Here is a 72089-nt window from a genome sequence, read left to right as displayed (position 1 = left end):
CCTTTATAATAATCTTGGCTTAAAGTACTCAGAGTAGCCCCAGTGTCAAGGAGAAATGGGATCAGTAACCCATTTACAGGGTCACTAGAGGTTGGTCATCAAAGGAGTGAGACACAAGAGGAAATGCTGGGATACCACCTTCTGGGCAGCTTCATTGTTGTTTCGGTTGTGTCCACTGGATTGGAAATCTTGGGCCAGGAGCTGGTTGATTCTGGGATCTTAGAGGACCAGGATTGGTATTATTCAAGGGCTGTTGATTATTTGGGTCATAAATTTACATTGATTCCTCCAGTGATCTTCAGCTCCAAAATTGAAGAATTGAAAAAACTTCCCCCTCGTTGTCTCCCTCTGCCTCTTCCTCTACCCCACTGCCTCCCATTTCCAAAATTATCCTGAGGTCTTGTATCCTGTTGAGGTGGACCTCCTTGAAGAAGGGCACCTGTAACTTTATCCTTCGGTATATCAAATCAACCTGCTGCATCCTTTTCAGTCAGTGCTTTCTGAAATTCCCCTATTAATTTTGTGGGCCAATCAGAAATCATCTGGTTTACCATTAAACCATGTTGTGGTTTAAGGTTGTTAATGAAAGTCTGGATCATCAAATTATGCATGTTTGGCAGTGTGGACAATCCAGCCTCCTGAGTCCATAAATCCATGAATCTTTTCCAAAATTCTGATACACTTTCTCCAGATTTCTGTTTACATGCTATGGCAGTGGGGAGGGAGGTTCTACCTTTAAAGGCAATTTTAAATTCTGTTTCTAATTGGGTCCACATTATGGTCCTTCCAGCTTCTGTATTTAAACTATATTGAGTTGCACAGACAGCATTGCCCTGTATATCATTAATACTGGGAACGTTTATCCAATCAAAAGCAGATGTATGTCTTCTTGTGTATAGTTTCTGCCATTACAAGCTTTTTTCAAATAACTCAGTGGAGAGGATGACGATTGAGTGGGTTTAGGACAATGTTTAATTATTTGATTGATCTCCTCAATGTCTATCACCTTTTTAAGCATATCATTACCTATAGTCATAAAAGGAGCCTGCATGCTGACACCCTGTACATCTGCATCCATCCCATATTTCTTTCCACTCCTTGTTCTATCAGGACTTAATGCATTTAAAATAGCAGCCCCAATTTTCTTTGTAGTTTCTATCATATTAAAATCATCTTCCTTATCTTCCTTTACTACTATTACAGTAGGGGGGGATTAAGGGGATTGGGTAGTTGATGTGTGACCCCCTGTTGCTCCTTCTGAGGTGCTTTTACTATCCTCAGAATCTTGTGATGCTTGTCTTTGTGGGGTGGCGGGTGCCTATGTGGTTTGTACCACTAGCTGTTGTGTCTGAGGAAGTGCTTGTTGTTGTGGCAGAGCCTGTGGAGCACCTGGTGGAGGGGGTCTTTGGTGGGTGGCATGATATCCAGCAAGAAGATCTATCTCGTACTTGCTGAGGCTAGGATAGATCTGATTGGCGTAAGTTGGTGGGGATACATGAGAAAAAGGCAATAGTGGAGCCGTGGGATCGGGTCTCTTGACCCCAGATTCCTTCTTATGTTTAAGGTCATACTCTTCCTTAGTTAAACAATTCTTTGCTTTCTTCTGTTTCTTATTATCCCTCTGAAGCCAGTATGGGGCACACTTAAGACAATTTTCCCCTCCCTCTTTCATGTATTTCATATCCCTCTGAGGGTCTCCTGAAAACCATGGGAAAGCCTTCATGTCACCAAGCCATAAACCTTTCACCATATCCATATGAAATTCATCATTATCTCCATCTCGGGGGAAGGGATCACTACTATGCATAGTTTCAGTCCACCCTGCTAAATTTGATACCCAAGGATTTATAAATTCATAATCAGTACCACAAACTCTAGCAACATAATCCTTACAAATTTCCCTGGGGTTAGGGGGAGGCGGAGCCTCTTTATCATGTTCTTGACCCATATTACAGTGAACGAGAGGCTGTCTTACCTTGCAGCTTCTTCCACACAACAAATTATCTTATACTTCTATGCGACAGAAAGACAAAGCAAACAGAGGTTTGGGTCACGGTAGTGATTACCTCATAAACTCTTCTCATTCCCAAAAGGAATTACAGTACTGTTTTGTCTAATATTAATGAATCCTCTCTCTAGGACTCAGGTCTCCCAATCTTTCACAATGTTAATGCCAAGGTAAGAAAAATAATTTGTCAAAATAAGACAAACGTTTACTTACCAAGGATGACCCGGACGAGCCCCCATTTGAAAGGAATTATACACCTTGATGACCACCCTGGTTTATGCAGGCAGACCACCGGGACCCTTGGATCTGTGAGAGACCACATGAGACACGGGAAACAAGCTTGAGTGTGCGTTCATAAGATCTCTGTCTTTATTGAATACAACAGTAGTATATATACCAGTAAAAATACATGTCTAAGGGTTATTCAAACTTTACACTCAGTACTTTCTTATCAAGAGTTAGGCTGCTTGACTAGATAACAAGAAATAGCTGATGACTTTCTGACACAAATTCGGCTTAACCACAATATCTCATAGGGTGTGGTTCAATGCAAACTGCTAGTCAAACTGACCATGGCAAAACTTACACACACAAAAAGTTAATTTATACTTTATGTAAAATGGAGGGAAATCTAAGATGGAGTCAGTTGCTTATACATTCTGTTACAATAAATTCCTCTCTGCATCCCCCCCAGTGTAATCCTCACTGTGTACTCTCTCCTGTGTACTCCCCTAAGTGTAAATCCCCCTATTGTACTTGCTGCAGTGTAATTCCCCCCAGTGTAACCCCCCCATATAAATCCTCCCAATGTAATCCCTTGCAGTGTATTCTAACCTGCTATAGGAGGTGAATTAGTGGGCTCTGGGACTCCAGTGGGAATGGGGACCCAGGCAGTGCTCAAGTGCCCAAATGGTTAGTCCACCCCTGCCCACAGCCTGTCCTGATCACCCCCGGCTCTAATGTCATCTAATGACTGATCCCATTAAACTCATCATCATCAGAGTAGGTAGGTATGTCTGTAGGCTTTACCTGCCTTGGGTCACTGCAGCAGCTTCTGCACCATGGTGCCCAGGTCCTCAGTCTTGACAGCCTGGAGCAGCTCCTGGTTCTTCTTCATCCTGGGTACTAGAGAAGAGCATCCTTCCTTGGAGAGAAGGAGGACTTGGAGATGGATAGGACCCCGGGTCAGATGTGCTGCTGGGGCAGGAGAGCACACTCAGGAACACTCGGGAGCTGGCCCAGGGAGGGAGGGGTAGAGCTGAGGTGCTGAAGAGGAGCCAGGAATACCTGGGGAGAGCTCTATACTCAGAAGCCATGCCGGTGAGAGAGGGGCGAAGCTGAGGAGCTGCAGTGAACCGGAGGAGGAGCCAGGAATACCCAGGAGTGAGCTCCATACTCTGAGCCAGGTCCGGGGGGGACACAAGGCACCGGGGTGAGCCAAGGGAGGAGTCAGGAATACCTGGGGGCCAGCTACATAATCAGAGCCAGAGGGGAAGGGAGGGGCGGAGGCGCCGGTGTAACCCCTGGGGAGGAGCGAAATTACATTGAGCAGCCAGGAGGGGAAGGTAGAAGGATCATAACCACCCATCGGTTTCCTGATCCCGCCTTACTTCCTTGAGCCATATGATTAGCTACAATGACTCCGAGCTGCATCCTGGCAGGGGCGGTGCCACCACGCACTCTGGCACAATTGTTTATTATAGTCAGTCCGCACCTGCTCTAGAGATGTCATCTGGCAGAGAATAGGGAAGCCAGCAGCCATGGCTGTGCCCTAGGCATCAGTGCTGTCTAGGCGATTGCCTAGTTCACCTAGTGGTAGCACCGGCCCTGTGTGGAGGAGTGGGTCTATCAAGGTTAAGGGCTAAGATTGCATTAAAATCCCCCGTAAATATTAAATTAGCAGGGCAATGCTCGGTGATCCTCTCCAGAATATTACAGTGGGGACGGAAAGTATTCAGACCCCCTTAAATTTTTCACTCTTTGTTATATTGCAGCCATTTGCTAAAATGATTTAAGTTCATTTTTTTTTCCTCATTAATGTACACACAGCACCCCATATTGACAGAAAAACACAGAATTGTTGACATTTTTTCAGATTTATTATAAAAGAAAAACTGAAATATCACATGGTCCTAAGTATTCAGACCCTTTGCTCAGTATTTAGTAGAAGCACCCTTTTGATCTAATGCAGCCATGAGTTTTTTTGGGAAAGATGCAACAAGTTTTTCACACCTGGATTTGGGGATCTTCTGCCATTCCTCCTTGCAGATCCTCTCCAGTTCTTTCAGGTTGGATGGTAAACGTTGGTGGACAGCCATTTTTAGGTCTCTCCAGAGATGATCAATTGGGTTTAAGTCAGGGCTCTGGCTGGGCCATTCAAGAACAGTCACGGAGTTGTTGTGAAGCCACTCCTTCATTATTTTAGCTGTGTGCTTAGGGTCATTTTCTTGTTGGAATGTAAACCTTCGGCCCAGTCTGAGGTTCTGAGCACTCTGGAGAAGGTTTTCATCCAGGGTATTCCTGTACTTGGCCGCATTCATCTTTACCTTGATTGCAACAAGTCGTCCTGTCCCTGCAGCCGAAAAACACCCCCACAGCATGATGCTGCCACCACCATGCTTCACTGTTGGGACTGTATTGGACAGGTGATGAGTAGTGCCTGGTTTTCACCTCAAATACCGCTTAGAATTAAGGCCAAAAAGTTCTATCTTGGTCTCATCAGACCAGAGAATCTTATTTCTCACCATCTTGGAGTCCTGCAGGTGTTTTTTTAGCAAACTCAATGCAGGCTTTCATGTGTTTTGCACTGAGGAGAGGCTTCCGTCGGGCCACTCTGCCATAAAGCCCCGACTGGTGAAGGGTTGCAGTGATGGGTGACTTCCTACAACTTTCTCCCATCTCCCGACTGCATCTCTGGAGCTCAGCCACAGTGATCTTTGGGTTCTTCTTTACCTCTCTCACCAAGGCTCTTCTCCCCCGATAGCTCAGTTTTGCCAGACAGCCAGATCTAGGAAGAGTTCTGGTCATCCCAAACGTCTTCCATTTAGGGATTATGGAGGCCACTGTGCTCTTAGGAACCTTAAGTGCAGCAGAATTTTTTTTGTAACCTTGGCCAGATCTGTGCCTTGCCACAATTCTGTCTTTGGGCTCTTCAGGCAGTTTCTTTTGACCTCATGATTCTCATTTGCTCTGACATGCACTGTGAGCTGTAAGGTCTTATATAGACAGGTGTGTGGCTTTCCTAATCAAGTCCAATCAGTATAATCAAACACAGCTGGACTCAAATGAAGGTGTAGAATCATCTCAAGGATGATCAGAAGAAATGGACAGCACCTGAGTTAAATATATGAGTGTCACAGCAAAGGGTCTGAATACTTAGGACCATGTTATATTTCAGTTTTTCTTTTTTAATAAATCTGCAAAAATGTCAACAATTCTGTGTTTTTCTGTCAATATGGGGTGCTGTGTGTACATTAATGAGGAAAAAAAATGAACTTAAATGATTTTAGCAAATGGCTGCAATATAACAAAGAGTGAAAAATTTAAGGGGGTCTGAATACTTTCCGTCCCCACTGTATATAGCAACATAGGCGAAAATGGGGGGGGGGGGGATATACACGGCAGTAATAATGTAACGTTGGCCCCACAATGTGAACACCTCTACACATATTTGCCCTGGGGGTCCGTATGTACAATTACACAAGGAAGAGATTTACTGATCAATACCAACACTCCCCTAGCAAAGGTGGAATAAGTTGCATGGAATGCCTTTTGGCTTCATGGTTTTTTAAAACTAAAAGTTTGCTGCCCATGAGATGCATTTCTTGCAAGAGTACTATATAAGGGGAATGAGATTTGAGATAACGAAAAAGTGCTGCTCTCTTAAATTTAGAATTTAGACATTCCAGGACTGGACAGTATATGAGGCATCATAACGTGTAGCCATAGTGTAAATGGGAAAGTATGTGAATATACATGGGACCATGGTGCCAGTTAGGACATCTCCGGAGCAGCAAATGCCAAGGGAGCCAGTAACAAAAAACACCAAAAACAAACAAAAGCAAAGAAGTACAGATAAGTACAGATAAACCCAATTGGCAACCCAATTGCCTACCCAGCCCTTATCTAGCACCATCCTCACAGAACTTAGGAGGGTGCAGACAGGGCCTTATACCCAAAAAACAGTACTAGGTAACAGTGAATGTTATGTGTCCAATTAACTCAAAAGCAGATCCATAGATAGGCGTATACAATTGGGAGATCTGAAGATCTGGAGAAGGGGGGGGCAGCAGACAGAGCAGAAATGTCCCCCCGGTGTGTAGGACAAGTCAGCTGTCTGAGGAAAAACTGGAAAACAGTGGAAACAGTAAACTTGGTGTAGTCTGTACTGGAACTCCTGGATTAAGGAGAATCACTGGGAGGACTGGTAAAGGGTGGAAGAGAGGGACCCATGATCACTGCAGAATCATGTATAACATAAAAGAGAAAAAGAAAACAGAACTCCTCTCCCCTCTCAAGGTAAGATAAAACAGAAGAGAACAGTACTTAGCTGGCATCTAGGATACAGGATAAGGCGCTGGTGATATGAAAGAGCAGCAGGAGCCTCAACGGGTGTCCAGCCAAGCGGAGGCAGCTTCAGGAGTATCGAAAAAGCAGACTTGATCACCATCAGTAATTCTCATCTGGCGGAGGTAAAGAGGGTCAAAGTGGATACCTTTGTCCCGGAGCCTCTTGCGCACCTCTGTGAATGATTTGCGTCGCTGTTGAACCTCCCGAGAATAATCTGGGAAAAAAACAGCTTGGCATTCTCATTTTGTAGGTCAGGTTTAGCATGGGCCACCGCCAGTATACAATCTCGGCTGTGGTAGTTAAGTTAACATAGAAGTTAAGTAAGTGGTGGAGCCGGGGTTTAGTAGGTATCAGTGAGACCCTGTGGGCCCACAAAGGTAGGTGGCATATTGTCAAGGAGTTGTTTGTCAAATTCTTCAAGTTTTTCTCCCTCAGCCCATTCTGGAAGCCCCAGGATGTGGATATTGAGCCTATTTTCGGTGTTGATTGCCCACTCCTGCAGCGCCTTGATTTATAACTTTAGGGCACACAGCTCTCTGGAGTCGAACCAGACTGTGTCCTCCACCATTGAAACTTGATCCTCTACCTCAGAGACCATGGACCTGAACTTGTCCAGATCATGCCAGACGAGACTGATGTCTATCGCGAGGAAATCAATCTCGGCTGTTAGGATTTCCTAGCAGGCAATGATCGCCGCCAGGATGCCAGCGCTTGAGGGTAAGTCCGTGGCTGCAGCTTCCAAGGAGGTCTGTGTGCCTACAGACATGGCTGCTGTGGGAGAACTCATGGTCAATATGGCCACTGAAGGGGAAAGGTGGGGAGCACTCAGACTGGTCCATGTGAAGCATGACTTAGGCGGAGCCATCGTATCAGATCTAGAAGGCAGTGGATGTTCCCAGGAAGCAGGGGCACTGGTTGGCGGTCACCAAAATGAAAAACGAGGGCTGGAAAAAGTAGCAGGGAAGGTTACAGGGTTGGAGCTCCAGCACTACATGTCTTCTCGATCTCACATCCCAGCCATGCCCCCTGTTTATTAATGCATTTAACTATTGATATTATTGTTATTTTCTCACAATTTATTACATTTAAAATGTGTTTGGTGCTGCACATTTGTTTCTTTGCATTTTGTTTTAGAGTTTGTGTACCAACCTGTTTGTTTGCTAGCTGCATAATCCCCATGAGCACTGACTACTAAGTATGTATAAAAAATACATTTAATAATGTATTAATTATTGCATCGATGCATTAATGTGTGTTAATTATATCTGCCTAGAGATCATTATTAAGTATTAAAACAACTTTTGCGTGGATACATGTGGAAAATAAAAATCATCCTTCTTTCCTTGGCAATTGAGTATTGTTTTAGTGATATAAAACAGTATTTCTCCTACTGAAAGAAGATAAGCATATACTGGAAAAAGACTAACAAAAAACACAGTGCAGTGAAGTGATGATAACACTCATAAAAAATGCACTAGTTCTCTGTGTTGTCAGGGAGATCTATCTTCACAGTGAGCTTCAAACATTATTTTCTCACCATTACAATTAGATATAAAATTCAGTAGAAACATTAAACATCCCAGATGATTAGGCAAAAAAAAAAAAAACTGCCAGACATTCAAATGTTGAAAATGCTTAAGTTTGAAGCTCTTCTTGTAGCACTTTACAGAACCTGCCTTACTATGCTAAAAATCTTTGAATGCTCGGCTCAGCTATAGATTGTGATTGTTATAAGAATAGCGGGCTCTAGCTAGAAGTGAGCAGAATGGTTGTTCTGAAACAACTGAAAAGGGCATATTTACATTTGGGGTATAGGTGTAGCGCTATAGAAAGATCATATTAAAAAAGTCCATATAATGAATAATGAGGAGAATTCCAGGCTTAAGTATTCTGAATCAGTTCTTGAGAGATCTCTGCAGACGTGAAAGGAGAAAGAACCCATCACCATCACCCAAACACACAGACCCTTACCATCAGCAAGTGGGTTAAACAGCATAGCATTATTAGATGGTGTCCACGTTTCCCATAAATCGAAGAAATTCCTCTCGTTGCCCAGAGGTCCTCACTCCAATGATAAACCCAAAATTAAGGTATATGCCTTTAACCAGAATGGTTATGCCATAAAGGTACACTCCGGAGATGTAGCAGGATAATTTATTAATCAAAAGCTCACAAATAAAAACTCACACATGAGAGGTAAAGTTAAGACAGATAAGGAAAGCGACCAGCGCTTCCTACCAATGCGAAGACCGCCGCTCCTCCGTCCTCTCCGATGCGTCGCTCGTCCCTAAGCTCCGCCCTCTGCCCACGAAGCTTAGGAACGAGCGACGCATTGGAGAGGATGGAGGAGCGGCGGTCATCGCATTGGTAGGAAGCGCTGGACACTTTACTTATCTGCCTTAACTTTACCTCTCATGTGTGAGTTTTTATTTGTGAGCTTTTGATTAATACATTTGTTCTTGCTTGGGATGTTTGCGCAATGAGTTTGTCCTTTCTCATCCCCATGCATATATAAATATCCTGCTACATCTCCAGAGTGTACCTTTATGGCATATACCTTAATTTTGGGTTTATCATTGGAGTGAGGACCTCTGGGCAATGAGAGGAATTTCTTCGATTTATGGGAAACGTGGACACCATCTAATAATGCTATTCTGTTTAACCGACTTGCTGATGGTAAGGGTCAGTGTGTTTGGGTGATGGTGATGGGTTCTTTCTCCTTTCACGTCTACAGAGATCTCTCATGAACTGATTCAGAATACTTAAGCCTGGAATTCTCCTCATTATTCAATATATGGACTTTTTTAATATGATCTTTCTATAGCGCTACACCTATACCCCATACGTTTTTTATTGCATCCAACAATATTCTGTTAGCTGCTTATATTTACTATTTTCTTGATAGCGCAACAAATCAGACTTGCATATTTACATTTACCCAATATTCTCTAATTGCTCACCATCCACCAGGCGAAACAATTTACTCCTATGATGTGAACTGGTATGGATCTCTCCAGGGTTGAGGAGTGCAAATCCTTAATCCTGGAGAGCAGTTTTCCTACCACCAGGAGCCGAACACCCTCCTGTTTGGTTCGCACCAGAACATGCGAACAGGCAAAAAATTTGTTTGAACACGCGAACACCGTTAAAGTCTAACGGTACAAGTACCCCCTTACCATTTCACACAGGGGGGAGGGCTGGGATCTGGGGGTCCCCTTGTTAAAGGGGGCTTCCAGATTCCGATAAGCCCCCCCGCCCGCAGACCTCCACAACCACCGGTCAGGGTTGTGGGGATGAGGTCCTTGTCCTCATCAACATGGGGACAAGGTGTTTTGGGGGGCTACCCCAAAGCACCCTCCCAATGTTGAGGGCATGTGGCCTGGTACGGTTCAGGAGGGGGGGTGCTCTCTCGTGAAGGGCCTGGTATGGAATTTAGGGGGACCCCCCACATCATTTTTTTTTTAATTTTGGTTCTGGGTTCCCCTGCAGTTTTTATCAATGAACTTTTATGTGTATTGTCAGGCCGGCAATTCATTAATAGCCGCGAGTAGCTTAAATGACTTTTTTTCCTTTGAAATGTCATTTTGCTTCCAGACTGTTCTAAACACGGGAAACATACACCCTTTTACAGGCATACTATAGACACCCCCCAGGTACGAAATTTAAAGGGATATTACACTTTTATTGTTTCACTTTAAGCATTATTAAAATCACTGCTCCCGAAAAAACGGATGGTTTTAAAACTTTTTTTTGCATTGATCCATGTCCCCTAGGGCAGGACCCAGGTCCCCAAACACTTTTTATGACAATACCATGAATATAAGCCTTTAAAATTAGCACTTTTGATTTCTCCCATAGACTTTTAAAGGGTGTTCCCAAATTGTTTGCTGTTCGGCGAACTTGCGAACAGCCGATGTTCGATTCGAACATGAGTTCGACTCGAACTCGAAGCTCATCCCTATCAGAGAGTGAGTAAACCAGCAGGACTGTCCTATCTAAATTACAGACAAAGTGGGAAATTGTGAAGTGAAAAACCAAATGGGGTCTTCTAAATTAGAGTATGGAAATATGAGAAAGGGTAGCCCATCTGTGATTCATAATTATACCACTCAGCCAATAGGTAGTATTGTGGACAATGTGATAAGGCTACGGTGCTGACCAGACCATTAAGTGTATGGACAAAAAAGTGGGACTAGGATAGTGGGCACAAAGGGCAGGATAAACCATAAGAGTAATTTAATAGAGGGAGTGGAGAGAAAAAGTGGTAGAATTTAAAAGAACAGGGACAGGGGCTTTCAAGATCCCCGGCCCCTTTTCTAATGGGACTGCAGCAGCTAACAAAGTTTCAAGGCTCCCTAAAAAAAGTAGGTCACACGAGCTGTTGGGGTGCCTTGAGACAGTTAAATTGGGGAACCTTGAAACTCATGGTCAGGTGGATTAGAAGCTTCTAGAGGCCTGAGGAAACCCTATAAAAAGGGGGATACAATAGGGTTTATCTGCCAGTCACCTCAGGAAGTTGTCAGCTCCTGGGGTGACATGAAGACACTCCTGCGACAGCTGATCGAGAGAGCGGAGGCGGAAGGTGGAGAGAGCTGGATCCCTAAGTGTCTCACCTTACCAGATGGGCTGGAGACTGAATTGGCGACAGGAGAGGACAGCGGCATCAGATCCAGAAGAGACCGCAGACTTGTGGAAGAGGTAACCAGTGCTTAAGAAATCAGACAGGAAGACAATGGTGCATTTCCAGTTCCAGGTTGGCGGGGTCAAGTACCAGAAGGAGGCGGTGACAAACTCGGAAGACGGGCGAAGAGAAGAGGAAAGTCTCGGAAGCCGTATAGCCCCGCTGTGGATGGGAGAAGAAGAGCAGTGCAATCATCGGCATTGACGGGGGCTTGGTAGAAGACAAATGATGACATCATAGGCATGGCTCAGAAGAGGCAGAGCCAAAAGGATCTCGAGAGCGAAGACCAGTTCCCTAGGCAACCACAAACGGATGTCTGGAAACGGCGGTGTTAGCAGGGACCAGACAAGATGACAAAGAATCCTAATGGGGTCAATTCAATCTGTGTAGAGATGGGTAATGAGTTACCTGGCTGCAGTGAGATGCATTTGCATAATTATGCTGTAAATGGTGAGTCACACAATTCTGATATGTTCAATAACCTTACTATGTCAATCTCTCAGCTGATTTCTTCATTATCTTTTTTAAAAAAATATGTCAGCTAATCAAATTAATACAAATGCTGATACTAATATGTAGGATGTCTCTAGTGTCTGGACAGTGTCTGACCAGCAAATTAATAATACTTTTAAATCAGTTAATGTTACAGAGACAGAAAATTGTCTCATGGATAGAAGTAATGTTAATAAACAGAAATGCCAGAAATATGTTTGAAAGAAAGTATGCCTTGCACGTCATCACCATTAGGATTTCAAAAATATGGAATGCAGTTTTTCTGAGTTTATTGTTTTATTATCATTACTTCCATCCAGCAAAGAATTTCTAAGACATGATAAAGATAAAAATGAAGAAGATAGGAGAAGGCCTTTTGCCAGAAATTTCAATAACTGGCTTCAGGCCTTTTGTATTGTTGTGCTTATGAGGATAATTTTCCTGCACGGAATTTTTGGTAGTCCAAAAAAATGAAATTTATTCACCAGACATGTAATCATACAAAATAGTTATATATATATTGGTTGACAAAAACAAACGTTACATAAAATTAAAATACCGATTGTTCTACATAAAATTAAGAGTCTCAATTCAAACACCTGCTAATGGGAGTGTTGTACCTTTGAAATGACACAGCAGTGATAAACTTCCCAGACATATAACCATACAAAATGGTTATATACAGATTGGTTGACAAAACAAATGTTAAATAAAATAAAAATAATAATTATGCTACATAAAAGCTTGAATACCAATTGAAACACCCGCTAATGGGAGTGTTGTAACTTTGAAATGACACAGCAATGATAAACTTCCCAGACATATAACCATACAAAATGGTTATATACAGATTGGTTGACAAAAAATATGATAAATAAAATTAAAATAATAATTGTGCTACATAAAAGCTTGAATACCAATTGAAACACCCGCTAAACTTCCCTGCAGAATCAATAACCTTGTAAAAATTACAATAAGACAGAACATCTGTTTTTCACAATTTCAGCCTTTACTATACTGCAGGTAAGTAAGTGGCTAACAACGTGAAATAAAATTAGACGTTTGTTATGCCAATAAATGGAGATTATGCAAATGAAAAATATTGAAAATTGAATCTTTAGAGAAAAAATCGACAAAGTGCTTACTGATTTGAGAGAAAAATTATCAACTGTATAAGGGCTCTTTCACACGGGGAGTCCGTATGTCCGTTTTTCAGCCTTCCGTTTTTGGATGAAAAACGGACATACATGTATCCCTATGAAGCGTCAGATGTCAGCGGTGACATGTCCACTGACATCCGACCCGCTCCGATACGAAAAGTGTAAAGGAGGAAAACCCTACTTTTCCATCCGTTTTCAGATCGGATCGGATGACGACAGACACTACGGTCCGTCATCATCCGATCCCCCATAGGGGAGAGCGGCGCTCTGACAGGTCCGTCACTGCACAGTGTGCAGCGATGGACCTGTCATCTTCCTGCTCAGCGGGGATCGACAGAGCGATCACCGCTGAGCAAGTGGGTGTTCACAGGGCGGATCATCACTGATCCTCCCCATGTAAAAGAGCCCTAATACTCAATGAATCAATATCTAAGAGAACACAAATGAATATAAGGTAAAAATCAACACGACATAATTATCTGTTCCAAAAATGGCTACTGGTCTGAATTGCTGGTTACTAGAGTTTTTAGAATGGCTGCCGTGGCTTTCAAAATGGCTACTCTTAAAGAGGAATTATTTATTGTGACCTCCGAGTTTCAAAGCATAAGGTGTCCAGGAATCTTCATGAATGGAGAGGTATGAGTTGATAAGTGGAGGGTGTGTGTGTGCGTGTCTGATGGAGTGGGTGATTGAGTTCCCTTCCATGGCATCTATCTGGCTCCTAAATACCATGTCTGACAATAGGATAATAAAAATGATAATAAGCTCAGCCCAAAAGGTATGACTTATTTTCCATTGGTTGGAAAAAGATCTAATGATTAACCTTTTCTAAATTCAGGTAATATCACCTCCAACCACATGTCTGAGGGCAGAAAAATGTTAAATAATATGTTCTATTTTCATAATGTGTATCTGTTTGTATATTGGTGCTGATGAATATACATTTATATTATTCAGGGACTCTGGTAACCTGTACAATGTACAATACACTCAGTATAATTTTGATCAATATCACATAAAATGATTATCTATTGGATAAACGTATAATTCTTGTATATCCTATGAATACTTATTTATCTTGGAACAACATATGCTATATGTATATTTTTTGCAGCTGTAGTCACAATTTATATGTCTTTCATAACAATGATTGGTGTCTTAAAACTATTCTTACTTCTAATTTGTTCTACATCAAAATATTTTATTTTTACCTTATGACAGAATAATCATTGGGTCACTAGACACTAAAGTCTTAATTGTTTCTATACACATCCCTGGGGTCCTCACAATAAGTTTTGTTAAAGACTTTATTTGATAATGGCTTGTCTCACCTGGGAAAACATTGGCGTTTTCTGGGTTTCTTGCCTTGGGGAAGTAAGGACATTAGTTTATAATTAAATCTTTTATTACCACAGACACTGCCAATACTACGTCCTCAGAATTTACAAGTTAATAGTAATAATACGCCCTACAAAAAAGGCATTTGTTTTGCACTTAACGATGCCCAATGTAAATGGTCTACAAATTGCCACTATAGACATGAGTGTGCTTTTTGTTTAGGCCCACATTCAGTTCTGAAGTGCTTTAAAAAGATGGCATCTTCTCAAGCACAGAATAAAGAGTCCTTTCTTAAAAGCTTGGTCACCAGTGATCATGCTAAACATCATTCCATCACCCATGCTCTATAATGGTTTTAAGGATGGTTTTGTTTTAGCTTAATTTCCTGGAAAAGGATGTAAAATTGTTAAAAATTTAAAATCCGTGGATGAATTGGAAGATATAGTTAGTGAAAAAATTAACAATGAAATAACAGAACTTAAAATAGCTGGTCCTTTAAAAAAAAACGCCATTTTTAGATTTTAGAATATTGCTGTTAGGAATATTTTTCCACAAAAATTTTTTTTTTATTTTGAAAAGATTCATAGGAAATACAGAAAGTACATTTCAGAACATACCATAGTTAGTGCATTTGGCATCAGAAAGGCAATATAATTCAAACATTTATAAACCAATGAACCAACATTTAGTGCTCCTCACGTGCCCTCCTTAATCGGTCTAGTAGGGAACTAGCCCTTTGTTTTCTAGTGGTTGTGGCAGGGTTTTCATTTTTTCCCCCCAAGTAGGGCGATGTTGTTGTAATGCACTGTAGCTTATTGTTGGTAGTGCTGTGCGTTGAGGGCCAGTAAGGGAGCAGAAGGCTGCGTTGGGTCATACTATTAGTCTTTAGTAGGGGGTGGATAGCTTCCGACTCTAGGTCATCTCGCCATTTCAGCTTTCTCCTAGAAGAGAATCCATGTAAAAAAAAAAGGTGGGGAGGGGAAGAAAGAACAGAAGAAAGAACAGAGTAGAAGGGTGGATAAGGAGGGGGGGAGGGGAGTCAAGGGAGGTGCACCTCCGGTGGAGGTGTGACCCGCCCGGGGGCTATGTGGGGAGGAGGTGGAAAAAGCCACTAGCTACCCTCTCCAGGAGTCCCCAGACATAGCATATAGTGTACAGAGTCTATTGCTCTCTGGGTTCATGTCACCAGAGGGTTATGGACCTGAGGCACAAAAGTCAAGGGCTTTCCTGCGACAGTGATTGATATCATTGTGAGTTCCGATATTCAAGCCAGGGAGCCCAAGTAGTCGAAAAATTAGGCATTCTGTCTTATGAGGCATGAATCAGCTCCTCTATCGCTGCTATTTGGTTGATTCGGAGTGTACACTCCTACATAGAAGGGGGTAATTTGGATTTCCAATGGACTGGTAAGCATAGCCTATCGGCATTTATCATATGCATGGCCACTGATTTGTATTATCTTTTATGGGAAATTTTGGAGAGGTGTAAGAGGTATAGTGCTGGTGTGAATTCTAGGGGCAGCAAGGTTATCTCAGTTGTTACTGTGTGGACCCTTTTCCAATACGGCTGGATCAATAGGCATGTCCACCATATATGGAGAAGGGTCCACTGGTCTTGCTCACATCTCCAACATCAGTCAGAGACAGTAAGGATAAACTTGTGTAGTATTTCTGGTGTCCTATACCATTTCATTTTAATCTTATACCCATTTTCCTGTGTGTGTACGTTGAGGGAGCCTTTGTGGATATATAGATGAACCCGGTCCCAACTGGTGTCCTCTATCTCCCTATTCAGTACGATTTCCCAATAAGCACGTTCCGAGCGCAGGGAGGTATAGGATTCCCTGAACATTGTGGCGTAGAACACTGAGATCTGGGGGGAGGGGCCAGTATATAGTGATTCTAAGACCGTAGGGTTTTTCCCAAAGCTGTCCCTGTTTGTGGGGTTGTCAAGAGAATGTTTTATTTGGATATAGGCCCAGAAGGGAAAAGACTTAGTGTTTGAGATTGCTGCAAGTTCTTGCTGTCAAAGGAATCTACCCCTCAGAAAGAAGTGTTGAGCCCGCATCTCCGGATATGGCCATTCAGCCACTAGGTAGGCTTGTTCCATACCAGGAGGGAAGTCTGGGTTGCCTTTAAGTGGTGTGATTGCACAGGTTTTCACTGAGAGTGAGTGTATTCTGCATGCCTTATCGAATGCACTTAGGGTCACTCCGATGAGAGGGTGTATTGGGTGGTTGCTGGTATATGTTTGCACACCAGCCAGGGAGCTAGGCCCAAATCAGTCTCTGCAATCAGCTGTTCTAGCAGTACCCAGCCCTTGTGTCGTCTGTGAAGCCTCCAGTCTACCACTCGAGTCAGGTGTACTGATCAGTAGTATCTCTGCAGGTCCGGGAAGCCTATCCCTCCTCTTGTTTTTTGCAGAACCAGTTTTGCCCACTCAAAATGTGCTGTCTTGGTTCCCCAGAGAAAGGCCTTGCACATCCTCTTGTAGGTAGCAAAGAAAGAGGGTGGCAAATGGATCGGGACAGTTTGGAGTTTATATAGTAAACAAGGGAGCACTGTCATTTTAAGAATCGCAGCCCGACCAAACCATGATATGGTGGGGGCTTCCCATCTCTTAAGATCTTGCTGTATGTATTTTAATTCTGCTAGGAAGTTTTTTTTTTATAAATCTTTGAGTTTACTAGGAAGCTGTATACCTGGATAGGGAAGTTAGTCTGACAGAGCCGAACTACTGCAGGGTGTAGTGATATGTTTAGCGCAAAGGATTTTGAATAGTTTAACTTTAGGTTTGAGATAGTCTTGAATTGTTCTAGAATCGGCATTAGATTGGGGAGGGACGTTAACGGGGACGAGAGGAAGAGCAGGATACCATTCACAAAGTCGGCAAACTTATATTCCCACTGGTGTACTTCTATGCCTTAAATGTTCGGGTTTGCTCGAATGCAGCGAAGAAGAGGTTCTAGAGTGAGGATATAAAGTATAGGGGAGAGCGGGCACCCCTGTCTGGTCCCTTTCAGGATGAGGAAGGCGTCCGACAGGTGGCCATTAACCCGGACTCTAGCTCTGGGATTCGTGTATAGCGCCCTGATAAAGGCCCGCATACAGTGACCCAGTCCTAGGTTTTCCAGGACTGCATCCATGTAGTCCCAGGCCACCCTGTCGAACGCCTTCTCCGCATCCATGGCCAGAAAACAGCCTTCCCATTGGGTAGTGGTGAGCCAGTGGTGCAAACTGAGGGCCTTAATGGTGTTGTCCCCGTCTTCTCTCCCAGGGACAAAACCAACCTGGTCCCGATCCACCCATGCAGGTACATGGTAGGTCAGTCGGGTGGCAAGGATCTTGGCAAACAGTTTGACATCCGCTTTTAAAAGGGAAATGGGTCGGTAATTGGTTACAGCAGTAGGGATCACCGTGATATATGCCTCTAAGAGGCTTTCTGATTTGCAAGGGGAGTGGGCGAGGGCATTGAAGGCCTTGAGAAATCCGAGCGCTAGGAGATCGGTGAAGCTCTTATAGTATTGTGCCAAGAAACCATCCGGACCCGGACTTTTTCCAGGCTTCGTGGCCTTCAAGGCCGCCTCCCACTTCTCTGCTGAGAGCGGGGCTTTCGGAGCCTCTCTATCCTCAGTTGAGAGCACCTGTGGGCTATATATGGTTAAGAACTCCCGCATGACATTCATGCAAATATTCTCTGCTACTGATCTGTGTTCGTGCATTTGGAGATCGTAAAGTTTGCTGTAAAAATAATTGAAATTGGTTAAAAAATCTCTTCCTTTGATATGGTATACTGTGGATGTAAGGGTTTGTTTCTGTGTGGTTCTCGCTAGGAGCCTCCCTGGTTTATTGCCCTGTTTGTAGAACAACTTCTGTGACAGGAGTTGCCGTTTACGTGCTCTTTTGAAGAGCTCCTCGCAAAGGAGCGCTCTGGTGTCAGCTAAATCTTTCGCCACCCTCCTTGCCAGTGAGCATTTATGCTGCGCTTCCAGAGAGGCTATTTTGTCAGATAAGCTTTTAATAGTAGCTTGGTGTTCTCTTTTCTTCCGGGCCACGATGGAAAGCAGGTGCCCTCCTACCACGCATTTGTGCGCTTCCCATTAAGTCATGGGAGACACATCTGGTGTATTGTTATGTTGAAAGTAGTCCCTGATAGTCTGTGTTATGTCCGCGAGGTCTCTAGGTTTGCACAGTAGGGTGGTATCTAGCCTCCATATTTTGGTAGAGGTTTCCCTCTGAGGGAATTGTAAGGTCAGTGTGATCGGGTGATGGTCAGAGAGTACCATATTCTCTATAGTCGCTTCGTGGAGGTATGTCAGGTCAGTCTGGTGGATGATGAGGATGTGACATTTGCGGTATCAAGGAGTGGATCCAGGGGTACTGTGCCTTGCAAAAGTATTCACCCCCTTGGATTTTTACCTATTTTGTTTTATTACAGCCTTTAGTTCAATGTTTTTTTTAATCTGAAATATATGCGATGGATCAGAACACAATAGTCTAAGTTGACGAAGTAAAATTAGAAAAATATATACATAAAACTATTTTTCAGAAATAAAAAACTGATAATTGGCATGTGCGTATGTATTCACTCCCTTTGTTATGAAGCCCATAAAAAGCTATGGTGCAACCAATCACCTTCAGAAGTCACATAATTAGTGAAATGATGTCCACTTGTGTGCAATCTAAGTGTCACATGATCTGTCATTACATATACACACCTTTTTTGAAAGGCCCCAGAGGCGGCAACACCTAAGCAAGAGGCACCACTAACCAAACACCGTCATGAAGACCAAGGAACTCTCCAAACAAGTAAGGGACAATGATGTTGAGAAGTACAAGTCAGGGTTAGGTTATACAAAAATATCTAAATCATTGATGATCCCTAGGGGCACCATCAAATCTATTATAACCAAATAGAAAGAACATGGCACAACAGCAAACCTGCCAAGAGACAGCCACACACCAAAACTCACGGACCGGGCAAGGAGGGCATTAATCAGAGAGGCAGCACAGAGACCTAAGGTAACCCTGGAGGAACTGCAGAGTTCCACAGCAGAGACTGGAGTATCTGTACATAGGATGACAATAAGCCGTACGCTTCATAGAGTTGGGATTTATGGCAGAGTGGCAAGCAAAAAGCCATTACTTTCAGCAAAAAACAAAATGGCATGTTTTGAGTTTTCGAAAAGGCATGTGGGAGACTCCCAAAATGTATGAAGGAAGGTGCTCTGGTCTGATGAGACTAAAATTTAACTTTTTGGCCATCAAAGAAAACGCTATTGCCCCGTACACACAATTGGACATTGATCGGACATTCTGACAACAAAATTCATGGATTTTTTCCGACGGATGTTGGCTCAAAGTTGTTTTGCATACACACGGTCGCACAAAGTTGTCGGAATTTCTGATCGCCAAGAACGCGGTGACGTACACCACGTACAACAAGACTAGAAAAGGCCAGTTCAGAACCAAGCGCAGCACCCTTTGGGCTCCTTTTGCTAATCTCGTGTTAGTAAAAGTTTGGTGAGAGACAATTCGCACTTTTTCAGACTCGTGGTTTTCAGATCGTTTTCTGCTGTTCAGTTTGTGCTTTTGGGTTTGTATCTGCTCTTCAGTGCGTGCAGTCAGTTCGTATTGTACTATTCGTTGCGATGTCCGCTCGTTACTGTTTTTCAGGTCGCTGTTCACAGGCCTTGCTGTTCTTCAGTGCGTTCTGTTACTTCGTTCTGAGCAGCCGACCGTTTTCTAGCCATATTGCGTATACGTACTCCTCGTAGAGTTTGTGCTGTGCGGGGGCTTGGTGTTGGGGTCCTGACCTTGACACAAGTCCAGTCCATGAACAGGGTGGGGAGGAGTTCATGGACCAAGAATTGGCTGCTTCAGCGTGACCAGTTCTGTCATATGCCTTTGCTCCGTGAGATCCGTGAGAATAATCCTGATGATTTCAGGAAATTTCTCCAGATGACGGACCCCGTATTTCACCGTTTGCTGGCTTTGCTGACCCCTTATATTAGCAGGCAGGATACCTGCATGAGGCAAGCCATCACTCCAGAGCAGAGGCTCGTCACCACCCTGCGGTACTTGGTGACAGGACTTGAAGTTCTCGACAGGCATCTCCCCCCAGGCTCTGGGGATCATTATCCCAGAGACTTGTTCTGCCATCATAAAAGGTCCTGCAGAAGGAGTATATGAAGGTAAGATTTTTATCCTTTAATATCACATTTTATTGTATTTAATGTTTGCTAATATATTGTATTTCTTTCCTCATTCCCTAATTACCATGATTGTAATATGCTGTGAATGTCCCCTTTGTCCTCATGCATGCCAGGATTTTTAGGTAATTATTTTTGTTGTCCTTCATACATATTTGCCTTCACTTACCTCCCCAGCATGCTCTCCTGGCCCTATATTCACCTCATGTAGTCACTTAACAATGTATTTTATCAGCTCCATAGTAGTGCTTTACCTAAAACACCCCCTAAAATGTTTTAAAATGTGATTTGTGCTTTAAATTCAGGCAGAGTGCCAGAGGCTTTTTTTGGGGGTCCCCAAATCATTTTTAACCCTCCCTCCCCCCAACTGCTAAGTCAGCTGATACCAATTCTCTATCTATCCTCAATCATCTATCTGCTGAATTTGCCAAACCCATACACACTATACCCACCTCTTTTGTGGTCAGATTTATGGATGAATTCCCCAAAGCATGTAGTGCAAGGGCCTGCCTGTATACTTTCAAATTGTACTGTTTCAAGTTTCTGTATACTATTATTATCTTGATAGGTAATAGCAGAATGTACAAATGTGCTCAAATGTGTACAATGTGTATTTATATCTTTGTATTATGACACTTCTAACCTGTCCAGTGGGCTGCCAATAGTGTAAATAAGGAGGGTCTGGCCAAAGTAATACCCATTATTTAGGCATTCATCTCTCAATGAAGTGGAGAGGGTTACCTGTCCAAGAGTCCCCCCCCATAATGTTAGAAATGGCCCATGGGGGGGGGGGGGGATCTGATAGGTGTACTTTATACTTTGGTCTTTAAAAACTCCCTCAAATAAATGTTATCTTGATGTTGGCCAAGAATGTTTGTGTCTAATCTGCTTTCCCTGTTTATGTGCAAAATTACTACTTTTTTTTGTTTGACTCCACAGTTTCCTTTCACGCCACAGGAATGGCAGACTGTGGCCTCCCACTTTGCCCAGCGGTGGGACTTTCCTAACTGCGGAGGGGCAATTGATGGGAAACACATCCACATCATCCCACCACCCAACTCTGGGTCGTACTATTATAATTATAAGGGGTTCAATAGTATTGTGATGTTCGCGGTGGTGTCGGCTACTTATGAGTTCCTGTATGTGGATGTGGGGAAGAATGGCTGGATGTCCGATGGTGGAGTCATCACCCAGACTTGCCACCTCCAGAAGACAATGTGGAAGGACTCCCATTTGTCTTTGTTGCGGATGAAGTGTTTGCGCTGGGGGACCATCTTATGCGGCTATTCCCGATGAGGACCCTCACCCTGGACCAGAGGGTTTTTAATTACCGGCTGGCCAGAGCCAGAGCCAGAAGAGTGGTGGAGAACACATTTGGAATCATGGCCAGCCGGTTCCGCCTATTTCTTACACCCATACATATGGCGGATTATAAACTTAATCATATAATCCTGGTGTGCTCTGTTCTACACAACTTTTTACGGCAACATTCTGCCAACTATGCTGGCTCAGTTGGGCCTGAGGCTGGAATTCAAAATGAAACAACCCTGACGGCGCTTGAAAGTGGCCGTCCTGGCTTGCCCTCCCTGAGTGCCCGTGATGTCCGGCTAAGATGCCTTGAATACTTTGCGGGTAGGGGGTCTATCAATATGCCAGACAATGTCTGAAACCTTTTTCTAATAAAAAACAAATAACTACTCAAATCTTTGGTGACATTTACTGCTTGTGTTTGTTTTAGTTGACCCTGACAGAAATGTGGTGAGTTCTGAAAATGGCGTGATTGTGTAACCTTACAAAGCACTGTTGGGTGTTAGTTACTAAAGGCAAAGACACTTTGCACTACAAGTGCACTTGAAACTGCACTTGTAGTGCAAAGTGGATTTGCCCTTAGGAAATAACACCCATTGTCAGAGAAAACACCAATTAGAGCACCACAAAAGTGTTGTAGCGTTGAGACAATAATCCACACATTCTTGATTAACAATCTTTTTAATTCCAGCACAATCACATGTGCATTTAGAAAAGGTTTTTAAAACAAACCAACATGTTTGTTGTATAACAATTTTTGGTGTCACATTAGAAAAAGTAGAAATGTCCATTTAAGATAAAACAGGCATGTTTAAAACCAACAAGAAAGACACAAATCTTGAACTTACAAAGTTCACTTTTGGTAGAACTTGAAGGCAATATCAGACATGAGTATTTACAAGCCAAATTTTGAAGATGCACACAAATTTACGAATGTCAGCATGTGCTACCTGCCATCACGGGGGATCAAGGGACGTGTTTTGGGGGTGCAACCCCTTCCTCACAGCTACTTTATTATTGAGGAAGGGGTTGCGCCCCCAAAATGCCTACATTGATCTCCTGTAATGGCAGATAGCACATGTTGACACACTGTGTGCATCTTCAAAATTTGGCTTTTCTCAAATTTGTCAAAAAATGTCAAAAAATTTTAGCACACAAAAAAACCAAAGGAATTTGGAGGGGTTTTAAACTCTCCCTAAAACATCAATGTTGTTCTTCATTTTTTGAAGAACATCATTGATGTTTTTCTTTATGTTTTCCAAGTCCCTATTACACCCCATGATCTCCCCGATCAGGATCTGTGCACTTTCCGAGGTGAAAGGATCTGGATCCACAACATCACGATCACCTAAAAAGATAGAAACCAAAAAACACACCATGTATTATAAATATGCCGGCATCCATCTCTTACCTGAGCCTGTGGTCGCAGACACTCACCTGTTGTGGTGCCAATTTCCACCACGTCTTCCTCCTCCTGCTCTGCTTGTCTTGGGTGGATTTTCCCTTCTTCCAGAGGTGGGGGGTCTCTGGTCTCCTCGGATGAGGGGTGTCCTCCGAGTCTTTTCTCCCCTATGTAAAAAAAAATAGGTATACTTAGCACACAGATATTTGATGGCAGAACTATAAATATGAAACATTACTTGGAAGTGGGGTACAATTGTCTGTTTTGGCAGAGTTCAAAGATATTGCATTTTTCTTGTCCTTTGTCAAGCTTCAATACTTACCTGTTTTGTACAAGCTTCACAGATGGAGACACCCCTATAGTATATACAGGAGCACCTGTGTGGGACCCCTAATAAAAAGGGTGTTCTTGTGTCACACACTAGTGCTCCAGCGTCCAGATGTGTGAACAGCTGCTGAGTGTCCTCTCCTTACACAGAATCTAGTTAGCATTTCATTCTAGTAACAAACCCATCCACACAACCAAATTAGTTTCAGACAAGTAGGCCCTAAAAAATGTGGGCAAATGCATATGGCCAAAACAATATTTTATAGGCCGAACGAACAATGTTTTATACAAACGAATAATGTGCCCATGAACATGAAAGTTGCCTTTTGAAACTGGATAACAGTTAAGAAAAGCACATGGAGCAGCACGAACCTAATAAACATAAAGAATAGGAACACAGGACAACTACTTACTTTTTTGCAGCACTCTCCGGATCTTTCGGTGACTTGACGGGACTTCCCTGTGATGTCACGGGGAATGCCACAGGGAAGTCCCATCATGTCCTGTGCGTCAGAGGGGGGCGGGGTCACTGGGTGGTCCCGCCCCCTGTTATTTAAGAACCGTCAGAAGAGGAGATGCGTCACACAGCGGGAGCCTCCCACCATGCCAGCATGGATGCGGAGCGGCCCGGAGAAGAAGATGAAGAAGAGAATAAGATGAAGAAGAGAAGAAGATGAAGAAGAGAAGAAGATGAAGAGAAGTGCGGGAGCCTCCCCCCATGCCATGGGTGCGGAGCGGCCCGAGCAGAAGAAGATAGAAGACTCCGCGGAGGAGATGCTGGATGAGAACACCGGAGGAAGAACCAGAAGAGCCAGAAGAACCAGAAGAAGAAGAAGAAGAAGATGAAGGAAGATAGAAGAAAGAAGAAGCATTTAAATAAAGGAATTGTCAAAAACAGTCTCTTGTCATTTTTAACATTTTTGATAGTTTTTTAGTGAAATGGTACTCTTGTACCCCCTTACCATTTCACACAGGGAGGAGAGCCGGGATCTGGGGGTCCCCTTGTTAAAGGGGGCTTACAGATTCCGATAAGCCCCCCGCCCGCAGACCCCCACAACCACCGGCCAGGGTTGTGGGGATGAGGCCCTTGTCCTCATCAACATGGGGACAAGGTTGAGGGCATATGGCCTGGTACAGTTCAGGAGGGGGGGCGCTCTCTCATCCCCCCTCTTTTCCTGCGGCCTGCCAGGTTGCGTGCTCGGATAAGGGTCTGGTATGGATCTCTGGGGGGACCCCACACAGTTTTTTTTTTTTTAATTTTGGCGCGGGGTTCCCCTTAATATCCATACCAGACCTGAAGGGTCTGGTATGGAATTTAGGGGGACCCCCACGTCATTTTTTTTTGGCCGGGGTTCCCCTTAATATCCATACCAGACCTGAAGGGTCTGGTATGGAATTTAGGGGGACCCCCACGTCATTTTTTTAATTTTGGCCGGGGTTCCATGGAAGTAGAATCTCAGGGTTTGCTGGTGTTTGTGTAAAAGATGGTGAGGTACAGAGACAATTTTCATATTCATGTAGAGCTCGTTCTGCACAGTATGTGGAGATAGCAGCACTTCTGTAAGTTTTCATTGAGTTAAGAGATGATGGTGGAATTGTTAACATTGCTTCTGACTCAGACCAGGTATGCAAGGGTGCAGTTGTCTATCTTTCATGGTGGAATGTGATGGGCCTTAAAGGGACAGATGGCAGTGAGATAAGATATGCATCCCTATGGAAAATGATAGAGAAGGAAACGCAATTCTTTTCAAAAATTAATATCCGAAAGGTACAGGCCCACAGAAAACAAACAACCGAGCACTACTGGAACAATACTGTAGATAGATTAGCAAAGGAGGCTGCAGTAACATCCCCCGAATGGCCTCATATAGAGCATACTTTGTCATTTCTACATATTACATAATGCGTATTGATCAATATATTTGACATCTAAGGTGAGATGCTGCACAATGGCTTGGCATAGCATAAATTATAGTATGTTGGGTGGTTTTCCTAAATTTATAAGAGGGGTGAGTGAAATTCATTACTCTAGTCATGATTTTAAACTTTGTTGATTCAGTTGTTTATAATATGCTAAAGGCTATGACATATATGGATGAAAAAGACCTTTCTACCTTTCATGGTGAAGATACTGGCAAGAATTTCCACTGCCGCTTTGTCTGGATAGAAGATCTGATAAACACTGATGTCAAGCTGATTCTATCTGAACCATCATGTGAGGTATATGTATATGTACCATTCAGGTGTAATTATGGACTGAATGATCCAAATAACTGCTCTATTGAAGGCAATGAGGGGTCGGCCTACAGAAAATTACAAAAGCAAATTGTGGCTGGCAATCAACAAATTCTGGTACTTGACAGGTACACAACCCAGTCATCATTGTTCAAATAGGAAATGGAAAGAAGCAAATGTGAATTGTAAAATGCTTGCAAGATGGACTCATGAATGTCAAAAGCAAGGAAATAGTTTGCAGTACAGTTTTTCCTGCCATATCCAAACCTTTTTGACCTTGAAAGTGAGTGCTGGTTCATTGATGATTCTTCTTACTATAAAGATATAAGTAGAAAAAAATGAAAAGCTTGAGCCCTGGAGATGAGAGAATCCTGGACTTATGTGGATTGGAGCTCCCAGAGCATACCAAGTTTACTTTCAGTGAGATGGTGAGAGATGTGATGAAGTCAGACCGAAGAATGGACTGTGTCATCAGCTCGTCTTTGTGCAATATTCAAGATCTTGATGTGATATAATAAGGCCTAATGCCCCGTACACACGGTCGGATTTTCCGACGGAAAATGTGTGATAGGACCATGTTGTCGGAAATTCCGACCGTGTGTAGGCTCCATCACACATTTTCCATCTTATTTTCCGACACACAAAGTTTGAGAGCAGGCTATAAAATTTTCCGACAACAAAATCCGTTGTCGGAAATTCCGATCGTGTGTACACAAATCCGACGGACAAAGTGCCACGCATGCTCAGAATAAATAAAGAGATTAAAGCTATTGGCCACTGCCCCATTTATAGTCCTGACGAACGTGTTTTACGTCACCGCGTTCAGAATGATCGGATTTTCCGACAACTTTGTGTGACCGTGTGTATGCAAGACAAGTTTGAGCCAACATCCGTCGGAAAAAATCCTAGGATTTTGTTGTCGGAATGTCCGAACAAAGTCCGACCGTGTGTATGGGGCATAACAGCTATATGGGCCACTGATGTTTACCAAATCCTTTTCCAGTCATGGTCTAAAAGTTATATTATCTAATAACTGTTTCATGGGGATATTTTAGAGGCTGGCGAAGAGAGATGTAACCAGTTTCAACTTCATATTTTATATGAGCCATTGTAAAGCATCCAGTACCTTAAATCAAAATGATATTTTTTGTTGTTTGATTTATGGGTCAGTTCTAGTAGTTAGAACCTACCCAAGTGGGGGTATATGTTGTAATATGTTCACCGATTTATGTGGGACATTATATTATATGTATGTACACATACAGTCAATATTGACCAGGCCAGAATTCAATTGACTGGTTGATTTGTCCAACTGAATTTTAACATAACAAGGGGACAGCTGAAGACCCTTTGATGTGTTAATCTTATGCAAGTCTATTTGAACATTTCAAAGGGTGTTCAGGTGGTATCTGTTAATCTAATCTAATTACACATATCTAAAGGGACTTGTTGATGTTCATATGCGGGAGTGCAAATTGGGGCGGTTTATGACTGCAGCTGTTCACGGCTGGGAGTTGTTGTCTGTCTGAAAGACTAAAGTATATAAAAGGCCTGAATGGAGACGGCCAATCAAATTGCTCAGTCATTCAATATCTAGTGAATATAACATGGTGTTCAGTCTATAGTCAGTTAGGCTTGTCTGTGTATGAACACACAGACCTAGGAAATGGGATTCTGAATTATATCTACTCTGTTGGATTTTTTGTCATCTGTGGACTTTGGACTTTGTTCTGTGTTGGAAGTCAATAAAGTGCATCTCTCTGGAAGAATTGGGTTGCTGCGGAAGAGTACTTACTAATTAATTATCATACCCACTCTCTACCTGCACCACATATTATTATATCACTACACATACCAGACCCGAAGGGCCTGGTATGGAATTTAGGGTGACCCCCCACGTCATTTTTTTTTAAAATTTTGGTTCGGGGTTCCCCTGTGGGGAATTCCCATGCCGTTTTTATCAATGAACTTCTATGTGTATTGTCGGACCGGCAATGCAATAGCCGCGAGTAGTTTTAAATGACTTTTTTCCTTTGAAATGTCATTTTGCTGTCAGACTGTTCTAAGCACGGGAAACATGCGCCCCTCTACAGGCATACTATAGACACCCCCCAGCTACGAAATTTAAAGGAATATTACACTTTTATTGTTTGACTTTAAGCATTATTAAAATCACTTCTCCTGAAAAAACGGCTGTTTTTAAAACTTTTTTTTGCATTGATCCATGTCCCCTGGGGCAGGACCTAGGTCCCCAAACACTTTTTATGACAATAACTTGCATATAAGCCTTTAAAATAAGCACTTTTGATTTCTCCCATATACTTTTAAAGGGTGTTCCGCGACATTCGAATTTGTTCACTGTTCGGCGAACTTGCGAACAGCCGATGTTCGAGTCAAACATGAGTTCGACTTGAATTCGAAGCTCATCCCTAATGAGCAGCAAAACTACTTCATTCTTCTCGCATTATAAAGAAGAAGAGAGTGCGCTGTTTTAAACAATTTAAAACATTGCAGCGTGACGAAAGTGCTGTATCTATTCCGAACGCTAATTTTCCACACACGGTCGGAATTGACGCGATCGGATTTTGTTGTCGGAAAATTTTATAGCCTGCTCTCAAACTTTGTGTGTCGGAAAATCTGGTGGAAAAATGTAATATGGAGCCCACACACGGTCGGAATTTCCGACAACACGCTCCGATCGCACATTTTCCATTGGAAAATCCAACCGTGTGTACAGGGCATTAGTCTGGCGCAAACCCAACACATCACATCACCCAAAGAACAGCATCCCCACTGTGAAACATGGTGGTGGCAGCATAATGCTGTGGGGATGTTTTTCAGCAGTCGGGACTGGGAAACTGGTCAGAGTTGAGGGGAAGATGGATGGTGCTAAATACAGGGATATTCTTGAGCAAAACCTGTACTACACTGTGTGTGATTTGAGGCTAGGACGGAGGTTCACCTTTCAACAGGACAATGACCCCAAACACACTGCTAAAGCAACACTTGAGTGGTTTAAGGGGAAACATGTAAATGTGTTGGAATGACCTAGTCAAAGCCCAGACCTCAATCCAATAGAAAATCTGTGGTCAGACTTAAAGATTGCTGTTCACAAGCAAAAACCATCCAACTTGAAGGAGCTGGAGCAGTTTTGCAAGGAGGAATGGGCAAAAATCCCAGTGGTAAGATGTGGCAAGTTCGTAGAGACTTATCCAAAGCGAGTTGGAGCTGTGATAGCCGCAAAAGGTGGCTCTACAAAGTATTGACTTTAGGGGGGTGAATAGTTATGCACATTGACTTTTTCTGTTATTTGGTCCTATTTGTTGTTTGTTTCACAATAGAAAAAAAAAAGAAAAAAAACAACATCTTCAAAGTTGTGGGCATGATCTGTAAATTAAATGATGCAAATCCTCAAACCACCCATGTTAATTCCAGGTTGTGAGGCAACAAAACACAAAAAATGCCATGGGGGGTGAATACTTTTGCAAGGCACTGTATATTACACTATTTAGATGATTTTTTATTTATTGGTTCTTATGGATCAGAAGATTGTATGAATCTTTTACAATTATTTTTTAACATTTGTGAGAATTTTGGAACTCCATTAGTGCTTGAAAAAACAGTTTTACCTACAACGAGTTTGGAATTTTTAGGGATTACAATTGTTGTTTCTCTTATGGAATTTCGTCTTCCCCAAGAAAAATTTGAGAACATTTCAGAATTAATTATAAGTTTGATTCGTAAGAAAAAAGTGTTATTGAAAGAAATGCAGAAGTTATTAGGATCCTTAGCATTTGTAACACGAATTCTACCTGTTGGTAGAATTTTTTCAAGAAGACTCTATTTTTCAATCAACCGTATTGCAGCATTAATTAATTTCATACAAAGAATTTTGTTTATTTACTGATTCTGCCAGGTCTATTGGCTTTGCTGCAATATGGAGGAATAATTGGTGTGCTGAAAAATGGCCTTTTAGATGGAAAAGTCAAGTTTTTTGGAAAAATAGTGTCTTATTAGAGTTTCCAATTATAGTAGTCATGGAAATTTGGGTAAAACAGTTTGGTAACCATAGTCTGCTTATTAGCACAGATAATAAAGGCGTAATGTTTTTTACTAATTGCTTATCATCTAAATCACAGCCATTTACAACATTACTGAGGTATTTAGTATCAAAATGTCTGACGGTGAACATTTGGCTGAAAGCAAAATACATTCCAGGGAAAGGTAACATAGTAGCAGAGAACTTTTTTTGGACTGCTCCCAGAAGCGGTCAAAATAGGTATGGTATGCCCTCATCATCTATGGGAAATAATTGAATATATGGATATATAAAAAATTTATTGGCACCTAACACATGGCTAGGATACATCAGCGTTATTTTCCTGGATATCCTCCTTTAATATGAATTGTATAAGTTGTTCATCTTTTAACAAAAATATAGCACATTCTTTTCTTATTTTTTTATTTGAAAAAATATGCTCTTGGTCTTATATTAATATAATATTATGTGGAGTTTACTTTTTTCTGAAGTTGTATGGCTTTCCTTCTCTATTTCGTTTTTTCTACATTCAGCAAGCAATGAAAGGTTACAGAAAGGCAACATTTTAAGTTCATAATAGACAACCAATTACTCCAGAGATATTAGAAAGACTATGTCTAGGAACAGAAAGTATATGTTTACAGCCTCCTCTACATGTTTTTTTGCTGCGTTGAGGATTTCGGAGCTAGTGCCACAAAACAAGAAACGTTCCAACAGGCTTCTTTTTAAAGCAATAGAAGCTAATGGTCAATAGGTTAAGATTTTCTTGCATCGTTCTAAAATGGATCAACTGGGCAAGGGTGCATGGATTACTTTATATCCTTGTAATAATCCAGCAATTTGTCCGGTTAGGTTATTAAATGAATATCTTAGTTTCAGACCTCACGGTAAGGAATTGTTGTTTATACATGAGAATAATTTACCACTTACTAAATTTAAATTCATTAAAGTATTCGAGAAATGTCTGAGATTGCTTAACTTGGATAAAATTTCACTGTCCTGTCATTCATTCAGGATTGGAGCAATGACAGAAGCTACTAAATTAGGGCTAGACAAGGATAAGAGCAAGAAAATAGGTAGATGGAACTCAAACGCTTATACTTCATATATCAGACCTAACTTATAATTTTTAATTTCAGGAACACAGAAAACTATTTGGATCGTTGGTCATTCCTTTGTGTTCTGGGTCCATAAGAGAGCACTGGAAAGAGTTTATGGAGAAAATTTGGATTTGGACCCGAACATTTTTCAAATTTATTGGTATGGTAAGCGAGGAATGGTTTGGAATGAGTTGATGTCAGTAGTGGGAAGATTGCGTTATGGATGGCCTCTACCTGATATATTGATAATACACTTGGGAGACAACAATATAGGTGTAAATTGAAAAATTTAAATTAACTGTTTCAGATTCATGCCACTATTCAAAGATTAAAAAGTGTATCTCCCAAGACTGACATTATATTCTCCGAAATAGTTCCTTGCTTAGTATGGTTGAAATATGATGCATTTTCACTTTTTGAAAAAAATTAGGAAACGTATTAATAGGCGTATTGAAAAGTTTATGAGTATAGGCTATGGCTCATTGTTTAGACACAGAGATTTGGAAGGAGGACTTCCGGGATTATATCGGACGGATGGCATTCATCTCTCGGATATAGGCCTGATTATAACTTAAATTTAAACTTAACTTCAATTTTTTCAAAACAGCCATTGAACAGACCGCGAGCTGGGGGTGGTAGGCAGGAGGCTTGTTATTGCGCCTGCCTTTTTTGGGACAATTTATTATTAAATATATGCTTGTTATAATACAACTCAAGCTATAAAAGCTGAGTTGTTAATTTCAATATTTATATTAATGCTGGAAAAAAGTTATTGATGATTTTATGAAAGAAATAATATAGAGTTGTTTAATGATATTTGATATTTAATATGTATAACCAATAAATAAAAGCCGCAGCCAATAAAGTTTATTATTCCAAATATATATGTATGGTCAAAATGTATTTATTTCAACGGCTTATTTAAATTTTTTTAGCTGCTTGCAGTCCCAAGCCAATCTAAGGTGTTGAACAAAAACACTGTTGTGGTTGCTGCTCCTCTACAATCAGGTCTTGAGTACCCTAATGCATAAATGTAAACACAAGCAGGAAAGGGCACCACCACCTAAGTGTAAACCATTTATTAAAACCATAAGGCTCCATTTACACCTGATCACGGGTGAAATCACATCAATTTTGCCACAGTGAATTGGGCTGCAATTGCAACGCTCTACGCTTGTCGCTTAAAAAGGAGCATGAGCTTCTGGCTTTTGCCCCCACCATCACATGTGAATGGAGCTTAAAGGAATGTATAAAATGCACTCACTGCATTAGGAGTGGATCAGCATGTCACCAAACCCAGGTAGAAGCCTCCTGTGGATTGGCCTTGATATGCATAGATCAGCAGGTAAGGTGTTGGTATTGTCAGTGCTATGCCTTGAAGCCACTGGAGTGAGGAGGATGTGATCTGTCAAACTGGAATGCAAGTTTCTGTAGATACAGCTAGGCGGCTTCTGGGAGCCCTTTGGCAGCTCAGCCTAGCTTAGCTCCATTTGGCTCTCTTCAGGATTTTTGGGGGATGGTGTCACTATGTTGGCAGGGGTGTGGCTACATGTTTTGGGACTGACACAGCCTTTTCTCAAGTCAGGGAGTTAAGGGGAATGGATAGCACTCAAGCATGTGTAATACAGAGATAGGTGGAGACAAGTCAAATTGGTGGGAGGAGGGGGATTTAAAAGATGGTTCTCACCGAGGATGACTGTCTGGCTGTATTTTAAACTTAAGCTGGAGGGAGCCAGATACTGCTTGCTCTTTATCCTGACCCTGCTCCTGATCTTCCTCTTGCCCTGCATATGCTACTGCCTTGAACCTGCTCCCCTTGTTCCTGATTGCAGTCCTGGTTACCGCCTTCCTGGCTTCTCCTTTATTACCCAATTGTTTGTGTCCACCATTTTGCATATATTGTATATAGTTTTTTTGTTTTTTTTTTTTAATCAAAAAAAGTTTTATTGCTCAAAAAACAAACAGTACATTTATACATGAACCGTAGTAGACATCTTCCAAGTACAGAAATACACAAATCAGTCAAGTGATACATTATACATCCTAAGAATTTCAACATTCGGACTATGTGTCCCGTCTAATTTAACCAAGGGCATGATCTCCTTCTACCTCACACCTTCCTCCTCCATCCTTTGTTACACACTTTCCACAGCTTCATAGCGTATTTGTCATGTGACCTAACTCCCAGCCGTCTGATTGATACCTCATTCCGCCTTTGAATTTAAGCACTTCTTAACAGTCTCATCTGAACCAATTCCATGGGGCTTATGCCAGGCACTGCTAGCCACGGGTCCCACAGTCTATCAAATTTTCCGGGGCTCCCCCTATGCTGGTATATATATTTTTCCATTATAAGTGTTTTTCCCATGTGTTGTATCCATGTAGTGTAACTAGGTGGCATAACAGATTTCCATCCCAACATTATTACCTTTCTGGCCTGAAACAATGCTCTTGCAACGGCGGTTCTCATCACCTCCTCCGCTATCACCCCCTCCAACACTCCCAGTAAGCAACACAACGGATCTAGAGGAACATTGGCCTGGAACACCTGATTCAGTGTAGCCAAGACCTCCGTCCAATACCTATGGAGTTTGGGGCAACGCCAGAGGAGGTGAATCAGGTCTCCAGCTGCTACTCTACATCTGCCACATAGTGAATCTGGTGCTCAGCCCATTCTATATAGCTTTACAGGGGTATAATGTAATATTGTATATAGTTAGTTTGCTAGTTAGCCTTTCTATTACTTAGGTAATATTGGTGGTATTTCATCACCTCTGCATTTTTTTTGCTCTATAAACAAAAAAGACAGACAATTTTGGAAAAAATACATATATTTTATTTTTTGCTATAATAAATATCCCAATTAATATCTCCAAAAAATTGTAAAAAAACAAATGCCCTCATCAGTTTAGGCCGATATGTAATCTATTACATATTTTTGGTAAAAAATTGCAATAAGGGTATATTGGTTGGTTTGCGGAAAAGTTATAGCATCTACAAAATAGGGGATAGATTTATGGCATTTTTATTATTAATTTTTTTTTTACTAGTAATGGTGGTGATCAGTGAATTTTAGCTGGGCTGCAACATTGCGTCGGGCAGATCAGACACTTTTCTGGGACCATTGACACTTATACAGCGATCAGAGCTAAAAATAGCCTCTGATTACTGTATAAATGTCACTGGCAGGGAAGGGGTTAACACTAGGGGGTGATCAAGGAGTTAAGTGTTCCCTAGGGAGGTGTTTCTAACTGTGGGGGCAGTGCAGTGACTGGAGGAGGAGACAGATCGCTGTTCCTAATCACTAGGGACAGCAGATCTGTCTATCCTCCCCTGACAGAACGGGGATCTGTCTGTTTACATTGACAGATCCCTGTTCTTTCTCTCTCAGGAGTGATCGTGGGTGGCTAGAGGACATTGTGGCCGCCGGCCACTCGCATTAGCTCCGGCGTTGCACTCCCTAGTGGTCTTAAAGTGGCCGACATACAGTGACAGCGATTTGCCCAGGAGAGCCAACCTGTCGCAGTATAACTGCGGCGGCTGGTCTTTAAGTGGTTAAACCTTGTTTGACTATTTCTTTACCAAGGAATCACACACTTTCTGGTAAGCACATAGAAGTGTTGTGAGTGAAATGCAATGATTGTTCCTCTCTAATAATTTTCAAATAGACGCAGATGGAGATTTTTGGAAGTGGAGTGATTCATATGGTGTTGGACATGTTAATTGAACTTCTTTGGACTTTTCATTTGCCACAGTGCTATTGATTGAGCATGAGGTCACATTCAATGTGCATAACTGTTAATTGATGGTTTTGATGTTTAATGCATTTCATTTTATGTGCGGCATATTGTGTGACATATTTTATATATTTTTAATTTATTGATGTTTTTTTAATCCTACACATTTGTTGCCGCACTTTCATTTGTCACTTCGATTTGTTTATTATAAGTATATGTAGTTGATGATTTATCTTAAATCATATATACTCTAATTTCAGTTTCCTAACTGCATTAGATCACTGCGTTAGAACACAGATCTGCCCATCCCTGCTGCTAGATTCCTGCAGTTTGTATCCCTGACAATAGTATTTACAAAGGTAGCATTAAAATGGTTAAATTGCTGACCTAATGTTGAATAGAATATGGGCTTGTTTGATAAACAGCAGATTCATAGACATTGCAAAACAGATATCAGTAATGCATTTGATGCATTATGCATTTAATTAGCTTGTTCCTATCAGTCATCTCATAGCAAGGTGAGCATATTTGCAAAATATTTTTGGGTGTCTGGTATAAGAGTTCAAGAAATATGTAATTCATTTACTGTACCTGAAACTGAGACTACTCTGAGATATATTTTAGAAAGTGTGGTATTCTAAAATCAACTTATTTTAAATATTAGTGTTGCAGCATAACAGAGGGGTAATAAGAAACATATATTATTTTTTTCCACATTCTACAAGTATAATGGTGCTGACTCATTTCGGGTGAATATTCTTGAATGAGGTGGACCTTTGGTTTGGCAGGTTTTTGTAGCCACACAAAAGATTTTCATGCCTGCAATCTAGCCAGACATTAGGATGGTCTTCCAGAAAAGCTGTCTACTAGGCAGGACCAGAGTGTTTTACATTAACTATCATACAATGGTGCAGTTGTCAACAGCTTAGTGAGCAATTTCCATATTCCATATAAAAAAATATGTCAAAAGGTCTAATTTGTTCATTATGTGGTAGCTGTCTACTCACATATGTAAACTGGGTTTTTCAATTACCTATAACCTTTACAAATGCATTATAGTGCCTTTCTATATGTGCTGCTGCAGCATTCTAGCTTGCTGGAAATATGAACCAAAAGGCAATTTCAAAGACCACACCATTTCCTAGTGTCATCTTTAGCTAAGCATGTTCTTTTCTTAATTATACAATATAAAACTACACATTTTGTCCAGTTTGTAAAAAGAGGCAATTTACAAATATTGTGGTATCAGACAGTCTTCAATAATGGATGCATTCTGATAAATTGTTTGCAAAGTGTAAGAACATTAAATACAAAAGGGCAAATGAAGTTTTACAGAAATGCTTATGGTTAGTGTAAGTATATTAGAAAAAGCTTTATACTGGGACCATGTGAGCAAGAGAAGCAATTACATGTTCTCCACATGAATTTTTATTTTCTACATAGGCAAGATATTTTATCTTCTCTCTCTGACATTTTGTATTATTTTTTCTTTCATTGACCTAAACAAAATGTGCTTGATACTTTATTAGAACCATTTTCTAAGCTATTAATCAATTCAAATGTCAATCAAACAAAATCTTCATAATACCTCATTTTCATTTCAAAGGCTCGTTTGCAGTCTTAATTCTTGATGTGAAGGGCTTTCTGACAACGATTTATGCATTGCATTGGATTTAAAAAAAGAAAAAATAGAATAATTTTCTGTGGATTTTCAGAGCCAAATACTTTGCTTCATGGATAATAAAATGTGGGTTTTATAGAGCACTTCGCTTTAGGTCCCCTCTTGTGAATAATTATTTGGAAGATTTTGTCTAGAAATTATTTCTTATAGCAAAGAAATGTTCACAAATGCCTTAAATTAAAAGGGCATATTCACTGTGAATAAATGATTGTCCTATATTTTATCTTTCAGAGGGAATTCTTTATTAATTTCTTTCTTGGATGTAATCTTGTAAAATCTTGTTACAAATAGTAAAGTAATTGCATAATTAAGCCTGCAAACGTAAAAGACTGAGGAGAGTGTATTAGTTCTGTTAAAACCTATAAGTCAAAGCTTAAACAAACAGTATGACATTTCAACCTCACTTTATTATGTGCCTTTTCATTCTCTGCTTAATATTCAGTATATTGAAGTGATAAAGAGTGTATATGTAATTTAAAGAACACCTGCATTTTAAATATATAGGTACATTTTGGTTATTTGTCCAACAAAAATAAATACTAATTCAAAATCAGCTCCCATGCTGTTGTATTCAACTTATATGATAAATTGTGTGCCATGCATTCTGTTTCCAGACTGCTACTCATGAACTGTGTGTCAGTCAGAAAGGTTCCAGATATGACTGAATGGGAAAGCCTTGTCACAAGTCTTGTCTTAAGACAGCAGTGGTCTAAAGCTAAAGTATGCTGCACAGAATTTTCAACACTTGGGTGCGGCACTTGATCTGAGAGACTTCTTAGGTCCCGATGACTTGGAGAATTGCAGGTTTAGTAGTATCGTTATAGGAATTTTGAAAGCCAGTTTGTTTTTAGTTGTATTATATACATATAAGTAGTTAAAACATATCTGCTTTCTATGTTAACTGGGGTATAAAGTCCCATGATGTATTGGGGTTGCAGCGATCACTGGTGCAGGAATGTGTTCCAGCACACACCTTAGGATTTTGCTAGCAAAGCCAGTTGTCCTAAAGGATGTGGGGACAGTGTGACTTGTATTGGTAATAAAGGTTTTATTAAAGATCCAGGTGTACTAAGCTTGCAACCCAGCAGCAGGATTAGCCATTGTAGGCAGCAATGAAAAGTTGGCCTATCATCTATTACAGTCTTTAAAATATCAGCAGTGTGTTAGAGTTCACTGAGGGAAGAAGCAGGGTGAGAATCTACTATGAGAAGGATAGAGATAGTAAAATAAAAGGAAGAAGAAGGCTGGCAAGTAATCAGGAGAAGGAAAGCAGTGAACAACATTATTACTATTATTATTATATAACAAAATATATTATGAAATATAAAAGTATGAGAAGAATGATCAGATGGTAAGAACATAAGTTTGAGAGGTGATAGGAAGAAGCACACATCAATGAAGTGGAGAAGAAACAGGGCCAAGAATGTGTTAAGAGTAGGTGTGTGCTGATCTTGGTAAACCTGGAAACCAAGGTTTCTGTTTACAGTATACAGCTATACTGTACACTTCTACTATAATATTATTCCCTCAGCACAAAAGTGGTTATGGCATTCTGTGTTTATCATTGAAGCTTAGAGTAGAACTGAGAGCTAAACTGAAAAAGTAAATCCTGCAGTAATGTTGTGACAGCAATCCACTTACCTCGATCATGTTGCATGTAAAAGAGATTACATTAATGGCCAGAGACACACGATTCTGTTTTTCTAAGTGGATAAAATGTGCTTCCTGAAGCTTTTGGTTTGGGATGGAGCTCCCAGTACAGAACCATAATCGTTAGAATAAGCATAGTTCTTAGATAGTTGCCAACAGACTCCTACAATATTAAAGTGTCAACATCAAATGAAGCAAAGTACTTTCTAGAAATGTACTGTACGAGATCTGGCTGTTTACCTTAAATTACAGGGGTATCTGGTCCTATTTAAAACAGTGCAGCCACATCACTAGGAACATTACACTTGGTAGTAGCATACCAAATATTTTTTAATAACCTAATGCACAGCTTCTGGTCAGTAGTACAGGCAGGGCCACCTTTAAGGCAGGGCAAAAGGGGCAGCTGCCCTGGGCCCTGTCATTGTTATGGGGCCCAAAGCAGCTGCCTCATACTTGCCAACTATCCTGGTTTAAATTTCCTGTTCCTTGAAGTTTTAGTCCTGTGCTGTGTCCCAATATCTCAGTGTGAAGTGCTGCTACTAATGCTGCCCAGCTCTGCCCTATTGTTGTGTACAGATGACTCACCTGCAGACCCTGTGTTTACATGTAAATAACCGGCATTAATATGTAAATAGTGGCAGCATTCATATGTATATCATGCCCCCCGAGTCAAATCCACCATCACCTATACTAAATGCTGCCCTCTGGGGAGGTAAAGGGGCATGCTTGAAAGCCCTGCCTACAACTGTGATCATTAAGCCTAACATCTGCCTGTTCGGCAAAGGCAAACAAATTGGTGTTGGGGAGGGTAATGTGGGGTGTGCAGAGGTAGGCAGAGAAGGAATTACAGTTTGGGTGCACAGGTGAGCAAGGAGGGGATGTATGGAGGTAAGGAAGGTGGGTCCAAAGATGAGCAGAGGAGGCAGGTAGAGTTAAAGGATGGAGGGTTGAAGTGGAGAGGATGGGGGAGGATTTGGGTGCAGAGGTTAGTAGGGGTTTTAGGATGCAAAGGTGTACTGACAGGGTGGATAAAATTGTAGGTAGCGTGTAGGGCAGCCCATTCATTTCAATGGGCTGCTCTATGCACTAGAAATGTGGAAGAAAGTCCCTAACCCTTTTTCAAAATCACACGGTGCCAAGGCACATGTCAGCAGATGTGTGAGGGTGCCATTAACAATTGATGGCATTGCTGTGTATCTGCTAAAGGGCAGCACGTTTCTGTGGTGTCAGAAAATACATTTTGCATACGTTCCTGACACACACAAATGTGAACGCAGGTTAAATGTCTCAGTTACTTTGGTGGTCAGTGTAAATCTTCTCATTACATTGGTGCTTGGTGTAGAATCCTTTCATTCACTAGTGACCAGTGTGAATGTTCCCCTTACATTGCTGATCAGTGTAAGTCCCTTTTTACATTAGTGGTTATGGTTACTGTGAATGCCTCTATTACATTAGTGGTCAGTGTAAATCCCTCCTTACATTGGTGGTTACTGTGAATGCCTCTATTACATTAGTGGTCAGTGTAAACCCCTATTACATTTGTGGCCAGTGTTAAAACTCCTCTTTATATTTGTAGTTGGTAAAAAAAATCAGCATTGCCACTGATCACACCCTCCCCTCCCCCCAGCACTGCCACTGATCCCAGTAGTTCTAGGGTCCCTAGGAGTTTTCTGTCTATTGATGGGTCCCCTCACCTTCCCAGTCCATCATGTGCAGGCAGTGAGAAGATGATGTGCTGTAACCTCTAGCAACCAATTGGAGAGCAGTATTAATGTACAGTAATCTCTAGCAACCAATCAACAAGCAGAAATCATGTGCTGTAACCTCTAGCAAATACTCAGTGAGCCGTAATGTGTGCTGTAACCTCTAGCAACCAGTCAGTAAGTGGTAATGATATGCTGTAACCTCTGGCAACCAATCGCAATCGCTGCCTGGTCTGATACTGTAAACTGATTTTGCGCCTAGCTGCTATTTATTGTATGTCTCAGAGAAGGTGGAGAACTAAATTGCATGGGGGACGGAGGCTGGTGGGGGCCCCAAGAAAATTTTTGCCCGGGGTCCAATCAATATTAAAGACGGCCCTGAGTACAGTGGCACAAATACTCTTAGTACGTCCAAAACAGAGCCTACTTGTGCTATTACTCTGCCTGCTCAAATTAACTAAAAATGGATGCCAGTCTCTGTTTTCAGCAAGCTGGACATCTGGCTAATTTACCTACCACCAGCACCCTACTAACCACTAAGGCAACAAGCAGAATTTTAACAGCAAGTGAGAGATGCTTGCACAAATACAAAAAGGTTGATTTACTAAAGGCAAATAGGCTGTTTACTTTGCAGGGGTATTTGCACTTTGCAAATGCATTTTCCATTAGCTTGATCTTTTTTTCCATGCATTGATTGGCAATTATTTGCAAAGTGCATTTTTGCCACATTCACTCTTCTAAGGGCCAATTCCCTTGCAAAGTGCAAATTCACTCACAACAGAAGTAGTCTATTTGCCTATAAATTACCTTATAGTGGAAGAAATACAAAGATTACAAGGGGGACCATGTAAAGGAGAAAGGGCATAGATGGGCATACAGACTAATGTCTGGAATCCATGCCCAAAAGCAGTTGGCAATAAAACCTTCTGGCAGTGGGAGACAATGTAAAAACTTGTAAGCTAAAATGGATATCTATTATGGTGCCCCATGGTAGCTAATACAGACCTACCCAAGGCACGGGTCTTAGTGACAGCTGGTCTTCATTAGATCTCCTGTAGGGGGAGAAGGATCAGAACGGAGTAAAGTAAAGTAAGTTAAAGTAAAATTATTTTAGTTAATTTACAATATAAAGTTTATTGGTTATTTTATATATAGCGAGAGCTCCACCTGCTGACTGGATACTACATATTATTATGCAATTTTTCATATTTGCCTTCCTAATTGAAAAAAAATGTTTTAAAATGTTATTGTTGTCTCCTGATCATAAAAAATAAAGAAGTACATTATGTACAAATAATCATACATTCTCTTCAAAGGGAAGGTTTAGAAGTGTTATGTTCTGCTCTGTTCATTGTGTAGATGCCACTGGACAGCTAAAGCCGGACAAAGATTGTTTGAATTTCGACCGATTCAGCAGGGACTGGCCAAGACGCGAACCATGTATGGGCAGGCTGAATGTACCCAAGTTGACCAACTGATCAACTTGATTACAACCAGCCAGTCAGATTTTACATGCAATTATTGCTGGCGGCTATTATAGTCGCTAGTAGTAATCACTGTGTTCTCCCAGCAGGGACGGCTCCACCTGCCCCCTGCGGGGTGAAGACAATGGTTCTGCAGAAGGGATTCCTCCATCAACACAGTCAGTGTTGATGGGGGAATCAAGCAATGTTCTTTTCTGCAACCTGTGGTTGCAGGAAAAAAAATCCTTCCATCTATGGCCGGCTTTAGTTTTACTATATCATACAAAAAGATTTAAAAAAAACATGGTTTCCTACTTGGTGCTTTCAACTCTTGGTAAGGTAAACAAATGGGAACCAAAGGCTTATCTTAGATTAGGTTAGGGGGCTTGAGATTTTGGACTGGGGGATGTTTAATTAAGGGGATGTGATTATTTAAAACTATTCTATAATAACTTGATTCATATATTGTTTAACATGGAGCAAACCTACTGTAAGCAAACACTTCAATTGGTGACTGTATGGGAGACCTTCCTGTACATTGTAATACAGGCTGGGATCCCATGAGCGTGGTTATATGTATGCCTGGACATCTGATACACCCACCTGTCATTAAAGATGGGTGTAAGCAAGCACACTCAATCTATCTGTCTCGTTGGGAAAGTCATCTCAGACAACAAAAGGGTCAGAGACTTCTAACCAGGAACCCATGTTCACCAGGATGCACTTTTTCCTTTTTTAACCTACTTTGAACTATTAAAGAGATAATGCAGGGAACTTTGTTTAAAGACCTGGGTGTTTGGTGGCCACCTCTAGGAGGATTCAAAGTGATCTACTCTGTATGACATACCTCACTTTTTGTGTATTACATTTCTGCACCCATGCTAAAAGTTTAATTCCTTACAATGCAGCGAGTCATTAGAATCATTATATATACAGTAACTAAATGGTAGAATAACTGCTCTTGGTGCTCAGCATCAAGCAAAAATCTAAATCCAAATCCAAATCTCCCACAGCTGCACTCACAAACAACATATTATATGAGTGCTGAACCAAAATTAAAAAGAATACAAATGTTGCTCTATGTTACTATATTAGATGTGTTTTGATTATATGTACCCCAATAAAAAGGATCATAAAATTGTCAAAAACAAATGTGATATGTGTTCTAACATCATACATCCAAATAAAATTGAAAAAAAGGTGATAACAATTCCAAAGTGACACACAAACTTAAAAATATAATTTAATAAACATAAATCGACCACCTGTATTCAAATGTCCAAAAGAAACAAGTAATTATGTGTAGGAGGATTCCACCACCATTGCAAATGTTACCATATGTTTCCACTTTTGAATGACAACAAGCAGCCTTGTGAATTCAGCACCACCACCAAGTGCAGCCTCTTTCCTAGTGATAAGACCTCAAATTATAGGTGGTCTTATAACAGCATGTTAGCAGTAATCATCCATCCACAGCCTTGGGACCATTTGGGATATCACAGCAACAGGTTGTTCAATGGCACTCAGGAACTCCAGAGTACATCAGCAGGGATTCACTGTTTCCACTTCCACTCCACCATGTACATTAAGCCATTTAAGAGATAAGCAAGCATTCCATGGTGCAACCCACAGAATTGTTGTAAATCAGTAATTGTGTATCTACTCACGGAAGTACAAGGATAAATCACATACAAACACAACCACCACCACTGATAGGTCCAGCAGGTGTAAAGATTAAATATTGGTGTCATCCTCTGAATTTTTATTTTTTCACTTTCATTTGGATTTATGATGTTGGTACACATATCACATTTTTTGTGACAATATTATGATCCTTTGTATTAGGATACACATAACCAAAACACATCTAATTTAGTAACACAGCACATTTGTATTCCTTAAATATAACTATGCCATTTTACATGCGTTTTTATGTATACACACAATCTAACCGTTATTTGTGTAGCAATCTGGATTTGCATTACGGAATTGTTTCGATTACAGTATTTACAAGATCTTTTCTAGACTAAAAATTCTTTAATAACCAATTTAATAACCAGCACCACTGGATATATTTGGTGCCTTGTATTACTTTATGAGCTAATGTAATAAACCTAAGATTATATCACAGACTATGCTTCCATGGCAGCAATTGCTACATTAAACAACAAGCACTACTGCATTCCAACAGCAAGTGTGTATTCACATATGTGTATATTACAAATCATAGTCTTTATCATTTTCATATACTTATTTCATTTTAAGTGCCTAGTTAACCCTGCCTGACACCTTTTTTTTCTTGTTCTAATTTAACCAAAGCACAGAAGCTGACCTGTGCTTGCAGTTTTCATCCTTTGCCTGGCCATTCAGAGGTACAGGACACTGTGCAGACACATCGTGCTTGTACTGGATAGTTTTTTCAGCCACCATAACCCCCCTCCCGACCAATCAAAACCTGCTTCTAGCACACACACCATGCCACCTGCTTCTTGAACAAACTCATTGCTGAAGCAAAGCCTTCCTCTTGTCTCAAGCTGAAAAGACTGAGCAATAAAGGCACACTTTTTGTCTGCCAGTGGCGGACAGTGGTAATTTTTTGGGAGTGGGGGGCAGCAAACAAAAATTACCTTGGCTCCCTCTGAACCTGCCTAAATCTGCTTTATAAGGCCACACCACAGCACCCTTATCATCCAAGAGTTCCATGGACCCCTTTTTTGGACCTGAGTGTATTCTCTCCCCCATCGGCTCCCAAACATCTGGGGTAGAGGACATCACGGACCCATCTCTTTCTCCAGTGCACCCTGAGTCAGAAGGGGACTCTGTCCACACCAGAATCACTCAAGCAGTGGTACAACTGCTCACCTCTAAAATCACAAAGGCCATGTATAGAGTGGTACTCAAAGGCTTGGAACAGATCCGCAAGGACGTGCAGGACCAGTCACACAGACTGCAGCAGGCTAATCAATCTCCTCTCTAGAAAATTAGCTACACCAGGTAACATACACTGGGGCTGATTTACTAAAACTGGAGAGTGCAAAATCTGGTACAGCTGTGCATGGTAGCCAATCTGCTTCTAACTTCAATTAAGCTTTGACAAAAAACGTGGAAGCTGATTGGATTCTATAAGGAGCTGCACCAGATTTTCCACTTTTCAGCTTTAGTAAATCAACTCCTATGTGCTATGTGTACAATGGAAAGGGTGCACCTGGTGGGAACCCTTCCAGAGAACCAAGCTAAAACCCAGTCAGTGATATTGCATTTTTGAAACTACCCAGACAAGCAGGCTATTCTGCAAAACTCCAGAAAGGCTTGTAACCTCCTCGTAGATGGTCATCAGTTGTTGCTGCTTGCGGATTAGTCCACTGAGGTCTCCTGCCAATGCAAGGCATTCACACCTTTCTGTTCAGCCTTATATCAGCAATGGGTATAATTTACCCTTGCATAACCAGAAACTCTCCACCTTCAATCTCCAGCTGAAGAACACATGCCATTTACATCTTTCCAAGAGGCTAAACAATACATGGACTCCCTATTGAATGGGGCTCTGATCTCTAAAGATGACTCTGAACAACAACACAGCCCCAAGAAGCCCTCCTTCCAAATGAGTAAGATACACCAGTCAGACCGGTCAATCTGGAGCCCGCTAAAGTTTTCAGTAATACTGTATGCCTTCTGCTCTACCTAACTGGGGAACATGTTCTCTAATTTTACGAAGCTGTGATGTTGTTGTGTGTAGCAGGTATGGGCCTACAGGCTCTTCGGGAAGAAATATTACTGTTGCTTCTGAGTTCTGTTATTGTGCACCGGCTACTAACTCCTGCTTTTTGAATGAGCAGAAATTTCCTATCATAGCTTTTGTATCTTCTTGAAAATGTGCCCTGGGCTTGGGCACTTATGCCTTTATCATTGCTAAGATTGAGAGGGGTTCAGAAGCTGGATGCACTATCTGTAACAACCACTCCGTGGAAAAAAGTGAAGTCCTTACGGTTACTTATTTGTTATCCTATTTGTAAATCAATGTTCCTCTGTTCTGCTGTATGCTCCAGGGTTTCCTCTATATTTTCTTTTTTGTTAATGTTCAGGGGGTATTACTGCTGACTCCTATACTTTCCTTTGGGGGTGCAAGCCATTCCATTTATGCCTAGGTGTAATGAGGATTATCTCATAGTGTGTTAAAGATCTGAGGTCACCAGCCAAGTGGATGAAAGTTCTACGTCATTTGAAGCGTCTTCAGGTGGACATGGTTTTCCTTCAAGAGACGAATTTGGCTGGGGATGGCTTCAAACAACTTTGCTGTTGGTGGAGGAGGTTCTGGGTTCTCCAGTGGTGGGCCGTAAAGCCGAGGTGTGGTCCCTCTCCATTAAAATCTACCCTATGTTCTTCTTTCAGTCAACGCTTCTCCATCAGGATGTAAAATCACTGTATTCTTGATGATCGCCTCCCGGGACATAACGATTACCAACATTTATGTGGATGACTCTCTGGGGACCCTTTTAATTCAGGACCTTTTCTCGCGTGTGCTGTAGTTTCCTGGGAGGAGACTTTAACTCAGTCGTGGATCTGGCAGAAGACAGGTCATCCCTTAAACGCCTCGACGTAGGCCATTGGATACAGGTTACTCCCTACCTATTCCATTGGCCCACATGATTTTACATTTATAATCGCTGGATGTGTGGCGACTATAACAGCTCACTGACAGAGTTTACCTTTTACTCATCCCAATATTGACTCTTTAAAACACCTAAACTGTTTTTTTGTTTCCCTTCCTTGCTCCCCTCAATGAGTGGCCCTGAGATATGTGAAATAGTTTTCTGACCACAGCCCCATCGACCTTACCTGGGAGGACTTCCAACCATGGACTGCACCTCATATATGGAGGTTCCCTTTGCATCTAGCAAAGAACAAGAACTTCTGTCATGCTATAAGGCCTGCAAGGAATATGTGCTTTCCAATAGTGAACAAGTTACTGACCCTAATTTCTTTTGGGAGGCAGGAATGCATTTCTCAAGGGCAATATTATTTCTTACACCACTCAGTTTAAGAAGCTCTCTTTAGAGCAGTATCACATTGCTAGTGACACCCTTCACAGAGCTCAGGCTAACTTGGCTAACCTTTGTTTTATAGAAAACAAGAAAGGCTAGCATGCTGCAAAATGGCAGTTTGACCCTTGGGCTGACCAAAAAGGAAAACATCAAGTCCTCCTATGTGTCACTCCAATGTCATAAATATGGGAATAAACCTGTAAAATTGATAGCCAAGCTTTGCAAGGGGCTTTAACAACCAACACATATCATGGCCCTATGGGACGCAAGTTATATCCTTAGAATTTCATCACCAGAAATAAATTCATTGTTGACCACTTATCAATTATATTCAGAGGATCCGATAGACCAAGACAGGGCTACCGCCCTTTTAGCTGAACTCTGTTTACCCAAATTATCTTCTACACAGCTAGGTACACTGAATGCCCCAATATTCTTTGAAGAGATTGTTTTTACTTTTAAACACCTTGTAAAATAATAATGGGCACGGGGCCCGGATGGGTATTCTGCAGAATTTTTAAAAATCAGACAGGATTATACCCCAAACACACTTCTGCATGTTTATATAGCCATGTAGGATGGGGTCCTTACCTTCCTAAGTGTTTGCAGATGTTTATGAAGCTTTTAGCTAAAAAAGAGAAGGATCGGACCGTGCCAGGCTCATACCGACCTATATCATTGATCAATGTGGATATCAAGATCCTCTCAAAAATTATAGCCTCCTGATTGACTGCTCTAAACCTGGCCTCTCACATCTGGCACAGGCAGGCTTTGTCACTGGAAGATCCTGGTACTACATGTCCACAAAGTCATTGTTGGCTCGAGAACATGCCAAACTCCATCCCCAGGCAGACACGGCTATTGTAATGCTTCACACAGATAAAGCATTTGACAATATTCTTTTTCAGGGGTTATTTCTGTTGATGAAAACTATTTCCTTTATGGGTCCTATGCCAGACTTTCAATAACATGTACTCTTCCCCTACAACACAACTGGTCACAACAGGATCCATTTCCAACACTATCCAACTCATGAAAAGGACAAGTCAGGGCTGCCCCCTTTTACCCCTACCTTTTAATCTATCCATGCCAACCCCATGTTCCCTCAAAGAAATGAGCATAAGGCCTATGCATTATTGAAATCAACTGGGTTGACCCAGATGGCTTAATTATTTTTTCCTGGTACTGGTCAGCTAAAATCCTTTGCAGACCTCTCTCAGGAGTGTCATCTTTCCCCACAGCATGCGTTTTACTATTATCAGCTGATGGACTATGTCAAGTCATGTTTTGGCTCTACAAGGGACCCTTTGCAACAATCGTTTATGGAAAAAGTGACAAAACAAAGGCCCTACTCTATTTTTACTCTGTACTCAGAGCTCCTTCACCAGTATATGACAGCTTCTCATAAAACTCTTCTGAAAGCATGGTCCAAAAAACCCCTGGATGTGGACATAAGGTGACTGCTCCTTGAGGGTTACTGAACAACCTATAAAGTTATAATTAGTGAAGTATGGAGGAAGACATGGTATGCAAAGGCCAATCTTGCCAATCTTACCTACTCACTGAGAACGCTAAGGCTCCAAGTCTCTGATAAAACCTCAGACTTGACTCTCTCCCCCCCCCTCCCAAACACACACACTTAATCCCAGAGAGCATATCTAGTCTGAGTTTCACTATTAGGTTTTGGTGTACTTATTTCTTTCTGCTGCTAACTTACCTGTCCAGTACAGATCGATGGTATAGTAGTTATGTTTTGTTCTGCTTCGTGTTATTGAACTGTTGTATAACACTAGTCAGACAGCTTAACAATAATTCAGAAGTCAAGAAACGTGAGACATCAGATCTGTATGTATTCTTTATCCCGAATAACTTTGTAAAACTACAACATAAGCATAAACAAACATATGTGTCAGTACATTAAACATTATACAGCAGCCTCACTCTATCAGTAAGAGTACTCACAGACAATTCCATCATTAGTCCAGGAATAGTTTAAGAGCTCTTCTTCATGCAGTGTATTAGATACAGGAGAAGTAATGAAATGAAGGAAATACAGTTCCAGGTTAAAGGTTACTGCCTTTTACTATGAGGAGAATCCTACTTCCTTCAAGCTCTGGCAAAGTAATACCATCTCTGACCACTAGATGGCAACAACATAAACTAACATTACAGTATAAACTGTAACAGCACATAGCACATATTAATATGAACAATATGGGCAGAACACTCCCTGTCTGGCATAATTTATTATGTCATTACCTGAATAACTACTGCTATGCAGAAAAAACATATACAGGAAAATGTAATCCTAGCTAGTCCGAGATCAAAACTATAATGTCAGTTATAGGTCTGAGATAAATTCTGGCGGTCTCATTTTTTACAGTTTTGACCTCCACCTTTCTAACCTTGCCATCCCTGCTTGGTAGAGCATTGACAATAAGTCCTACGGGCCACTCGTTCCTGCCCTCTTGGCTGTCCTTCAACAGAACAACATCACCCACTTTTACGTTTGGGCGATCCTCAGTCCATTTCCTACGGCGTTGCAGATTTGACAGATACTCTCTCTTCCATCTTTTCCAAAAGGTGTCTGCCAAGCATTGTACTTGCTTCCATTGTTTTGCATGAACTTGTGTTGTACTTATGGTCCCAGATGGAGCAGACAAAGAGTTCATCTTTTGAGTCAACAACATTGCTGGGGTAAGGACCATAGGTGTATCTGGGTCTGAGGACACAGGAACTAAAGGCCTGGCATTCATAATAGCCGTAACCTCTGCCATAAAGGTGCTTAAAGTCTCATGGGTCAAGTGAGCAGGTTTGGTTTGTAGCAACATAGCGTCCAAGATTCGCCTGGCAATACCTATAAGTCTCTCCCAGACACCACCCATATGTGAGGAGTGTGGAGGATTAAAGACCCATGTACATCCTCTGTCTTGGAGAAAGTCTTGCAATTGTGATTCGCTGTCACAAATGTTAAGTTCTTTGCAGGCTCCCACAAAGTTTGTCCCTCTGTCAGAACGGAGCAGTTTTGCTGGGCCACGAATTGAGAAGAATCTCCTCAAGGCATTAATAAAGCTTGATGTTGACATGGCTTGAAGTAGCTCTATGTGTACAGCTTGGGTGGACAAACAAGTGAAAAGGACTGCCCATTGTTTGCTGTCCGCACTGCCTCCTCTAGTGCGACGGGTTAAAACAGACCATGGACCAAATACATCTAGGCCCACATTGATGAAAGGTGGTTGAGCAATTACTCTGTCCTCTGGTAGCTCTGCCATCTTTTGACTTTGTAATTTTCCTCGCAGTTTGCGACAGATGACACATTTGTGTATAACAGCTGATACCAAGCGTTTGCCACCAAGAATCCAGAGACCTGCGGATCTAATTGCACCTTCTGTGATGTGTCGCCCTTGGTGAACTACTTGTTCATGATGGTACCTAACAAGCAGTGTCGCAACGTGGTGATCATAAGGTATAATGACAGGCTGTTTCTCTTCTTCTGAAAGTTCAGCAAGAGACAAACGTCCTCCTACTCTCAACAACCCATTCTTGTCTAAAAAGGGGCTAAGCCTCCTAAGACGGCTTTGTTTTGGGAATGACTTTTGTTTTTTGATGCAGTCAATTTCCTTCTGGAAATGTTTGTTTTGAACAGAAGAAATTATAACAGACTTTGCTTGAGCAAGTTCTACTAGATTGACCTGTTCATGGAAACTTTCCCACCTCCTGACCTGATCGCTATTGGTTTCACTCCGGAAGGTTTTAGCGACATGGATGAGTCTGGCTAGGGTCTTAACTAATATCTTCCAGCAAGAAAATCTATCAAAGCAATGTGAGTGAAGTGTGGCTTCATAAGCTTTGGTACTGAAACTCGTAATTTCTGATCTGATTTCAGGGTCAGCTTCGGGCTCTATGAGTGGATAAACATTAGCAGTGTCTATCTGCTCACAGTGTGGTTGGTACAGAAAGGATGGGCCTGAGAACCATATAGAGTTCTGAAGGCATGCTGCTTGAGTAGGTCTAGTGGCATAATCTGCAGGGTTTTGCTCTGTAGATACATAGAACCAATGATCTGGGTGTGAAGATAGCCTGATTCTATTCACTCTGTTGGAGACATACAGATGGAACCTCCTAGTGGTGCTGCAAATGTACCCTAGGACAGTCTTGCTATCAGTGAAGAATTTCACAGCATCAAAGTCAGTGTCTAGTTCATCTGTGATTAGCTCATACATTTCGACTGCAAGTACAGCAGCACACAACTCTAAACGAGCAATCGTGTGGGCTGGTTTAGGGCTTAATTTGGACTTTCCCATCACAAATCCAACATGACACACATTTTCTGCATCAGTTACTTTCAAGTAAGCTACCACACTTATAGCTGTGGTGGATGCATCTGAAAAGATGCACAGTTCTTTCCTGCAAGCTGATGATAGAGATAAGGGCACATAGCATCTGTCTATCTTTAGGTGCTCTAAGGCTTGCAAGGATTCTGTCCATTGAACCCACTCGCTTAGTCTCTCCTGTGGAAGCAATGCATCCCATTCACTTTTCCCAGATGACAGTTCTCGAACTAAGACCTTGCCTTTTATTGTCACAGGTGATACAAACCCTAGGGGGTCATAGAGGCTACTTACGGCAGATAGAATGCCTCTGCGTGTAAAAGGCTTTTCCCTTGAGGAAACTCTGAAGACAAAACTATCTGTTTCTAGATCCCAACTTAGGCCTAGGCTTTTCTGCAGGGGAAGGGTGTCTGTACCTAGGCAAAGATCTTTAAGGTCCTTAGCTCTGTCTGCTACAGGGAAGGCTTCCATTACTTTTTGGCTGTTGGAAGCGATTTTATGAAGACGCAGGTTGGATTCTGCCAGCATTTGCTTTGCTTTACTGAGGATGGAAATTGCCTCTTCGGGTGTGCTAGCAGAAGCAAGTCCATCATCTACATAAAAATGCCTTAATACGAAGTGTTTGGCTTCTTGTTCATAGCACTCTGCATTTTTCTGGGCAGCCTTTTGCATGCAGTATATAGCGACAGCAGGAGAGGGGCTATTACCAAATACATGCACTTTCATTCTGTACTCGACAATTTCTTTGTCTATGTCACTGTCTTTGTACCAGAGAAAACGTAAAAAGTCTCTGTGGTCTTCTCTGACGAGAAAGCAATAAAACATTTGGCGCACATCTGCTGTGAAAGCAACAGGCTCTTTTCTGAAGCGCATGAGGACACCTAGCAAGGTATTGTTTAGGTCAGGGCCACTCAACAGTACGTCATTTAAAGAGACTCCTTTATACTCTGCACTGGAATCAAACACTATTCTGATTTGGTCAAGTTTGTGTGGATGGTAAACACCGAACATTGGTAGATACCAGTGTTCCCTGTCTGTTTCAAGTGGTCCTGCAACTTCAGCGTGATCATTGTCTAGCATCCCTTTAATGAATTCAGTAAAATCTCTTTTAACTTCTGGCTTCCTCTGCAGAGTTTTGCTGAGTGAATGCAAACGCTTCATGGCTTGTTCCCTGTTACTAGGCAAAACACGTCTGGGTGTGCAAAAGGGAAGAGGGGCCACCCAACTGTGATTGTCATCTTGGTAAGCCTCTCTATCCATAATCTGCAAGAAGGTCTGATCCTCTATAGAGAGGGCTTGTTTATCATCATCTTTAGTTTTATGGAACACTGTAATCCCTAGATTGTCTGTCTCAATGTTGGAATTGACTTCTTCTTTACCATATAGAGTAGAGGAGTCACAGTGTTGTGTTGACCTGCCAAAGCTTTCCTTGACAATGAAGCTGTTGTGACAGGGACTGAGTAGGGATGTGCGTCCATTTGTTAACACAGATTTCTTCAAAGTGGTAATATTGTCAAGCTGGTGCACTGTCCCCAGGCAAACTTCTCCTACAATGACCCACCCCAGGTCCAGTCTCTGTGCATAGGGGGCATTATAAGGTCCATTGATTTGCTGGCGCACCTTGTGAACCTGAAGGATGTCTCTCCCAAGAAGTAGAAGGATAGATACATCTGGCTCAACAGCTGGGATAAGGTGAGTAATTGAGCGGAGGTGAGGGTGGTGATGGGCTACTTCTGGAGAGGGAATCTCAGTTTTGTCGTCAGGTATCATGCCACACTCTATTAGGGTAGGAAGTGGAAACTGCACTTTCTTATTGAAGGATTCAATGGTAAAGTCAGAAGCTCTTCTCCCTGTGGTTTCAATTGTCCCCGCACATGTCCTTAGAGTGTATGGAACTGCACTTGCCTTAAGATTAAAGATATCAAAGAAGTCTGACTTTGCAAGGGATCTGTTGCTCTGTTCATCCAGCACTGCATACATTTTCACTGCCCTTTCTCTCTTGCCAGTGGGATACACAGTCACTAAACAGATTTTGGAGCATGAATGTGCACTCTTGCCTTGTCCGCATACTTCAGTGCAATTAGACATTACTGAGGAGAGTGGGGTCTCTTGTTGCTCCCTGCCCTGATCTTTCCTGGGTTCTACAGTCTCTAGTGGGGCAGGAGCAGGGCCTGGGTGCAAAGCTGCAATATGTCTCTCACTGCCACATTCTGTACATTCTACTGGTATTTTGCAGTCTTTAGCAACGTGATAAGTAGATCCACAACACTTGAAACAGTTGTCGTTCTGTTTAAGGAAGGACATCCGCTCTGCAATAGGTTTGCTTCTAAAGCCTTTGCATTTCTTTAGTGGATGTGGTTTTTTGTGTATTGGGCAATGTCTATCAGGGTTTTCTATGGTGTGTACCTTGTGGGTGCTTTGATAGTCTGTGACTTCTGAAGGTACAGCTGTTTTGTGTGTGGATACAGAGGTCCTACCGTGAGGTCTGTGAGGTTTCTCAGGTCTGTGTGATTGATTGCCGCTGGTGGTGAAGGCGAAACTGGGATCACTTCGGATTTTCGCTTGCTGTCTGACAAACCTAGAAAACACAGAGAAAGGGGGAAAAGCGACTCCATAATCTTCTTTGAATTTACCTCCCACAGACATCCACTTGTCTTGCAGATTTGAGGGTAGTTTCTCTACTATGGGATTAGTGCCTCTAGCTGTATCTAGGTATGAAAGTCCTGGCAAGTAGCCATCTTCTTTGGCATATTCTATCTCTAGTAGAAGATCACTTAGTTCTTGTAGCGCACGTTGTCTCTGTAGCCCACTTTGGGAAAGACTTCAAGTTTTTTCAGCAGTGCTTCTTCTATTACCTCTGGGGATCCATACGTTTCTTCTAGTCTTTTCCAGGTCATGTTGAGTCCTGCTGCAGGGTTGAACAGGTTTGCTCTTCTCATCCTCTTAGCATGCTCTGCTGACTCTGTACCAAGCCATTTTATCATTAAATTAAGCATTTCTGCTGGTGAAAAGTTCAGACCTTCAGTGGCATTAGGAAAGGAAGATTTCCATGCCCAATAGTTTTCAGGACAGTCATCAAATTGGAGAAAGCCTGAGCTTACCATTTCTTTGCGGATGAGATATTTGGTGACATCCACTGCACATTGTTGTTCGCACATGTAATCTATAGGTTGAGGCGATGGGAACACTTGTTTTTTGCTCTTAGGGGTTTCTGGTGCTTCATTCTTGATTTGCTGGCAGCCGCTGACCTCATGTGGTTGATTGGGCCTGCTCAGGGGGCTTGTTGATTTCGGCCTTAATTCCTTTGCTTCAGGTTTAAGAGACTGTTCCTTTGCATGCGCAGTAGTAATGTTCTGGATGTACTCACTTGTACGATCTGCAGAGAATAGAGGTTTTCCTGGAACCTCTGAGTCTTTATATGATTTTTCACTTCCAGAACGACTTGTTCCCATGTAGGCAGCGGCCTCTGCTTCAGCAGCTGCAGCAGCAGTCTGTCGCTGCAGGATGAGCAATTTTGATTTTAATTCCGCTTCTTCTTGTGCGATAGCAGCTTTCTTTGCTGCTAACTCCTGCATCATCATGGCTTCTTTTTCTGCATACTGTAGCTGGATGCGGGCGGCTTCTGCCTTGGCACGAGCTTTAACTGCTGAGGACATCTTGCTAGCCTGTGAAGATCTAGACACATGCGAATGTGCATCGTCTTGCTGGGCGCTGGGAACGTTCTCCCTGCCTTGCTGTGTCGGCGGTAGCATGTCATCAGCCTGGTACTTTGTTCCTGATCTAAGACTCATGCTGCAGTAATGGCGTCTCAGTTTATTCCAAACTGCCACGTGGATGTCTTTTTACTGTTCTGCTTCGTGTTATTGAACTGTTGTATAACACTAGTCAGACAGCTTAACAATAATTCAGAAGTCAAGAAACGTGAGACATCAGATCTGTATGTATTCTTTATCCCGAATAACTTTGTAAAACTACAACATAAGCATAAACAAACATATGTGTCAGTACATTAAACATTATACAGCAGCCTCACTCTATCAGTAAGAGTACTCACAGACAATTCCATCATTAGTCCAGGAATAGTTTAAGAGCTCTTCTTCATGCAGTGTATTAGATACAGGAGAAGTAATGAAATGAAGGAAATACAGTTCCAGGTTAAAGGTTACTGCCTTTTACTATGAGGAGAATCCTACTTCCTTCAAGCTCTGGCAAAGTAATACCATCTCTGACCACTAGATGGCAACAACATAAACTAACATTACAGTATAAACTGTAACAGCACATAGCACATATTAATATGAACAAATTGGGCAGAACATGTTTGTATAATTATATAAATGTTTGTATCAACTGCATAATCAACTGTATAATTCATTATACAGGGCAATTTTCATTGACATTTCCACTAGTGTATTTCAGGTAGGCTTGGGTGCAATAAACAGCAACACCCTTCACCAACTACTAAGATCTGATTATACAAAATGGCGTTACAGCATTATTTGGCTGTACTCTGACATGAATACTCCCATTTGTGTAGGTTTATGTCAGGCATTCATTGTACCCATTTTCTTTGTCTGAAAAAAGGTGAAAATTAATAAAAATGTATTTTAAAAAAGTGTTATTTTTTGTTTTTTCACATTTTTTTTACATGCTAACACTGCATCAGAGGAAGATAGTTCTGTAAATGAATGTGCAAAAAAAATTGTAAAACTGAAAAATGTCTAGCATGTTTTCATTCACATAGTGATCTACCTCTGGTGAAATGTTACAACTTTTTTTCATTCCTGAGCTCAGGGTAGAATAATTGATACATTGTATACTTTTGGTTTACTGTCCAGTGTAGGATTACCCTCATTGTTATTTTGTGCATAAGTAAAATACAAGCGGTCTACACCAGGTAATAAATAACGAATGTGGATATTTTTTAATGAATTTACTTTAAAGATTTATATCTTTTTTGTGATATTTACCTCACATTCAATATTTTATTTTAAAGAATTTACACATTTATTATCTCATATTTCTGGAAAAAGAATAACATGGCTTTCATATTGTATGCAGAATCCTTTAGTGAACTGACTACACAACAACTGATTGATACCTTTTCATCTTAGCCTCTTTATTTCTATGAATTGAAGTAATTTCCCTTTCATTTTATAGGTTAAAAATTAAACCACTATTTAAGCACAAAGCACTTTTATATGGTATATTATTTAAGTGGAATTAGTAGGAATTATAAATAAAATATACAGTACATAGGAGTATTTATAGTGAGATAGAGGTTGTTTTAGCACCACACTAGGTGTTTGGTAATTGTGTTACAGGTGTGTGAATCACATATTAGTGCAAGTTTGCTTAAGATAGATAGTTCACACATTTGCAGCATTGAATAGTTTATATATAATAGATTTTTCATAAAAGCTTATATTGTGCTGTATTGCTAATATAATGGCTGGAATGTTGACAGAGTGGAAGTTTGAATAAGTATCAAAAGAAAAACAGGTTGAAAACATAATTCTTCTAACCTTTAGGTACAATCTTACATTTCATGTAGGTAATATTAAAATTGTAACTAAGATAATGAGTGCTAGCAAGGTTGAATGTTTTGCGCAGTGCACAGTGTGCCACATGTATACAAAACTGAAGCAACAGCTCCAGGATGAGTAGGATGAGAAATTGGGTGATGTGTTGATGGCAAACTCAGAGGTGGCAGCCCTAGATGTCACTGCTACCCCTAACAGTCTGGAGAGAAACCTATCTAGAAGGGGTGGTGAAAGTAGCACAGAAAGGCCTAGACAGTTGGTGGTAATAGGGGATTCTATAATCAGAAGTACTGTTAGAATAATTTGTCCTCAGGATCATTGCAACCAAATGGTTTCCTGTCTCCCTGTACCAGGTTTATAAATTACTGGGAGAAGTTGGACATGACCACCCCCCCCCGTCTTGGTCCATGTTCACGGACCAATGACAGAATACCTTGAAGATGGATGCTTCTTACCACTTGCCAGCTGCCATATAGCAATATGACATTGGCAAAATGGTTTAGTTATTCTGACCAGACATCATATAACGTGATCAGCATAACAAGCTGGCGCGTGCCCACGGGGGCGCGCAGCATGGCGATTGGTGGTTCGGCGTGTCAGTCTGACACACCGCAACTCTGTTCTCTGAGAGAGACTCTTACCATGTGATCAGCTGTGTCCAATCACAGCTGATCACGGTGTAAACAGGAAAAGCCCTGTATCAGCTTTTCTTCACTTGCGTCTGTCAGACACGAGTAGAGGAGAGCTGATCAGCTGCTCCTCTGACAGGGGGGGTCTGCGCTGATTGATTATCAGCACAGCCCCCCGATGATGCCCACCCAGGACCACCAGGAATGCCACCAGGACCACCAGGGATGCCCACCACTTGTAACCACCAGGTATGCCACCCTTGGCCAACAGGAATGCCAATCAGTGCCCACAATTGATGCCAATCAGTGCCCACAATTGATGCCAATCAGTGCCCATCACTAATGCCTGCCAGTGCCTAGTTATCAGCGAGATGCCCATCAGTGGCATCTCTCAGTGTACATCAGTGCCACCCATCAATGTCCATCAGTGCCACCTATCAGTGCCCATCCCTGCCCATCAGTGCCGCCTTTCAGTGCCTATCCGTGTTGACTATCAGTGCCACCTATGAGTGCCCAGTGCCACCTATCAATGCTCATCAGTGCTGCATATCAGTGCCCATCAGTGCCGCATATTAGTGTCCATCATCAGTACCCATCGGTGCCACCTCATTGGTGCCACCTCCTCAGCACCCATTATTGCAACCTTATCAGTGCCCATCATCAGTGCAGCCTCATCAGTGCATATCAGTGAAGGAGAAAACCTTCTTATTTACAAAGTTTTGTAACAGAAACAAAATTCTTTCTTTTTCAAAATTATTGGTCTTTTTTTTATTTGTTTAGCAGAAAATAAAAATCCCAGAGGTGATCAAATACCACCAAAAGAAAGCTCTATTTGTGGGAACAAATTTATACAAATTTAGTTTTGGTACAGTGTTGCATGACCGTGTAATTGTCATTTAAAAAGCGACAGCGCTGAAATTTGGCATGGGCAGGAAGGGGGAAAAGTGCCTCGTATTGAAGTGGTTGATAAACAATTTAAAAAACTAGGCTGCAAGTTTACGGAAAGGACCTCCAAGGTGATATTCTCAGGATATTGCCTCTGCCATGTGCAACACAGGAAAGACGGGGAGCATAGAGAACTGAATAAATGGCTAAAGACCTGGTGTAAGAGGTAAGGATTTAGGCTGACTTTTCCTTGGAGTACAACTCACATGCTAAAGATGGTTTGCATCTAAATTCAAGGGGGTCTGCTGTGCTGGGAGAGATATTTATGGGAAGGCTGGAGGAGTATTTAACCACGTAACAACCGCACTATAGCCGAATGACAGCTACAGCGCGGCTTGATAACTCTGGGAGGGCGTACTATGACGTCCTCCCTGAATCGCCTCCCAGAATTGAGCACCCGAGGACCCGGCGCATCAAGGATCACGGTAAATGGCCTCTGACAGCGGCCGTTTATCACACGATCGATCCGTCAAATGACGGAGCGATCACTTGTAAACAAACCGGCGTCATGTCCGGTTCCTCTCTCCCCTCTCTGTACCGATCGGTACAGTGTGAACAGAGAGGGGAGAGATTGAGTGCAACAGCACTGTGGGCTGGATCTGTAGTGCCCACAGGCCTGCTCTGTGCCCATTGCAGGACTCATCCCATCCATCCATGCTCACAGCTATCCATACTCACAGCCATCCATACTCACAGCCATGCCATCCATACTCAACCATGCCATCCATACTCATCCATCCATCCTCATCCATCCATACTCAGCCATCTATCCATGCTCATCCATCCATCCATGCTCATCCATCCACCCATACTCAGCCATTCATCCATACTCAGCTATCCATCCATGCTCAGCCATCCATGCATACTCAGCCATCCATGCTCAGCCATGCCATCCATACTCAACCATCCATCCATACTCAGCCATCCCATCCACCCCCATCCATACCCAGCCATACTTGGCCATACTCAGCAATACCCAGCCATACTTGGCCATACTCAGTAATACTCAGCAATACCCAGCCATACTCCAATACCCAGCAATACTCAGCCATACCCAGCAATACTCAGCCATACCTAGAAATACCCAGCTATACCCGTACTCAGCCATACACAGCCATAATCAGCCATACTCAGCCATACCCAGCCATACCCAGCCATAACCAGCCATACTCAGCAATACTTAGCCATACTCAGCCATACCCAGCAATACCCAGCCATACCCAGCAATACTCAGCCATACCTAGCCATACTCAGAAATACCCAGCCATACTCAGAAATACCCAGACATTCTCAGCAATACTCAGCCATGTCCAGCCATACCCATTCATGCTCATCCATGCCACATCCATGCCACTACAGTGCCCATCAGTGTCTCACAAAAGTGTAATAGGTCGTCAAATTAGATTTGACATTTATGCCCCTAGAACACCTGATGGTGCTCCCTGCATGTTGGGCCTCTGTAAGTGGCCAGGCTGTGGAAAAGTCTCCCAAATGTAGTATCGCCGTACTCAGGAGGAGTAGGAGAATCTATTTTGGGGTGTAATTTTTGGTATGTACATGCTATGTGTTAGAAGTATCTTATACATGGACAACGTTTGTGTAAAAAAAAAAAGTGTTTTCATTTTCTTTCCACATTTTTCAAAAACTTGTAGAAAAAAATGACATCTTCAAAAGACTCATTAAGCCACATGGATTATTTGTTGGGGTGTTTTCTTTCCAAAATGGGGTCATTGTTGGGGTGTTTCCATTTTCCTGGGGCTCCAGGGCCTTCAAGAGTGCAGAAGGTAGTCAAGAAATTATGCGTGTAATTTGTGCTCCTAGAACGCCTGATAGTGCTCCCTGCATGTTGGGCCTCTGTATGTGGCCAGACTGTGTAAAAGTCTCACACATGTGGGATTGCCATATTCAAGAGGAGTAGTAGAATGTGTTTTGGGGTGTAATTTGTGGTATGCATGTGCTGTGTGTGAGAAATAACCTGCTAATATGACAATTTTGTAAAAAAAAAAAAAGAAAAAAAAATCTTGATTTTGCAAAGAATTGTGGGAATAATTGCAACTTCAAAAAACTCACCATGCTTCTTAGTAAATACCTTTAAATGTCTACTTTCCAAAAAAGGGTCATTTTGGGGGTACTTGTACTTTTCTGGCTTGTTAGGGTCTCAAGAGACCCTAACAAGAGTCAGTACATCAGGTGTGATCAATTTTCAGAGATTGGCACCAAAGCTTTTGGACTCTATAACTCACACAGACCAAATAATATACACCGATTTGGGTTATTTTTACTAAAGATATGTAGCAGTATAAATTTTGGCCAAAATTTATGAAGAAAAATTACTAATTTACAAAATTTTATAACAGAAACTAAGAAAAATGCATTTTTTTTACAGAATTTTTGATTTTTCTTACTTTTATAGCGCAATAAAAAAAAAACCCAGGGGTGATTCAATACCACCAAAAGAAAGCTCTACTTGTGTGAAATAAAGGACAAAAATGTTATATGGGTACAGTGTTGCATGACTGAGTAATTATCATTCAAAATGTGAGAGCACTGAAAGCTGAAAATTGGTCTGGCTAGGAAGGGGGTTTAAGTGCCCAATAGGCAAGTGGTTAAATGAGGATTGAGGGGGGAGGGAAAATTAGAATATAATGGGACAGACAGGTCAGACAGGGGTCAAACCCTAATGGTGGTAGGAATGAGAGTAAATATTCCTGGATATGCTCTCTTTCAGAAAGACAGAGTAAAACGTGAAGGTGGTGTCTGTCTCTATGTGAGAAGTGATCTTAAAGTGAGTTTAAAAGAGGACCTTGTTGATGAAGACTGTGATAGTGCTGAAGTGTTATGGGTGGAATTTCATATGAGTGTGCATACTTCAAAGTTAATTATTGGAGTTTGCTATAGGCCACCCAGTGTTAATGAGGAGTCTAGACTCAGCTCCTTGCAGAGATAGAAAGGAGTGCAAGGCCCCTACCCTGAAATTAACTGGAGTAATGGCACTGCTGGAACAGGTAAAGGACAGGACTTTATGAACCTATTACAAGACAATTCTGCTGGACCTGGTAATCTCATACCATTCAGAGTATATTACTAATGTTCATATAAAAAAACATCTGGGTAGCAGTGACCATAACATGATTTAATTTACTGTTAACTGTAAGGAAGAAGTATCATTCTGAAAAAAAGAGTAAAATTTCCAAGGCTCAAGGCTGCTTGCCATGACTTAGATTGGGAGGGAATATTGCCATTGAGGAACACAGAACAGAAATGGAAATGCTTCAAATCTACTGTATGCAAACACACCACAAAATACATTCCCATGGGAAATCAGTTTAAAAGGCTAAATATAGAGGAGGAAACTATAAGCGAAGCACACTTAAGCCAGACTATATGGTTGCTGAGGCAGCATAGAGGTCTGTCTAAAGACTTTGCCTCCATTACATCAGAAACCTTAAAGGGCAAGTTCACCTTTACAGAAAAATCTGTAAGGTGAACTTACACTATTATTCCATTTTTGTTGAACGTAGCGTAGGTATTAATTCCAAAATATCGGAAATCAAAGACAATACCAACTATGTTGGAATGGTTCAGAGAGGTAGACAGAACCAGAATAATGGAAGAGTTGATACATCTACAAAATTATTCCTATTCAATCATCTATGGAATTTGGAGAAGAGATCAAACAGTCTTTGGTCTATATAAGATATGTAGGTAAGGAAATATATTGGAGAAGGGGATAGAGGGAGCAGTGGAGGAATCCCCATAATATGTAAAGGAGACAGAGGTTGGGTAATGGAACAAGGCCTTTCTGGGTACTCATTTATCCCCTTCTCTTTTTTATTATTTCTTTTTTCTCTTTCTCCTCATTATTTTCTTTATTGTACGGGGTTAATGGGTGGGAGAACTTTCTAAGTATCACAAGACACATACTCTCTGTAATTTGGGATAGCGGTTATTTCACTAGATTAGAATGCCCCATGATGGGCCTGAATGGGTAATGAGGGAGGGAGGGATAAAGGGGAAGGGGAAGGGAGTTTGGTGTGGGAAGGAAAGGGAAGAATAATGGAGGAAGATGAGAGTATTTTCCCTTATTTTTTCCACCTAATATCACATATAGATTGTTTTTTATATGATTTTTGGTCTTTGGTCACGTTGCAAACACATGTAGTATGGGATGGTTGGGAGAGATGGAGGGGAGAACAGAAAGAGGGTGGAGGAATAAGGATGCTGTAGATAAGGAATAGGTAGATTGGCCTGGCATCCCTTAGATCTATCTGGGATAAAGATCATGCAGACTATCTGTATACAGATATGGGGAGCCTCCTCCTCCCATGACCTTTCTATCCTCTTAAAAAAAAAAAGGAGGGCTACAAATAAAACATATGTCATTCTGGATATGGTCCAGAAACATTTAGACAGAAAAAAGGGTGAATAGAAGCACCAGGACAAAATGGTATACACCCACGTGTCCTTGAAGAGGTACCACTGAATTGGTGTAAGGTCAATGTGGTGCATATATATAAAAAGGATCAAAGTCTTTACCACATAACAGTTAGTTAACCATACAGACCAGTTAGTTAACCCCTATAGTTGGGTAGATACTGGAGAGTTTAAGAAAAAAACACATAGATGAGTTTTTGGTAAAAAAAAATATTTTGGATGGATTTAAGAAATATAGACGTTGTCAAACAAATCTGATCTGATGTTCTTTTTATGAGGAGGTAAGCAAAAACAAACAAGTGGCTGTGGATTTAGTATACTTGGATTTTGCAGAGCATTTGACACTGCTCCCCATATACGAGTAATGTGTATATTATTTCCCCAATGAAGATTTTCTGAAAAATGTAAACATTTTGGGATTTCATTTACTTACACGTGGTTGTTATCTGTAGATGTAAGGATGTTTTCTGTATATATAAATAAGTAAAAAATGTTGCGCTGTCAAAATAGTGATTTCCTCAATATATTATCAGAGGCTTTAAACCGTTAAAGTCCTTCACATAATCCAAAACACATGATATGTTTGAAGTGATGAAAGTGTCCAAACACAAGTTAATCCTTAGGTAAAAAAAAGGGTGGTGTCCTTCCAATTAACAACAAGTGTATCACCTTGTGCTCCCCAGGGGATAGATAAGACAAAAATATCTTCTTACCAGAAATGAAGACTTTTCAAGGCCTATACATGCATTAGTGAGTATTCACCCCTCAGTTCAGGTATGAGCCAGCTCAACTGTTCAGCCTGTTAAGGGACGCCAGTGATGCATATATCGATCTCATAGGAGCCAGAGACCCGATCATGCAGTAAACCAGAAGGAAGAGGAAACTCATTGCGCAGTATTCAATTAAAAGCACAAGGGTTTAATAGCAAATCTAATTACAGCAAAGATAAGTTACACAGGCTAAGACGTCACCGATAATCCTTGCCTTGCCTGATGTACGTTTCAGTCAATAAACAATCTTCTATGAGGCAGTAGGGGCCACACCTAGCAGGTGTGGTCAGGTGAAGCTGATCACTGTAACCTGCTGGTGAATAATAAAACTGCAGCTTTCTGCCCATAGCATCACAGTGTCACCAGCAGACGAACTCGGTCCTAAAACAGAAGTTAGTATTAGGATTTGCTCCCTATAGACTTTCATTGGGTTCTCAGCTAACTTCAGGTTTTGTAGAACAGAATTTGATGATCCAACCCCCCTCCATGAATTACGCCTGGGCAGATTCACTCATCCCCAATCAAGACAGTCAATATTTAAAGTTGTAATTTGGAATGAAACCCTAAACTTGTTGTTCCTGCTATTGTAATTTAAACCTTGAAAATAGGGTACAATTCTGAAATATCTTGAGTATAATATAATTTGTTTTTGTGCAAAAATACTATTTATAACAGAGAAAAAAGTTTTTCCCATTTACAGAAAAAGATTTAAGATACTATGTGCGGTGTATAGACATGGCACGCTATACATTTGACAGAAGTAGCACCACTGGTCCAAGCAACTTTAATACTTTTGCTGGGTCATTCTCCATATGTGTTTACATTTTTCTCCTTATAAACAACTTGCCTTATCTACGCCTACAGGTTATGACAGGAAACATCTTTTTTACTGTAATGATGGAAGATGTCACCTTACCTAAAAAAGGTAAGAGCACAAAGCAGAAGCAGCAGAACTAATACAAAGTCATGCAACTGCTGCTGGCAGCCTTCTTAAAGCTATTCCAGCTGGGGTCTATACTTTTTATAAACATATGTTAATTGGCCTTTAGCTTATAGTTTATTTAAAGGAAAACTCAATCATGCTGAAAGAACAAACACTACAATGGAATCTGTAAGAGTACAAGGATACTCAAATCAGACATTTACATTATATCTGCATTGTTTTCAGTGTTGTTCGTAGAGCATAGGCATTGTTAAACAGAGTACCAGATGAAAACGAATTGTACATTATATATTAATAGTCCTTTACAGCTTGTCAGACTTTTACTTTTGTATTATTATAGTATTGTACTTGCCTTAATCAACATACATGCCTATTGTTGGATGGAAAAAAAAAGATGGCAGAAATGGAAACATTACATATCGAAGACAGTTGCTTAGAAGGAAAACCTATGCAATTATTTTCACTTATTGTACCATACAGTCCCAGGACAAAAGCACTGGTTCACTAGTAAATCAGCTTACACTTGTTATAAAGGCAATTAAATGACAATAGTCACTGGGACAAAAAGATGGGGAATAATAAAAGAGATTTTAAATAATACATACTCGGCCTAGACTTTGAAAGAAATAATTTGAATTCAGTTATACAGTATTTTAAATGGTATATTTTTAAAACAGTGTATATGACATGCATTAAATTTGTATCTTCTTTACCAGTTTATGTGTTTTAAATTACAGTGATTGATTCACCTGCAGTGAATGACTATTTGATGTCACATTAACGGCTTTAAAAATAAGCCCCTATATATTTTAAATTGTAACACTGTTCTGTCTCTGTGGTAAGCAAAATTAAATAAAGAACATTTTCAAATCGCCATCAGTAATGTACCCCAACAGTAATGTACCTTTTGCAAGGCCACTTGAACAAATGACAATTCAGTGTATGAATTCACACATTTTAAAGCAGACTACTGATTAACAGCTGCAAATTATACAGCCTGATATATCTGTCCTGTCCACCCTTCTAATACCACAAAGTGCAGAGGCTTCATAAAGCTGTAGGAAAAGAGGTTCCAGTCAGTGTAAAAAATGATACCAGTCTTTTGCTAATCACCTACAGTATATTTAGGTAACAAGTTGAATGCTGGTAGCATTGCAGTGCTTAATACCATTGGTCTGTTTCCAGATATTCTCAGACCAACTAAAATTTCAGCCACAACTGCCAGAAAAATTGTTGGAGGCGCAAAGAAAAACCCACAAATAACTTCAGGTGAAATACAGAACTCTCTGAAAATATGTGGTGTGGCTGTTTCAAGATGCACAATAAGGAGGCACTTGAAAGATGGGCTGCATGGTCAAGTCGCCAGAAGAAAGCTATTACTACACAAATGCCACAAAGTATCCCGCTTACAAAACGCCAAACAGCACAGAGACAAGCGTCAAACCTTCTGGCACAAAGTAGTATGGAGTGATAAGACCAAAATTGAGCTTTTTGGCCACGACCATAAACGCTACGTTTGGAGAGGAGTCCACAAGGCCTATGATGAAAGGTACAACATTCCTACTGTGAAACACGGAGGTGGATCACTGATGTTTTGGGGATGTGTGAGCTACAAAGGCACAGGAAATTTGGTCAAAATTGATGGCAAGATGAATGCAGCATGTTATCAAAAAATACTGTAGGAACATTTGCACACATCAGCCAAGAAGCTGCGCATGGGATGTACTTGGACATTCCAACATGACAATGATCCAAAACACAGGGTCAAGTCGACCTGTCATTGGCTACAGCAGAATAAAGTAAAGTTTCTGGATTGGCCATCTCAGTCTCCTGACCTCATTATCTTTGAGCCACTCTGGGGAGATCTCAAATGTGCAGTTTAATGCAAGACAGCCAAAGAATTTACAGGAACTGGAGGCTTTTTGCCAAGAGGCAGCTTTATCATCTGAGAAGATAAAGAGCCTCATCCACAAATATGAAAAAAGACTTCAAGCTGTCATTGATCTTAAATGGGGCAATACACGGTATTAAGAACTGGGGTATGCAAACTTTGATCAGGGTCATTTGGGTAGTTTCTGTTCTCATTATGATTTAAAAGGTTTAGCTGATTGATAATAAATGGCTTTAGCCAAACACTAATAATTGATGAAAGAAGGTTGCCTCTGTCTGTCGCGTCTCCCTCTGGCTGGACAGACAGAGGCAACCTACTTGAAAGACAGTACTCCACGTGGAAGAGATTCCAGGCCCATTGAACTAAGAGAGTTGGGACAGCTGAGAGAGTCTGGGAGACTAAGAGAGCTGAGGCAACTAGGAGTGCAGGAGACTGGCTTAATCTGTGAGTCTCAGAGCCTAGGGTGTCAGGAGAACCCCTACCTAGAGGCCAGGAGTGGGCCTGTGCCGTGAGGTACCTCAACCGTGGCTAAGTGAGCCTTAAGAGCCAGGGTGGATGTACACAATGTGGAGTTTTCTTTACTATTTTTGAGTGGGACATCCCTAACATCGGGAGAGATAGAGATCGCCTGCAGGACCACAGATCTTTGGTCCGATTGTAACCTAAAGGTCCTGGTGGGGTAATCAGCCACAAGTGCTACTGCCTTTTCTAAGGTCCAGTATATCTGGTAAGCAGGCATTCCTTATCACCGGTGGAGGTTTAATATGATGTCCATTGCAAAGGGGATTGAAGGGGACTATACTGTGTCCGAAAGTCTACACATGGACTGCGAATTTACATTTTAAGATTTTGGCACTACTGTCTACTTATCACCCTGCTTCTCATATTACTCTTTTGCAATAAGGAGGACTGTTCATTATTAGATGTTTGATGCTGTATATGTCAGTTAAGCGCGACTCTGTTTTATACTATATAATGGGATGAACAGACTCTTTGCACTACAGATCCCAATAGGCACAGTGCAGTAGGAGCAGTGGAGAGATGATCTTTATTAAACTGTCTGAGAAAGTTCTTGCTCTTGATACTGAGGGGGTTAGAGATAAAACACATATGTCTGGATATTCATCTGCCAGTGGAAGACCATACCAGCAAAGATCCGAGCCTGAGACTGGGAGTGAGGACACCTAGGGGCATTGCAGCACCGCCCACATCACAGCACCTGCACAGCTGTCACAGGGAGACTGGGGCATCCACTCACCCTCTGATTCCCAACGCTAATCACCTGAGGCTTTCAGGGAGAGATCTGGTTCCCACCTTCTATAACAAGAGGTTGCTGCGCCCTGAGGACTGGTGAAAAGGTTACTTACCCATTGCTGATACTGCTAACAGGGACTGAGCCACTGAGAGCAGGACACCAAGTGTACCCAATCCATACTGTACACTATACTACAATATACCAAACCTTTACCTCATCTGAACCGCATCTAGCTTGCACCTGTGCCGAGACTATACTGTACCTATGCTGAATACACCAACGCTCTTAAAGGGTCCCAATGATAGCCGGCAGAAAAACATCTGAGAGGACTGACCCTTCCGTAATAATTATTCTGCAAGCCCCTTTTGTTCCCCTGTCCCCTCCACTACCATCCTCCCTTTCTTTTGAACGGTACGTGCTAGTTGATCTAGGACTATAGCATCACTGCCATAAATGTACTCTGGCAGCATAGTTACAGCACTTGACCTTGCTACTGTTTATGCTGATATAGATGCCAAATGTCATCTGATGCCTAGTCCCTACTGTTAATACTTTTGTATGCTAAATTGTGTTAATCCATTTTATGCTTGCCTAGTTGTCAACAGGTTGTCTATAAAAGAAGTTTAAAAAACGTAAAAAAGACATCATATAGATGTCCAACAATACTGGACCACATCAATCTGAATAACCATTTGCAAAGATAAAACACTTACAAACCAGGCTGATGAAAGTTAAGACCAAACAACTGTATTAATGGAAACCGCCACTCGGCACCTGTCCCGGTCGCTGAGGGATGGTGGACATCCACAAGGTCCAACCAAATAGAGGTCGGACAGACAAAATGGTTCACTATGGTCAAAAAAAGTTGTCTCTAAAAATGGACAAAACACATATAAATAATAATATTTAGGATTGCACCAATACCGTGCATTTTCACGAGTACTTGTACTTGTGCAAATGCTCTGATGCTTGATCCGATACCTCCTGGCAGGAGGCCAGTACACTCGGCATCCTCAGCGTAGCAGGGGGCAGTGCAGCGGGGGGGCAGTTACAATATAACCTTTAAATATTTATTTATTATAAATATATAAGGTTAAATTGTAAAATAAAAAATCTAATTAAAAAGACACTCCTCCCTCCCCTCCCCAAAAAAGAAAGCATTGCAAAAAATAAAAATAAATAATTGTAAACAATAATTAAAAAAAAATTGTAAAAAATAAGATTGTAAAAAATAAATAAAATAAAATAAAAAACTACTGACACAGTGCACGCCTCATCAGTGCTGCCCATCAGTGCCACCTATCAGTGCCCATCAGTGCTGCATATTAGTGCCTCCTCATCAGAGCCACCCCATCAGTGCCCTTCAGTGCCGCCTTATCATTGCCCATTAGTGCTGCCCTATCAGTGCCGCCTCATCAGTGCCACCTTTCAGTGCAACCTATCAGTGCCATCGGTGCAGCATATTAGTGCCACTGTCACATGACAATAAAAAAAATATTGGTGAACGGTATCGGTTATTACTTGAAAAAAAGTATCAGTACTTGTACTCGGTCTTAAAAAAGTAGTATCAGTGCAACCCTAATAATATCACAATACATGTGGCTAAAGCTATATACACACATTATCCAAATTGTAAGCCCATAAATCACAGGAGTAGTCACTAGCTGAGAAAATCAAAGCGCAAAGAGAAAGGGAAAGAAAAAGAACTGAGCAAAATAAGATTCATTGAAGCCAATTCATTAACATATTATTGATCTGGGGGTATCCAAATGTGCATCAAAAGTGAATGAATGAAATTCATAAAAAAAGAGGTAAATGATAGAGGTAAATATTATTATTATTATTATTATTATTATTATTATTATTATTATTATTATGGCAGACTGTACAGTTCAATGTATTTAATGTACAGTATTCAATACAGGAGGAATCAGAGGGCCCTGCTCATTAGAACTTACAAAAAGGAAGGCCCAAGTGATACAAAAGGTAATAACTGTGGGGGATAAGCTGATGGAAAAAATAAAAGTACAGTTGTTAAGTGGAGGCAGGATAGGCTTCCCTAAAGAGAAGGGTCTTCAGGAATTGCCTAAAAATGGACAGAGTAGGAGATAGTCAAATAGATTAGGGTAGGGAGTTCCATAGTTTGGGAGAGGCTCTGGAGAAGTCCTGGATGCAAGCATGGGAGAAGGTGAAATGGGAGCTAGAAAGAAGATGTAATACCCATATATTAGGATGTGAGCAATAAAAATGGGTAAATAAAAATATGTAAATGTGCAATGGTACCAGACCATATCCAATATGGCAGCTTGATGATATTCTAGGTGTCCCGGGAGCCGCACATAAAGTCAAGACCTGCTGTATAATAGTAAATGGCAGTCACAGCCTGGACCCCACCAGGCCACACCCCCAACACATTTTACTCCGCCCACCAGGGGCTTACTCATAGGGATCTCCATGAGTAAGCACCGGTGGGCGGAGTGAAATGCGTTAGGGTCATTAGCTGGTGGGGTGCAGGCTGAGACTGCCATTCACTATCATAAAGCAGGTCTTGACTTCATGTGTGGCTCCTGGGACACCTAGTTACTCTCTACCATTGCCTGGAGAATAAATGAGCTCCCTTCCTGGCCAGCACTCACAGCGATGGGCACAGGACTTCATATCCCATACAGCCTGAGCAGCTAACACACATATCCTTGGTTTGCAGAAAACACAAGGACAAGGACACCAACAAATAAAACCTCAAAAAAAAAAAAAAAAAATTAAAATCAATCAGTACAAAAAAAACCCACAAAACTGGACAAAAACAAAAAATGACAACAAACATTCAACCCAATACAAAATCACCACACAAAACACAAGCACAAAAACCAACAAAGAAGAAAAAAAACAACAAATAAACTAATAAATACATACATAAAATAAATAAATTATAAAAGAAAAATAGGAAAAGACGGAGGAGCCAAAACTGTTGCATCGCAGCTCCTGGGAGAAGAAATTTAGACCCCACTCAGATGGTTGCCAACACACAGTGAAGTTGTTGAAGTTGTTGAAGTTATCAATATCCTAAAAGGTCAACAAAATAGAAAAATAAATAAATCAAAGAAACCATGTTAGTTTAATCTGTCACATTCACTGTTACAACCAAAATGACCAAAAACAGATGTTTATCAATAAAGCTAGACCACAGAATCAATATGTATGAGGGTTCTTCAAAAAAGTTTCCACACTTTTATAAGCTGAAACTTTTTGAAGACCCCACTTATAAACTCACTAAACTTACTCACTGCAACTTACTAAAACTGAAGAGTGCAAAATCCGGTGCTGCTCTGCATAAAAACCAATCAGTAGTGTTGGGTGAATGGTTCAGGCCAAGCAAAAGTTCAGCCTGAACATTGGCTACTCGCATGCTTAGTCATCACCCAAATTGGCAGGGCGTTCGACCATTTGTCCGGCCTGCCGAACTCCCCTCAATGCACTGCGCGCCACACCCTGCATTCTAAGCCCTGATTGGATGAAGCAATAAAGGCTTTGCCCAATCAGGGCACAGAGCACCGTCAGAGCCATGATTGGAGAAAGTCATGATGACTTAGCAGAATCATGGCTCAATGCTCATAGACCTACTTCACACTATAAAAGGTTCCTTTCCAGAAGAGCCATTTGCAGAGTGATATTGGAGTGGAGATAGATAGAACAGGGCTCTGCTCATTGCTACTAGCGAGTTAGTGTGCTATTGTGATTCTATTGTGAGTGTAGAGTGTCAGTGTCGTGTGAATATAGTAATAGTGCAGCGTCAGTGTAGTGCGTTCATGCATTTTTACTGTAGTGTCAATGTAGTGCGTCTGTGTAGTTTTACTACAGTATAATGAAGTGCGTCGGTGTAGTGTGTCAGGGCCAGTGGCGTATCATCCATGTGTGCAGGGTGTTCACTGCACACGGGCCCTGAGAGGGGCGCCCACTGTGACACATGGATGATTGTCCCTTGACAGCCAGGGAGGATCAGTGCGGTGGGGGGAATCAATCTCCCTGCATGGCTTTTCAGACAGCTGCTTCCCCTCCTCTCCCTCTCGCGGCTGTCAGCTGAAATTCTATACAGAGAGATCGGTGTTCGCAACTGTCCCCATTTTAAACAAAAAGAAAAAACAAAAAAATCTAATTGTAAAAAAATAATAAAAAAATATAAAGAACTACTGACACTGTTCACTGTCCTACTGACACCATCCTGCACATTCCACCGTACACTCCACACTCGTCCCCTGCACATTCTACCCACCTCCATACACTCCACACTCCACTCCTGCACATAATACCCACCTCCATACTCCTCTCCTGCACACACTGCCAACCTTCATACACTCAGCACTCCTCTCCTGCACAAACTACCCATCTCCATACTCTCTGCACTCCTCTCCTGCACATAATACCGACCTCCATACAGTCCCAGACATCTCAATTCTCCCGCGACTTGCGGGAGTCTCACACATTTGACTGCGGGCTCCCGGATACCTGCGAGCGCCAGGCAATCTCCCGACTGAGCCTGTCACTCAGGCAGCCGCTGTCAGCTGCTAGGAGCTTTGGAACAGCGAGAGAGAGAGAGAGAAGCGGCGGCAGGGGCTGTGCTGTGAACAGGAGGAGGGGCTGGCTGAAGAAATGTCTAACAGCGGAGGGCTGGAGGAGCAAGTGTATCGTGCAGCAGACAGAATGTAACCCTCCCCCTCTCCGGCTCGCCACATTTGACTACACAGGTCTGAATGGGGGCGACGGGAGGGAGATACACAGTACCTGAAGCCCGAGGACATAGCAGGAGAAGGTATGACCACAGCAAAATCCTGCAGCACTGAGCACACACATCATTCTGGAAACAAGATGGTGGAGAGCGCTGCACAGTCACATGTAATGCTGGCTGGACAGTGTCTTCCAGAAATATATGTCTTCAGGCAGTGCAATGTTACTGATCAGCCTCCCCCTCACTCTGTAATCTTTTTTTTTTTCTTTATAGCTGCACACACTGATAAGATCTCTGGAAGACCCCTCCAGCATTAGGTGTCCAGTGACAGGTCACACATGGTTGGTTGTTAACCATTTCAGCTCAGCTATTTAGCCAGAGCTCTGTGTGTACTGCATAGATTGATGTTTTTGTAAAGAATTTACTGCTGATTCAGGCTAGAAGTTTCACAGACCCATTAACTGTTTACTGTCCTCCAC

The 72089-nt window shown here is 41.6% G+C and overlaps 1 long non-coding RNA gene across 1 annotated transcript; it reads right to left on the bottom strand.

Moving 5' to 3' along the window:
• Positions 1–23206: 23206 nt before the first annotated feature.
• LOC141145881 (uncharacterized) lies at positions 23207–49163 on the bottom strand. The gene is made up of 3 exons (XR_012244689.1): positions 48109–49163; positions 47864–48025; positions 23207–23336 (listed from the first exon to the last, which is right to left on the bottom strand). It is a non-coding gene; the product is annotated as an uncharacterized lncRNA (long non-coding RNA).
• Between the last annotated feature and the right edge of the window lie 22926 nt (positions 49164–72089).

Source organism: Aquarana catesbeiana, linkage group LG05, assembly GCF_042186555.1.
Source record: "Aquarana catesbeiana isolate 2022-GZ linkage group LG05, ASM4218655v1, whole genome shotgun sequence".
Taxonomy (NCBI): Eukaryota; Metazoa; Chordata; class Amphibia; order Anura; family Ranidae; genus Aquarana; species Aquarana catesbeiana.
Note: the sequence above shows the minus strand (reverse complement) of the source record. Positions and strands in the feature narration are given on the sequence as shown.